This window comes from Brienomyrus brachyistius, unplaced genomic scaffold (genome assembly GCF_023856365.1).
Source record: "Brienomyrus brachyistius isolate T26 unplaced genomic scaffold, BBRACH_0.4 scaffold110, whole genome shotgun sequence".
NCBI classification, from domain to species: domain Eukaryota; kingdom Metazoa; phylum Chordata; class Actinopteri; order Osteoglossiformes; family Mormyridae; genus Brienomyrus; species Brienomyrus brachyistius.
This window is the reverse complement of record NW_026042385.1, coordinates 201,558-269,407: the sequence shown is the minus strand read 5'-3', so window position 1 is coordinate 269,407 and position 67,850 is coordinate 201,558. Positions and strand designations below refer to the sequence as shown.

Sequence of the window (67,850 nt, the reverse complement as noted above, 5' to 3'; positions counted from 1 at the left end):
AATGACAGCGGGGGGGGGGGTTGCTTTTGGGCACACACCCCCCCCCCGAACCGCATTCTGATTGGATGGAGTGGTGGGGGCGGGTCTCCATCACGCTTCCATGTTTGTGAAACATCAACACGCCGCTGTAACACAGCTCCCCCACCCCGGGCCCCGCATTGTCCCATAGCCACGTCTGGCCTCCACCTGGTGTTCACCTTGGGCCCCTGAGGATTGGGCCCCCCCTGTGAGCCACAAACAGTTTCAACACTAAGGCGGCGGGACATTTCCAGTGGTGCCTCGTAAACAATAAACTCGCCCCTGACCGAACCCAGAGTCTAGACAGATCGGATTAATTCTGAGTGAATTTCGTGCGTTAGTGTATGAGTCGTCTGAAATAAGCAACAAGAATCCAGAATTGAATCTAATGATTTTCCCATTTCTGCCATCAGCAATGAAAGATCGATACCCCACTGAAATTTATGGGACGGAATCAGGGGCGACGTCTCATTGGCTGTTTAATAATAAATGACGTCAATACTGTATACACGCACACCGTGACGTTTTTGCTCTGATAATTTATCAGTGTCTGTGTACGCTCTGAGCTTTACCACTCATCCGTCCCTAACCAATCCATTACTAACGATAATCACGTAAGCAAACTAATCATCTAAATCTAGTTGATGTGCCCTTTCAATAGTGCGCGGTGGTTAAGTGGTAAACTTTCATTTCCTTCCTTCAAACATACTTTTCCCTGCTTTGTTTTTTGAGTCACTGTGACCCTCATGCCGTTCCTGTCATGTCATGGTCACACAACGGCGCACCTTTCAGCCTGAACACGGGGATAACATACTAACTGCACGGGACCTGGCACTGGCTCTGAACACGTCACTGCGGGGCGTTAACGAACGAGTCACTGCATGGTTTGTAATGTGATTTGGTCAAATGAAAGTAATTAAAATGTAAATTAATTTGATTATTTTTGACTAATTTAGAATGAACGGTTCACCTCCTGGGCGGCTGTCAATGTATCGAATACAGTAAATTAGCCTGAGGATATTTGTTAGCGATGTAGAAGCTTAAACTGCAGTTCTGATTGCCTGTATTGGCATCTGAATCGTCATACGTCACACCGGCGCAAACTGGGGGGTCATTCTGGCCTGTTCAGCACGGTTGTTTAACGTTTATCCAAGATACCGTCATGTATTCAAGTCACTCTGGAAAAAAGTGAGACGTTTTGAATTTGTTCACAGAGCTCAGAAATATGCGGATCGTTAACAGATTAGGCTGTTAAGTAAAAAAATGTTATAATCAGAATAATTATGCAGTCATTAGCCATGGAGGGTTTCTGTGACATGCAGTTTGTGCCCTGATTGTCAGCTAGAACTCCCCCCACTAAGAAAAGCCCCTGGGGGGTCCTGTTTAATGCCATTTTTATGGCACATGTCACAAAATTCAGAGGGGGGAACGGTGCCCCTCTTTCATCCGGAAAGCAACTTCACCCTGACAGCTTCCGAGATTGTGAGATGGGGGGGAGGGGTCCACGCCAGCGAGCGCGACGTTTCAATGCCGTCGTAGCGACTGCGATTCGGTCCAAGTGGATTTTGAGGCTGCGCCCGTTATACCGATGAGGGTGACCATGGGGACGGAGACCTGGGTGCCACAATGACTCTGCTTCCAGGTCAAGGAGAATCACCGTGGGCTGCAAGCAACACGGGCCTGACTGGGGTTACTGTCTTGGCCCAGCGGGAGCGTGAACGTCACGCAGAGAATAATTGGCTAACGTATCAGCATATAATACATCCCAGAAATGTGTTTCGTGGCTTAGTTGTACTCATATTGATGTTATCTTATATTTCCAGTAAAAAGTTTGGGTACGCCAAGCCCAGGGATTTGACCCAACAACCTTCTGAATCCCATCCCACAGAGCTACCCCCCTAACAAATAATAATGATGAAAAAAACTCTTTTGGCCAGCGCATAACTCCATATATGTTATTTTAGAGTTTTCATGTCTTAATAAATTATCGTTAAATGTAGAGAATTGTCCAAACTTTCTACTGGTACCGCATATATCATATTCTATTCATGTCGTGCTTATGCTGGTTTTCAGAATCCAAACGCTGATTAGCAGAGCGCTGCATCGTCGTCCCAGCTCTTCAGGTGCCGCAGCTGCAGGATTCTGCAGGGCGGGGACCGTCCCCAGTCCACGTGAATCAGACCTGGTTCTCATTTCCCACACGGCTAAAACCGCAAATGGTGCTGTGGACCAGTGCCCCTTCATTTGGCGGTCCGATCCAGGGACTGGTGATGCCATTCGACAACCCCCTCCCCCAGGAAGCAGAGCTGCATTTGTTAGCTGTAATTATAACAGACAGGCGAGGAGGCATCCAGGATGGGTGGATGGCCCTTGGGCAGTGGGGGGGGGGGGGGGTGTTTGTTAGGCATTGTTTACCTTGGAGTTGGATTTATTGCAGTGGTTCATGGGACACTGGGTTTCATTTTGCGGAGGGAACAGGCAGGCAATACAATGGACTGGTGGGTTCTGGGGACGCTCGACTGGCTGACAGATCCGGCACCGAGCGGCGGAATGGGGAGGCTGAGAGACAAGTGAGGTGGCGGTCGAGCTGTCGGGCCGCAGATTCCCCAGGGGAACACGGCCCCCGGTGCGTGACACCTGCGTGTGCCGCTGACGGGCTTTTTGTACCCGGAGGGTCATCAGATTTAGCTGTGGGTCCCAGCAGAGCCTCATTTTGACAACAAACATCAGCGAGGGAGAGCGGGGTGGGGTGGGGGGGGGGGGGGTCCCTCAGCGACTCTGCTCAGACACACGCCGGCGAGCTGAAAACACCGAAAATCCAAACAGCTGTTTCACCACGGACAGAAGTTATTATCGGTGACATTTCGCAGGAGGCTTGCCTCACTCCTCCAGGTGGGGAGGGGTTCGAATCCCGCCTTTGCACTGTCTGTGGAGGTTGCATGTTTTTGCTGTGTGTCACACAGCTTGCCAGGCGGTTTCCTGGTTTCTGCAGTATAATCACATGTCGTCAGGCTAAGTGGCCTCTCTAAATGGCCTGTAGGGTGACATCGCACCCTCCGACATCTCTCAGAGTAAGTAGCTGGAAAAGGGAGGAAGGCTGCATGGATGATTGGGCGACTGTCTCCTGTAGGCCTTGATTTTGAGTATCTGTGACTAGCAGTGGTCATGGCCTCCAACAGCGCCCCCTATCTCCCGATTTCAGAGCCAGCGAGACGGCATGCGTTCCAGGCTGAAAACCTGCTATCCACCACGATCCCTTAACCGCCATTAGAGGCTGCCGTCCCCCCCTACCCTTTAATACTCGTGGGGGGGGGGGGGGCTAAAAGCTCAAGCTCAAGCCTGCTGGTAAAACCAATGGGAGGAACTGCTCAGCCCCAGGGTGTCCGATCTGAGAATGTCCAATCAGACACTGAAGATCTCCATTTAACTTTCTCAGGAACAGGCCGTGTCTTTCAGCAGTGCTAAGCAGGATGATTATATAGCATTTGAAACTGCATTTTAGACTTTCTAAGATTAAAAAGAGGAAAGATCAAACAGCCCTGAGGTGTTACCGTATCACAAAGCTCTGTCCTGAGCAGAGAATCTGTTCATAATGTCCTGCATTTCGTTTTTCACGCGGCTGAAGGGATTGTGACTGAAGTCCGCTGTTCGAAAGTGTGACGCAAACCTCTCAACCTTACAGCAGCTGAAGCTTGCGGTCCAGTATTACCCACAATGCCTTGCTCTTAACCTGCACGGCGGGTCATCCTTCGCTGTGGGACCCCGTGCACCTGGGTGTTGCTGGTAATGTCACTCATCCATCCAAGTGTCCCGAGGGCCTCGCGGGGGCGGGCAGAGTGCGAGAGTGAGATGCCAGCAGTGGCGGATAGGGCACAAGGAGCGCCGCGCTTACAGCAAAGCCGTCACCTTTCCAGGAGTCATTTACACCTCACCTCCAGCCTTTGGCCTGAAATCGATCTCCAGTTCTCCACTTATTTACAAGTTCCCCCCTCGCTGTAGAGGCAGTGCACAGCTCAGGCACCGAGGAACTCTGCTGCTGTTCCCGAGAGTGAGGTAAATTACCCCAGTAAAACTTACAGCTGAATAAATGGGTAATAAAAGAGTCGTTTGCTTAAACAGTAACTAAACATGTTTGCGGCATGACGTTTGCTCGATCGGTGCTAACTGGCTGGGCTGGGATTAAACATCATCCCTGCACTTTGGGGTCCCTCACAGCCCCACGGTAAATTTTGCAAACTGCTGTTGACATGACAACTCTTGCCAAGTGATACTTTTTGGGATCCTCCATGATGAACTGTGCTGCCCCACATACCCACTGGACCACCAGGAGAAGGCCCAGTATGCAGGGTTGCCAACGCTGGTGAGCTGGCTGGTGTGAGATTTTCAGTTCGAGACAAGTCTGCACACGCATTAACATGTATGTAGCAGTTTTATTACCTCGCAAACAGTCTGTATAGGTTTTGCAAACTACCCCACTGCTTATGATGTAGCTAATTATAGGTTTATAATGGAATAATATAGATTTGCCGTAAGATTTCTCGTGCGAGCCTGAGAGTCAGAAAGGGTGAGTGTCACGCCAGATGTGTGAGAGTTGGCAACCTTGCCGTATGCCAGATGGCCAGCCCTGCCCTGACCGGAGAGTAACCCACATCATAACGCTGAACATGCCCACAATATCACGGAGGTGATGGACTCCCCAGCACATTTCTTGGTAATTCATTCCTCTTATGATCAGCCCTCCTGGGAACCCTGATAAATTACTGTCAGGCACCTCTCAGGTCAGCCGTAAGAAACAAGTTTCGATAAGGGTCTGTAGGTTATCCATGTGATCTCGCCCCGGGATAAGCACCTGGAAGGTGATTGGACGGATGGTCTTTGTCTGTGACAGAAGGCGTGACAGACGGCTGGCTTCGAACCCAGGTCCATGGGAATTTACTGATCATGCTCCCGCAGAAAGCCCCCCCCCCCCCCCCCCACCATGTTTTAGCCTTTGGGCGGACTGTGCTTCTGTTTGTCATGTGACACATGACGCATGATACAAATAATGCAAATTTCATATTTTATGTCCTTGAATGCATTAGAAATTTTCCTCCATAACTACTGATACAGAACATAGTTTCATGATCAGACAGTGACTCATAGTCCTTATTAATAATAAATCGATTCATTTCCAGTTTTCAATGTTTTTTTTTTAAATCAAGAAGAAGGGTAATTAAATTAATTCAGTTGGATTTTGTGATTATCTTTTATTGTGATATTTCTTCCATATTCTGTCCAGATGTTAGACTGTCATCAGATGATCGTTTTTAAGCGTGAGTCTCCGGTCCTTGATTTGTTTCATCTCATACATAATACAGTCACACGATGCACAACAAATACTTTTTAAAGATCATTAGGCATTGAATAGCGAGTCTAATATCTGCAAAAGCATGTTTTCCAGAGTTACCCAGTGATTGTAACTTTCCATATTTTGATGAAAAGCCACTGAGTATCGCATAATTACTTAGCTGATTAAAATGATGTCAGGATTTGCTATTGTTCCCGTGTACTTGGGAAACTTTACTTTATTAAAATTGTATCGACTCGCCAAATGAAAACCAAAGAAGTAATGACTTGAAATCCATAATTAATGACTTCCAATATCGGCATTTATTGTTTTTCACTGTGGTGAGACACATCCACGGTCTTGGCGCCTGATTGTGATTTTGTGGTGCCCCGTGGCAGTGAGAACTGTACTGGTTTAACATCGGTATTGTGGCACAGCATCACATGGCTGGCAAAGAAGCGGGAGGTGGTGTCGTGGGGAGATCTCACAGCCTGAGGTAAGGAGCCCGTTGGCGGTGTAAGGGTTAGGGGGTTTAGGGGAGCAGGACTTGAGAACGTGACAGCATTCTGTCCCCGGGGGTAGAATAACATTTGGCAGCAGTTCAAAGAACTGCGAGGTCAGACTCCTGGGAAGTTTCATCGACCATCCTGGACCCCCGTACCAGTGATCCTTGCTGGGTCGCCATGACGACCACGTGACATCAGCCACCAAGGTTCGAAAAGCCGTATATGTAAGAGATAAATCACGACGAGGTGTGTGGTCATAGGAAAATAATCAATGACATTTCAGTTTATTATTTTTGTGTAACGGTACACCTCTAAGTGCTTAATCTGGCTTATATCATGGCTAACGAACCGAAAATGATAATATAATAAACTTGTCATGGTTAACTTTTCAGAAGAAAATTATTTCAGTTTGCATTTAATAATGTTCCAATGTGCGCTTAAAAATATAGTCCCTATAATGATAGAACTTCTGGCCAGGCAAGTCAGTTATGTTACCATAGAAACCGTCAACAGACAGATTCTTGTGTTTTGAAATTAAGGAAAATCATGTTGATAAGAATGACTGGTTATTTGAATAAAATATTGAGCTGTTATTAGGCTGCTGGAACTACCTGTGCAGTTGCCCATGTGATGTCTCTGGACCAATAAGAAGCTGGTATTTACCAACGCTGTGGTATAAAATACAGCCCAGGGAAAAATTAAGAAACCACTCCACATTTTTAAAAAAATCCGCATTGTTAAATCCTGGTCTAACCCTGGTTCTGGCGGCAGAAGGCTACTTCCAGGCTACTTCCAGGCTGCTTCCAGGCTGCTTCCAGGCTGAATATTTCTAAGAGCAGTACACAAGAACAAGGTGTAGCAGGAGACGCTGGCAATGACCAGGAACTAGCCAGATAGAGGGAATAAGCGGCTTTCAAATGGCAGAGGTGACCGTCAACTCATCCGGCAGCGCCTCATAAATCGGAGGATGACCTCAAGTGACCTTCAAAAGGAATGGGAGACATTAAGTAGTTTGAAATGCACTGCTGTTCATAACAGGCTCCTAGAAGCAGGACTGGAAACCTATAAGGCAAGGAAGAAGCCCTTCATTAATGAGAAACAGGGAAGAGCCAGTCTGTGTCTATTTTACACAGACGCACACCCGTAAACTGAGAAATAAGTGAGACCAAAATTTTTGCTGTGGTCTCTTAATTTCTCCAGAGCTGTATGCATAATGTAAGGAAAATATGTGTCTTACGGTCATCAGTACATTTACCTTGGCTTGTATAGTGTAAACATCAGTCTGTAGTCCTTGGTTTTTATATATATAGTGTGACCATTCGGTGTGTGAACAATATGTCTGGTTTGTAAAGATATTTTATAGGCTGAATAGCCTCAAACGACTGAAAACTTCAGGAAAGGGCGCGCTTGTTTATGCGTGCATAATTATTAATTTATATTGATATGTTTCAGCACTCATTTAGGAAGCTATCTAATAAGACATCAATGTATGATAATTAAGACGAAGTGCGTCTCCTTCAAAAAAGCACTGCTCTATATGCAGCATGATGAGCAGAAGCAGTTAATAACAATAACAAGAACAAACGACTCGGTGAATAAACGTCCTCGGGTCATTCTTTAATTAAGCTGCCGCCCTGGTTGATATATGATATGTGAAGCCTTTCGGGTTGTTTGTGAAGCCTCACAGTACATACATCACAATACACAGACGCACGTACTCCTCTTACCGCAAACACGACCGTCACACCTTCCATGTAGATTTCACGAAAACAAATATTATGGGTTAGGCTGAAATGGGCGAAAAATTCTGCACTGATGAACTGCAGCTACGACTAAAAGCTCTGGAAGGTTCTCGCTATTACAGCTGCGGCATCTAGTGTAGTTACTGAGAATGAAATAAAGATGTTAGATATAACCCACACCAGTTAGCAGTGAAATTCCTAGTCCAAGGTATGTTTAAGTGGTCTATTCAAAATAAACGTTTGAGCTTCACCTTGGCCAGTTCAGGAATTGGGGCTTTTCCTTGGAGTTCCAGGTTTTGCCTCTCTCAGGTCTCAGGGCCTGGCACTCTAGAGTCCAAGGGCCTGCCTCTCTTTTGGTTCTCAAGACCTGCCTCTCTAAGGTCCCAGGGCCTATCTATCTAGGGTCCCAGGGCCAGCCACACTAGGGTCCAAGGGCCTGCCTCTCTAGGGTCCCAGGATCTGCTTCTTTAGGGTCCCAGGGCCAGCCACACTAGGGTCCAAGGGCCTGCCTCTCTAGGGTCCCAGGGTCTGCCTCTTTAGGGTCCCAGGGCCAACCATTATAGGGTCCCAGGGTCTGCCTCTCTAGGGTCCCAGAGCCGCCTCTCTTTGGGTTCTCAAGGCCTGCCTCTCTCAGGTCTCGGGCCCTGCCTCACTTGGGTCCCAGGGCCTGTCTCTATTTGGTTCTCAGGGCCTGTTTCTCTCGGGTCCCAGGGCCTGCCTCTCTCAAGTCTCATTTGAATTTATTTCTAGAAATAGGAAATGAATTTATTTGCAGAAATCGGAAAGCATTTAGTGTGATCATTCGCTTAAAAATAACCTGAAATAACTATGACTTGTTAAAGTCGTGAGCCTGCACACACGGCTGCGGCTTATCTTTGACCCTCAGAATAATGACCTCAGTGAGGCAATTTCAATATTACTAAGACAGTAAATTACTATCCCGCGCTCTCAAAGGTTTCCCCCTTCAGACAGAGCCTGTCACTCACAGACACTCAGCAATCTGGGAATAACTTATTAACCTGGAGGTCTGAGGTCGGCCTACAGGCCTCGTCTAAAGAGCTACACTAACACCACCTCCTGCCCCTCCAGCTACACTGCTAAGCTGCAGCTCCTGAACTCGCCGATTCGCTGCTAACTGTGTGTTTTGACATGCCTCCTCCGTCCCCGTGATCATGGGGCAAGGCAAGGATGAGCCAAAGGATTACCCTGACCCAAACCCTAATTTGTTAACTCGTCGTTAATTGCGTGTTTTGCCGCACCTTTTCCATTCCCACGATCCCGGGATAATGCATCCCATCGCGTCCTTGGAGGTGTCGACGCGAGAGGCCGCGTCCTGTTGCCTTAGACAAAGCACTGCCGTTTCCGGCTCATTCCTGGGGCTAATTATCTGTTCGCCTCGTTTTCTGTAATTATCCCCAGCAGAAAGGACAACAGTGGCACAGAGAGAGAGAAGAGTCCAGTAACGCGGCTTCATTAACATGAGACAAAACTTAAGGTTTTCATTGTTTCCTTGGATGCTTAATTAATCTGCGTTTCTCTTACGTACATGAATGTAGTCGCGTGTACCAGAAGCGTAGTCTGTCCTTGGGCCTTGAGCTCTCTCTGAACCAATAGCATCCTCAGCACTATATTGGATTAATTAGCGTAACAATTAGCTCAGTTGAGTGCTTCAGCAGTCAATTATGTCCAAACCTGCACACAACACATCCTGTTTGTTGGAGCATTGAGGAGTAAAATCATCGTAGCATTCAGTCTCCTGTTTGCTGGGGGATTTTGAATGACACTGACAAAAGGCCACCCATGAGTTCCCAATACCCTCGGGTGGGCTACTTAGGCTGGTGGAAGAGTCGAGGGATTAAAAAAACAGAGCTGTTTATGTTCTGCTCCAATGGTTCCTCTCAGCGGTGATCCCCAAGTGATCTGGCCAATCAGCTATTCATCCAGGCCTTGATTGACAGGTTCAGGCAGCCTGCTAGAGCGATTGGAGGAGACACAGAAGAAGCTCATCCAGCACTCACAGGCCATTTCTCAGGGTCCTTGCTCAAGGTGATGTGGTTTCTCTGCCAAGCACAGGATATAAAAACCAGCGATTATCCAATCACAGGCACAGAGGCCTTACTCACTAAGCCGCATATTACAAATCACCATCACTATATTAATATTACTATATCATGTAACTGGAAGGTTGCTGTTTCAAATCCCGTGAATGCCCAGAGTGATTCTACTCCATTGGACCCTTGAGCAAGACCCTTAGCCTGCAGTTGCTTCCTCCTGGGTATGATGTTAATCTACATCCAGCCCCATATGGAGGTCCTCCAACTTACAGGAAATAACTTGGGGGTTGGTGGCAGGATTGTCACTCCAGCCATCAGAAAAAACCTCACACTGGTCTATATAGACTAGTGTGGTGTTGAGGTACCACCTGCCACGTGGTTGCACTCAGGTTCTCATTCCTGAGGTGGTTTGTGGTGGGTACCTCTCTACCTCTGTATGAATACATGCATCTTAATCATGTATTTCAAACATTTTGTTAATTGTAAATAGTCAATTGCAAATACATTCATTGATTATTCAATTGCTGGAGTGTGGCCCTAGAGCACATTTTAATTAATGCCTCATTCACACACAAACCAGAAGGTGAGATCAATTACTAACAGCAAGTCCCTGCCCTCACGTCACTGTCACTCCAGGCGTGAGTCATCAAAATCTGCTGCTTCCCTTTGTATGCTGGATACAGTGATCGATCAATTTGACCGACGGATTTATTTCCTGAATGACTCAGGGCTTATTACACAAAGGATAAAAATGTAAGATGCATCAAGGGTACATGCTTATAGGTTACCGCTGAGGCACAAGCAACAATATAAAACCAGAACTTAGATGTGACCACATTTATAAGCGAAATGTCTTTTTAAACATTTGGTAGGAATGATTGATGGCGCTTTAAGGAACTGCGTTCTATTACACTGGATGGCAACTGCGCATAAATTACATTTAATGTTATCTTGCCTCTTCTGTTGCAGGCCATTGTCCTGAAAGAGCCCTTGCCTCTGAGGGCTGTTACCACGGTTATCTTGGGGAATTCAATGACCCATTGTAGGGAACACCAATCAAACGGAAGTGACCCCAAGATGCTCCGGAGAAAGTGCACACTCCATTAACTGCCACCTCAGTCCGGAACCCGCGGTACGCACATCAACATCAGTCGCTAAATGGTTGTCATTCGGCGGTGCAGCGTAGAGCTGCCGTTGGGGTGGCTGTGCGGCTCCCGTCTTACCTTTCCTTTGATTTGTAATTGGATGGGCGGCGACAGATGTGCACAGTGGGGGGAAGCAGGCCTTCTGTTAGCTTAGCATCACTGTTAACGTGGGAATGAGCCGCAAACAAGCCAAAAAAACAGGCATTAGCCCCTAAATGAGTGTCTCTCAAACCAGTCCCCGGGGACCCCTAGGTAGTCAGTGGTGGGTTTCTCACAAAAAAATAATCCAGTTCAGGTCCAGAAAGTACAAATCCAGACCAAGGTTTTGTTTCAACCAATCAATTGGGTGTAAAGAGTCAGTCACAGAGTGACTCAACTGGTTGGTTGAAACAAACCCTTGGTCTGGATTTGTACCTTTCTGGACCTGAACTTGTCTTTTATGAATAACTTCCCCAACACTCTAGTCGGTCCACGTTTTTGCTCCCTCCCAGCCAAAAAAATGGACCGACTTGCAGGGATCTGGGAGTACCTGAGGACCAGTTCGAGAAACAATGTCCTAAAGGAGCATCATTGTCAAGGGGGTTTGTTATATGGTTTCGCCATTTCATTCAATATTAAAAGAATGACATTACCTCTGTGTTTTCCAAAAACCACTGTGGGTGGGACTCTTATGCTCTGGTGGCCATTGATTAGTTCAATTGCACTGTCTGTTAATTACTTCATCGGTCTCCATTGGGTTATTTGACCATACAGCCCCGCCCACTGCAATCTTTGTAGCGTCATATCTTCATTATTGTCACATACGAATTGAAATGAATAAACGCTGAAGCAGGTACACGCATCGAACTGGTAAATGTATATATTTTTATTTATGCCTTTTATTTTTATGTACTTTTCAAGCTAAATGCACTTTTACAGTTAGTTTGAAGGGGAGGAGATGCCCGTTTGTCAGCTTGTTTTGATCTTTGCTTCACAAACACATGTTAAACTACTTAAGCCACTTGGGGGGGGGGGGAGGAGAACAAAACCTTTCCGAGCCAAAATATGCATTAGGAGAGAGCTGCCCTGGGAAATTTGTGCCACTCTAAGATGTGTTTACATGGTTCAGGAGAAACCCTGCCTTCACTTTGTTGGCTGATTAAGTAAAGAGTATAAAATCAATTAAATCGGAATTTACAATTGCTTATTAAAGCATCAAACGAGAAATAATTGAGCTTTTAGATTGACATCCATGATTGACGGGGATCTAGAAAAGATCCTCGTCTCATTCTGAGAAGGTCTCCGATGCTCTGAGTGGGGAAAAAGTGAAACACCACAAAGATTGTCTAGATCCAGCTGAGCTCCTGAGAAATAAAATTGCCCAAACGAGCAGCCAATCTAATCTCCGGGGTGTTAGTAGAAATGGAATGGACGAGCTGGAGTTTGTGCAAAAGCCTCTCGGATGCCGAAAAATGGTGCGTTTTCGGGTCGGTCCGAAACGGTACCGGTGGTACCACGACGCTTCACACTGTAGAATTTTGCATCATCCGTGCGGAGAGGTTTTCATAGGACCCTCTCCAATTTTTTTTCCGGAACTTTCCCACTAGAAAGATGCACCGCAGAAAAGGATCCACTTAATAATGACCATCCGAGACTGAAAAGGTTGTGTGTCTGTGCTGAGTGTGTCATTTAGTGGCGAGCTCTGTGAGCGTCTGCTTCAGGGGGAGTCGCTCACGCTTCTGCCATTTGGGTTTTTACGGGGAAATTGTACTCAGCTGTGTTCAGCATCTTACATTCTGCCCTCACAGGACTCTTCCTGGTCTTTGAGGTTTTTTTTTTATTATTATTTCATAATGTAATCATCATCAAGTAAAGTGTTCCACAAAAGAAGTTTTCAGCAGTAACACCCCCCCCCCCCCCCAAAAGTACTAAATTTGTATTCACATTCATTAATTTTCCCAAAGGTCAGAACAAATGATCAGTGCATTAAGCCTCAGAAAAAGGACCATCAACACACACAACCATTAAGTTACGCATTTTACTTTTTGCCTCCCGCTCATTCAGGAAAAACACCATTTGCGGTACATAAATGAACCTAATAAGGAGATAAAAGCTTATCATTTAGAGACAGTGGCTAAGGAATGATAACAGGCAGGAGGGATAACAGCAGGTTGTGTAATGTATTGTAAAGTACAGAGAGGCACCGGGAGAGTTAACCAGCCCTTAACTACAGACTGACTGAGAAGAGAGAGGCCACACTGCAGTACCAGCTACTGGGTGGTATGAAATTAACAGCATATGACAGCATGAGCCTGATTTCATTTCACAGTTACCTGTGTCGTCCTCTCTGTACTCCCAGGTCTTCGCTGACATGTATGTATATTAATTAAAAGGTTCTCTCATTAGTGTAATACCATGTGGTCCTCGTCCTCGTGAGATTCTGCTAAAATGCAAACATAGCGACGCAGGATAAAGTGGTTCATTCCTGTCCGGTGTGTCAAAGGGGAAAGGTCACCTTTGGGGGCGGGAGGACGGATTGGACCCAAGGGGATGGCAATTGGTCCTGTGGCAGAAGGACTGGTGGGTATCGAGTTTTTGGTGGGAATTGAAATCAGAAAGGGGCGGTTTCCAGGCGGCTGGTGAACGTGAGTGCGATCGATCCATGGATGGACATTCCCTCCTCTGAACGTTTTCCGGTGATGCGCTGGGATTGTCGTAAAGACGCTGGGGGTCTATATTTAATTTGGTGATATACTGCTGCCACGACGGCCCCCATGTCGGAGACCTCTGACCCCACCCCGATCAAAGTCTATTACGCAGTCTGGGAAATGCCAGTAAAGTAATATGACCGGGTACAAAGATACAGGCATGTGCAGCGTGTGTAGAAGTATAGTAGTAGTATAGTAGTAGTATAGTAGTACTATACAGCTCTAGAAAGAAATTAAGAGACCACAGCAAAATTTTCAGTTTCATTCATTTCTCAGTTTATGGGCACGTGTCTGTAAAATATACATTCTTTTGCAAACTCCAGCCTGGTTATTCGCTGCTTCTTATTGATGAAGAGCTTCAGTCCTGCTTCTAGGAGCCTGTTATGAATTGTCCTAGCAGTGCACTTCACACCACTTAATGTTTCCCATTCTTTGCGAAGGTCACTTGAGGTCGATTTACGAGGCACCGCCGGATAAGTTGACGCTCATCTCTGGCATTAGAAATTTGCTTCTGCCCTCCTGCCCGGCTGATTTTTGGTCATTGCCAGTGTCCCCTGCTTCTTGTGTACTGCAGTACCGTATATTGTATGTAGTATGTAGATGTACATCTGGGCACACATGCATGTACATGTACTTAGATCAAAACTGTAAACTATTTCTCAGATGTCAATTACTGTAAAAAAACTGTTATCAATTGTAATTGTTTTCTTACAGAATTTAAATGAAATATGAATTATCGTAGATGATTTTTTTTTGCTGAATCAGAGTAAATTAAAAAAAATTTGCAGTTTATATGATCTTTATATGTATCTAATCACACGGACACACGTGTATCTGATATATCTGACGGGAAGAGAGTGAATTCCATTGTGGCTTAAATACATCTCTTTCTCCCTGATTTCCGGATTGTTCTATGTCCTCTCTCACCTCGCTCCTTCTCGCACATGTCATCTGCTTTGTTGATGTTTATGAGCCCCTGTACTGCTGAGAGATGATTGATTTATACTGCTGCTTCAACACTTTTATCTGAGTATCAAACATCCTGGTCTCTGAAGTGCCGATTCTGTACTCAGTCTGTCACTGAGATTATAGTCCCCGTTGGAAACTTAGATCAGCGGTCACAAGCTGGAGAACTTAAGGGGCCTTTCTGCAACCTCACCCGATATGCAATTGAATCCAGACTGCATGACTGATCACTGCCCGCCCCCCCCAACCCCTGGCCAGCATTGTCGAACACAGTGGACCCTGGCTTGGTGTTGTTGATGGAATTTGGCCCTCAGAGAAAAATATTTATGATTATTATTATAATCATAAAAGAGAATTAAATGAATACCCCCGGGTTAATGCATCTCCCAAAGGGGGCGGTACGGAGCAGGCTCTGAGAATTCAAGGTTCTGGACTTTTCTGCCAGAGTCCACACCTGGAGATGCCTTCTGCTTGGACCTGATCAAAGCAGGAGATTCAGCTCTGAAGTGTCTCGTTTCAAGCGGCCGCCTCGAAGGGCCCGCGTCTCGCAGGCACCTGTTGTCGGCCATCTGTCGGACAGTCTAATGAAGCTCAGCAACAGTCTCTCTCCCATAATTCAGCCCACCTGCCTCGCAGCATCCCATAATCCTCGGGGGAGGGGGGCGGGGGGGTACTGCTGTGCAGGGAGGCAATCCTCTTCATCCGTCTATCTTCCCTGACTGTGCTTGCCGGGTTTCAGGTCATAGAGAGTCTGAGGCTTCCCCGAGAAACACAGGGTGCCTGGCAGGGGGGTGGGGGGTGTGATATTTCGCACCTTTCATTCCTTCTTGACTCTTTATTATATGAAAATAAACAAATTCTTACATGCATGCTGCTGTAGCAAGTAGTGCTTTGTAGCACAAAGGATGTGAGTTCAAATCCCCAGGAGCAACATTAAGAAAAAAAACGAAAAAGAAACAAAAAAAAACTGTGACCTTTCTCCCTGCGTAAGGGTCGGACAGAGTAGGTTCTGAGGCTAGGGATCTGTGCCAGCTACTGGTAGGTTGCTGGTTCAAATCCCGTAAATGCCTGGAGTGATTCTACTCCGTTGGGCCCTTCAGCAAGGCCCTTAACCTGCAGTTGCTTCCTCCTGGGTACGACGTTAATCTACATCCAGCCCCATATGGAGGTCCTCCAGCTTACAGGGAAGGACGTGGGACTGGTGAGAGGACTGGCACTCCAGCCACTGAGGAAAAGAAAAACTTCACACGGGTCCATTTGGTGCTGAGGTGTCACCTGCCGCACGGCTGCACTCAGGTTTTCATCCCCGAGGTGGTTTATCATGTGGTGGGTGTGACGATGCACTGTTACCTCCTTCTTCTCCCTATCGTAAGTTGTATTAAATAAAAGAGTAAAATGATTGCGGTTTAAGCATGACACTCATATTAAGCTCAATATAAAGCACCTCTCTTAATATGATTCCCCATTTTTTTTAATGCACCATTCCCCATATACCTGCTGTAAAGGGCGACTTAAAGGTGCATTGGAGGGAAGGATTTGCCCGCAAGGGCAGCACTGTAGCCAGACAGCGGATAATGTTATAGCTAAAAGATCCTTTGGAGAATGTGATACTGTGCATTAACGCTGCCAGCACATTAATGGAAAACTCCGGGCAGCCACACGCATGCAGTCGGGATGGGCCAATCAGATCAAGCCCAGCATCACCGTATTTGGCGACGGCCTTATCTCCGGACGATCCCGCGATAATGGGGCTGTCAGGAGGCGTGTGGCACGGTGGTGACGCACCTTGGCGATAACAGAATCATTTCAGCTCTCCGTGTTTAATTTAGGTTCATTCATTACCACGTCCGGTTGCCGGAGACGCGGCGGCGCCCAGATTCATACATCACCAATAGCAACACCATCCTCATATGATTAATATAATGACTCGTGACAGGGAGATTATGGGTTCGAGGCCTTGTGGGGGTTAGGGGGGGGCATGGTCCTATACAGCTGATGTATTAATAACAGTTCAACTTAAATGAATCTAAGATGGTTAAATCTGGAGACATTTGACATTTAAACATCCACCAGAAGGTCTAATTTATTACTATTTACTGTAGGTCCTGGATAAACGCCCCGCTTTTCCTCTGCTGTCAGATTCCGGCAGGGTTCTGGACAGTTCCTGTGGATGGTCCCCAGGTGTTTGACGTCCAGCCTCTGTGCGCCTGCTTATGAAGTCCGCTGGTCTGCCGCAGATGACGTGCATGGATAGATACATCAGTAGTCGCTCAGCAAACAGTGCGTGGTGGGGGCTCTGCCGTGGAGACGGGACCGAATGTGTCATTAAGCTCTTAATACGCTGTTATGGGCCGCATTGCTGCCTGTGCTTCACAAGCAGCCGTCAAAATAAATGGCCGACTGGGATTTTGGCGTGAAGTTGAGGGAGGCCAGATCGTCCTTTGTAATTTGTATGCCAGTGGGGGGGGGGGGGGGGGGTACTGCAATGAACGTGTGCCTGCCTTTATAGCCTCAGTATTTATTTTGGTCCATGGCTTCCCAAGACTTTGAGCTGGATGCAGAGATTCATCTGTGGGGTGATATTCAACAGCGTCACGCGACAACACTGGAGAGTGAGGACGGTAAATCCCCTGTGTGTGTTTCTGTGTGTTTTCAACATTTGAAAGGTAGCTGTCCCCGCATTTGTGTAAACGTGGGTCTGACATGTGAGGAACGCAGGCAGTCTAAGGAAACGCAGCTCTGACACTGTCCCAGTGCCGTAGGCATCTCCAGGCAATGAACCCCTTCTGGAAGGAGGTGTTTATTAGCTACCTCCAGGAGTCCAAGCTGCGAATGAAAGGGTCAAGCTGGGAAGAGCGGAAATCGCCACCCCTGAGCAGGTCACCTGAAGGGTATCTTTCCAAGAGAGAGATAATCGACCAAAAGAAATCTTTCCTTTATTTCAGATATGTAAGACTGTATAGGGACTCTGCTGGGGATGATCCCTGATGGGGCACCAAACCATTCCCTATTTGGGAGTTTTTGGTTCCTATCATCTGTTTTTTCTTTCTTTTCTTTTATTTTTCCTTCTTTTCTTCTATTTTGTATAAACACTGTAGTGATGGATTGCCACACACTCTTGTTAAGTGGCTTTAGATGACTGTCATGTGAAAGGCACTATATAAACATTAATCAATTTGAATTATGTTAATTAGCATAACTGATTGGCTTGTGCTTTGTGTGGTTATGTGCCCTGTGGTGGACTGGCATCCCATCCAGGGTGTACCGCTGTCTTTGCCCTGTGCAGCCTGGGATGGGTTCCAGGCCCCCCTACGAAGCTGGGAGATGGACAGATCGCTTTGGGGACCAAATATGAGCTGCACCCTTTCAGTGGTTCAAGTTGTCCCTTCTGAAAACATACAAAGCGAGTCGACATGGTGCCATGTGTTGGTCATGGAGATCAACTTGTTTCCACACGGTAGCGATGTGCAGTGATGCAAACAATGCCCAGAATCCTCCAGTGCGGTGCCAGGAGCTGTGGCTGAGCGGCACGTTTCACCCTCCTGCTTGTCCTCCTCTTGACTATTACCGTTTGATCTGGCCACACTCCACTTGAAAGGCTCTGAATTTATTTCCTCTCTAGGACTCTCCTCCATGCAACCCCCCCCCCCCAACAGTGTATTTGGCTCAATCTCATGTTTCCCCCTGCTGGACACAGAGAGAACTGCGGGATGTTTTGCCCAGCGGTAGAGATCTCAAGCCTGAATTTCTGTTCATCTGACTTTTTTTAAGTAAGAAAATATATGAATAGATGTGTATTGTGCAGAAGTGGAGCAGACATCTAGGCTTAATAAGATCGATGTTAATGACTCCTGTATCACAAACATCCACGTTCCAGAAAACTTAAAAGATGAGCAGATATGATTGACTTCTTTTCGGCGGAGACCGTGCATTGTCTGGATGTAATAGTATAACCAGCACTTTTATCTAAAGCCTCTTTCAGTTATAAACCTTCATACGATGTTGGTTATCTAGTTCATAAAGGCTGTGGACCGGCCTGGTGTTGCCTGTGTACATTTGGTACTTTGTGCTCTGTCCTCTCAGTGAGATGACTGGCCGTGCTCCCTACATTACTGAAAGGACAGCCTGAAGCCAGAGCTAAGGAAACATCTACTGTGGGGTCTGCATGCAGTTTGGCCACACCCACTTGTTGGCCACGCCTACCTCACAAAATTCTCCTCATCACAGTTACCCTTCAGATTCTTGGAGATGGTCCAGCCTTCCATTTAAAGAGCAATAACTGGGTGGCTTTGGGCTACTAGGTCTTAGTGTACGTAGCAGATATGATCATCATCTTTAATGATGACTTGAGTCAATGAGTAAGGCTGCTAGTCCCATAGGGAGGCGGGGTCACTGTATGTCACCAATCAGGGACTGGACAAGCTCACATTTCATTGGTTACTTTCTTGCCTCCCAGTGAGCTAGGAAAGGCAGTGATTGGCAGCCTACAGTAATCCCGCCCACCATGAGACTGAGCAGTTGACAGGACTACTGAGCACTACTGAAGACACCCAAAGGGCATTACAGAACCAATGGGGAGCCAGTTCAACCACCACTGTGTAGCCCCCACCTGGAAGATGCAACAGCAGCCATTCTGCACCAATAGCTCACCACACAGTACCTAAGGTGGTGAAGGGGCAGGAGAGAATTTGCCAGTTAGATATAGGGGGTGATTAGGAGGCCAGATTTTAAAGGGCCACAGCGGGCAATTTTAGCCAGGACATCAGGGTACCACCCCCACCCTTTCGAAAGATGCCCAGGGATCTTTTATGGACTCAGAGATTCAGGACCTCAGCTTTACATCTAATGTGAAGCACCACACCAGCAGTGTCCTCCTCCCTGCACTGCGATCCACAATGACCACAGGGTGGGCTCCCCCTACTGGCCACACCAGCACCTCTTCCAGCAGCAACCCAGCTTTCCTAGTTGGTCTCCCATCTAAATGCTGGCCAGCCCCAGAACTGCTTAGCTTCAAGCAGATTCCCTAAACTGAGCTGCAGGTGGTAAGGCTACTGACATGTATTTCGTAACTTGTATTTCAGCATATGTTCTCTTCCATTATATAAACATTTTGAATGCTATGCCTAGCATTTGTAAATCAAACACCGAGAGCATGCAAAATAATGACATTTATTCACTGCATAGATAGGAATGCCATTGCGTGGCTCAAAGAGTGTATTTATATATTATATCCACAGCATCAGTGAGTTCATAGAGAAAGACAGCTTGAGGACGTTTCTCTTAGTGCGAGGCATGAGGGAAAAAAGATGGTTATAAAAGCCTGCAGATACGTGTCTCGACTTGTCAGAACTCCTCCTTGGATCCAGCCCACTGCGGTCCTCTGTCTGCGTAAGCGTTTGAAGCCCATACACTAGTTCCTAACCCTACTCTGTCTGATTCCTCAAGTGACACTGACACCTGCTTTACATGGCTAAGCTTTTGTCAGCTGTTCACTCGAAGGATTCGTTCATGGTGTGGCAGGAACGCACATTAGGGAGACAGGTGTATCAAATATGCTAATGAGCAGCCATATGAACCAATCATATCAGCTGTGGGGAGGTATAGAAGGTGTGCCAGCACTGAAAAGGGAGGGTCTAGGGGATGGGTGAACAGAGGTGTGGGATTCAGGGAGCAGGGGCAGGAGCCGGGACCTTCTTCCTGATGATTTTCTTCTTGGCGGGACCGGCAGGACCGGCAGGGCCGGCAGGCGCAGTGTTTGGTAACTTTCCGGCCTTCACATCATCAATGAAGGCCTCGATGGACACCACCTTCTCGCTGAGATCACCCAAATGCGTCTTCAGGGCGTTGAACTCTTTGAAGAGGTCATCTAAGGCTTCCGACAAAGGCTGGATCCTGAGCAGACGCGGAGGGAGAGAGACCTCTCATGTGTCTGATCCAGAGGTATTTAGGATTCAAGCCCGTCGCTCTGAGGATAATGGTGCAAATGGCTTCAAAACCATAAAAAGGGGGACGACTTCAGAGGCTTTGTGTTTTTCTTCCACTTTTCATAAAAAGACATTCTATTTTAGGGGCTGGTTCTGGTTACCCTGGAGATTTTGGATGGAAAACCTCTGTCCTACCCATAATTCTCCCTTCCTTTGTTTATAGCTATTCCGAGCAGCGTGTAGCACCGCGGTTAAAGAGGTGGATTTATGACTAGAATTTTCCAGTTCAAGTCACAAGAGCAGGCCAGATTTTTGTGGAGGGGAGGGGCTAAGGCATCGATGTAAATGGGGAAAAATCTCATTTTCAATAAAAACAACCAATCAGCAATTAGATGTAAAAATTCTATAAAGGGATAATCCATTACAGGTGTGTTTTCAACAGTAAAACCAGTCTTTGCTTCTTGGCTTTGACCCACTCAACTGACCTGGTATAATCCGGAAGCAGCCCCTGCATGTCGTTCTGCATCATGCTCTGCATCTGGGCCAGGATGTCGAACCTCCAGTTGTCCAGGATTTGGGTGAGGTTGGCCACCCCTCGCATGTTCACTTTTTCAGCTGGAGCAGCAGAAGGGCAGAGACTTTGAAAATGAGTCTTGGTGCCACACCCACCTTACGTTCTCAGATTTTATTGGTTTAAGTTCACTCTTGCCATCCAATCAGCAAACAGCAGCAGGATAGAGAACACTTCCAATCTGTAATAACAGAGCTCTCCACTATAATCTAACACAAACACCAAATTAAGACTCCTAAACCCATAATAAGCACTAAGGTTGCCACTTGTATGACACGTACTAACTTCTGATTAAAAGTCTTTGTTGAATATTAAAGCCAAATGCAAGTAATGACAGTTAAAGCACTAACACAAAATCTAGGTTGGGGTGTTTTTTTTTCAAGACTGAAACTTTGTAAGGTCTTAAGTGACTGATAAAATCTTGCAACAGAATAAAAATTAATGAATGTATATTGCATTATCCTACAGATAGTATTGTGGAAGAGCGCGCCCTGCAGGTCAGGGCCTGGCAGTGCTAATGGCGCTCATCAGCGCTGAGGGACTCACAGCCGTCACGGTAGTTCCACTCGTCCGTGTTAGGGCGCCTCCTCTGGGCAGTGACGGCCACTGCGGCCAGCGCCAGGAGCAGGACGCACAGCCTGAACTCCATCATCATGCTATCCTGCGGGGCCAAAACACACAAGCGCACAAGTCCCTGGCTTAAAAAAAGCAGAACACCGTTCCCTTGCACACCCCACCCACCCTACCCCAGTCCACGTGCACTCACAGGGGCTCCCTGAGGCCCATCACCCCCCCCCCAGCACTGAACTTAGTTTTTTTCAATTTCAGGTTAAATTTCTGTATAAGATCTGACAAGAGCTCTGTTCTGTACATCCCACTTTTATGGGGCCCACTTTTGAACACCCCCCTCCGGCACATTATTGGGTCTCACATCACAGCTGTCCCCTTAGCTATGTCTAAAGGGGTTTAACGGAGCCCCGAAGTCCGCTAGGTCAGCTGACGGCGTTCTGAGAGAAGGACGAATACAGTCTAAGCCCAAAGTGAAGAAAAGAAAACAAAATACAAGTGCAGGGATGCAAAAACATACTGGAACAGGTGGTAAAAAGTTTACAGTACACTAGTCTGACAATCTCCATGGTAAATATAAATCCAAAACATTTGTTCAGGTTGTCTCCGTGAAATACACCTCTCCTCTTACTTTTTGCCTTTTCTAATTAACTCGTTAACTTTAAAGTTTACCGTGAAACTTAACTGCTTAAGATACAGTTAATTTGGCCAGAGAGGCTGACCGACATGGCCCTACCTGTTTCCTGAGGTGAAAGAATGGCGTCCGTCTGAACGAGCTGAAGAAACACACTGCTACACTGCTGAGAGTCAACGTCCACCAACAGCAGACACACACATCAGCACAATCACACGCACGCACACCCACACCAGGGGAAAACTCATTGGCCCCAAAACTCAGCACAGGAATCTCATTGGAGCACGGTGATGTGGTTTAAATTACAGCCACACTTCCAGTGCTGACGTCCAGTATGTTCTGGTCAGATTTGGATGTGTCTTCTCTGAAAGTCTATGTTCCGTGGAAAGGGAGTACAGTATTATAACTTTATACTGTAGCTCAACAGAAACACACTCTCCACTCTGGAAATTCAGGTGCTTCAACACTCAGTCATAACTGCTAACAGAAATAATATATACATTTTCACTAGACAAAAGGTCAAAATTATTATTCTGTGGAGGAGTCCTTTGGTACAGTCGCCTCATACAGGAGATCCACATTTTTAGACGTTCTGCAGCAAAAATAGCAATGCTCTTGACAGCTTGGTTACATCCATAAATTACCTTTTGGGAACAGTAAGGAATGACTTGAAGGGGTGTCCGACTCGCACGCTCAGTTCGAGGGGCAGCGTTGTTGGTGAGCAGTGAAATAATTATTGGGCTGGATACGCACCGCCGGTGTGCCTGTGAATCGGTAATTTCACGGGCGAGGCAGATCGTTAGCAGCCGGCGGTACTCACTGGAAGTGCTCGTCGTGCACATCAGCCGGCGGTTTTGCGAAAGGTTTAGCGACTCTGAGTAAAACGGGGGCTTGACTCACATAATCGGTGGGAGCTGACACTCAAACCCCACCTCGATTTCCCAGATATGCTGCTTCATACCGCAGGCTATTAAAAATTAATCACGATACAGCCACACAGAGCCACTAATATTGCAGATCAGCCTTCTTTGCGTTTGTTTTTTTTTCTGCTAAAATCTTACTTTCTCCCTCCCCTTTCCTCTTTTATGTGTCTAACCTCTTTAATCTGTCATTTCTAATCGCTCCTGTCGAGCATATCCAAAGCCGCCGTCCCGCTGAGTGATGCCAAGCGTGATAAAGGAAGGCGATTCAGCTTCGGTTAAACAGATATGACACGAATCACACGCGGCTGGCAGCGGAAAAAGTCCGAGCTGGGTGTCATTCAAACGCGTTCATTAGGATGAAACGTACGGCTAGGATGTGTCTGCAGGTGGTGATGGGCCTGAACTTATGATTTCAGTGCGACGGAGACAAAGATTTTAAATATTCATAAAACTGAAAGCTGAAAGCCTGCAGCGGCCGTGCTCTGCCTCTCCTGGAAGCTGAGCGTGTTTGTCAGCGATTACAGAGCTGCCGGGGGTGCTCCCTTCTGGGCAAAGCTGCTGCCTCGTCTCGGGAAATCTGGCCTCACCACCCGCTGGCTATTTTACTGCCGAAAAACCGGAGGGGTTAGGGTTAGACGGGCAGGGAAAGGCGTCCTGGAAGTGGGCGTAACCAACGCCCCAGCCCAAAATTGCCTAAAGCTGTTAATTCATACCTTGGCTCACCTTCATTAGCACCCCGTGGCATGCTAACATTAATGAGGGCTGAAGGGAGGAGTTGGCTCCCCGCTGTCGTCTGGACTGCCGCCAGGACGTGCCCGGCTATGGGACCCATTCTTCCCATTGAGGGCCCATGCCTTGTTCAAGCGGGGGCCCAGTGCTGGAAATCTAGCTGAAATGAAGAGTCAGGATGCTGGCTCCATATGGCATGCAGAAGGCCTTTGTACAACATGCCTCTCCTTGGGCTCAGACCGGCTCCCACAGTACCTTCAAATGCAGGATCGCATTTTGCTTACATTCACATCCATACTTACAACAAGCGCCAAGTTGACAAAACTTTGGTCAGGCGTGAGATTCTCAGTTCGAGACAAGTCTGCGCACACATTTACATGTATGTAAGTTTTATTACCTTGTAAATAGTCTGTAGGGTTTGCGAACTTCCCCAAAGCTGTTGATATAGCTACTTTTAGATTTCTGAAATGATATAGATTTGCTGTAGCATTTCTTGCTTAAGTGTGAGAGTATGAAAACAGGAGTGTCACACCAAACACACGAGACTTGGCAACCCTGAAGGCATCAGGTCTGGTTGGGACTGAATCAGCCCCGACCCCCCCAGCCCCCTTAAACACACATGCTACTGCCACAGTATTGGCAGGGACAAGTCGCAGCCACGCAAACCCAAATCTACTCCCTTGTCGTACAAACTGTGGGGACACTAATGTCCAAAGGCAGCCTTAAACACATAGTATGAATAGATGTTCTGAATGTTTGTGTATAATTACTATAAAATCATCATATTATTTAATACACCATAAACGATATTGTATGAGTTAATACTACTTACGCAACAGGATGCACCGCCTGAAGGCACTTGTTGTTCACAAACTACACAGATTGTTTCCACAAACAATTTCTTTTTGGGTTTGTTGTAAGGATGTATCTAACAAATCATTTACATCCATTTACAGGTTATTGTTTGGACTGAGTATTATGTCTATAACACTCAGGAACGATCTCCCCACTGCCACGTTAACACAGACATTAATCGAGGGCAGATGTAGTCTGATCTGAGCTGCCAGGAGTGTTGTTAGGCGTCTTTTATAGGGGTTTTAAGTGTGCATTAATTTGCTTAAGTCATTAATAGTTTTTATACTATATAGCTTTGAGGAAGCTACAACAGAAACTGATCACAAAAAGGCCTACGATGTGATCTACTTAGATTTCCAGAAGGCCTTTGATGTTGTCCCCCACAAACGGCTCTTGCTTAAGCTCAAAGCTGCAGGGATTTTAGGAACTATATCAGCTTGGATCGAAAACTGGTTAACTGACAGGAAGCAGCAAGTAGTTATTAGAGGCAAAATGTCATCGTGGGCCTGCGTTCATAATGGGGTACCGCAGGGTTCAATTTTAGGACCACTATTGTTCCTAATTTACATTAATGATATTGACACCAATACATACAGTAAACTGGTTAAATTTGCAGACAACACCAAGGTGAGTGGTGTAGCAGATACTGATCTAGCAGCAGAGAGGCTGCAACGGGATCTGGATTTAATTAGCAACTGGGCTGATACCTGGCAGATAAAATTTAACACAGATAAATGTAAGGTAATGCAGGGAGCAGAAATATAAAGTACAGATATTTTATGGGTTCTGATTATGAGAAAGACCTTGGTGCGTATGTTGATTCTTCCATGTCCCACTCTCGCCAGTGTGGGGAAGCAAGAAAAAAGGCCAGTAGGATGTTGGATTACATCTCTAGGTGTGTGGAGTTTAAGTCAAGGGAGGTGATGCTACGATTATATAATTCCTTGGTGAGACCCCACCTACAATATTGTGTGCAGGTTCAGTCATCATACCATAAGAAGGACATTGCTGCCTTGGAAAGGGTTCAACGTAGAGCTACAAGAATGATTCCTGGTCTTAGAGGAATGTCTTATGAGGAGAGGTTAGCTGAGCTGAATCTGTTTAGCCTCGAGCAAAGTAGACTAAAGGGGGGGCATGATCCAGGTATATAAGATTCTAACAGGTCTGGATGCTGTTCAGCCAAATGACTATTTAAATGTTCGTTTAAATACTAGAACTCGTGGCCATAAGTGGAAATTAGTGGGAGAACATTTTAAAATGCATTTGAGAAAGCAAATTACAGCACAGCGTGTAGTTAGAGTATGGAATAGTCTTCCTGCTAGTGTAACGCAAGCTAAAACCCTGTGTTCCTTTAAATCGGATCTAGATAAGATTCTAACAACTCTGAGCTATTAGTTAAGCTCTCCCCAAACGAGCTTGATGTGCGGAATGTTCTAAGTTTGCAATTCGACCCTCCCCTCCAGTAACGACTCAGCCCTCTAGACGCCCCTCTATCCATTTATCTCTAACTACGCTCCTGCCTCAGTTAAACTCAGAGAAAACAGCTCCTGTTAATAACGTTACAATAACAGCAAGCTGACATCGCTTGGTGAGCTTAATTTCTGTTGACTTTGGTTAAGCAACACCTAACAATTACTGAGAACGAATGACTGACAAAAGATTACTAACAAAGTAAAGATTACTGGCAAAATTACTAACAATGCAGAGTTCAACATAAACTACATCACTTTTAGAATATATATGCTTACTAATAGCCAAATATTTGTTTCAAATGAAATTAAATAACATTTCATATTTTCTTTTTAAACAAAAAAGATATTCTCCAGTCTATATTGCTGTAGACCTAAAATATAAAATCATTTTTTAATTAAATAATAATTTTAAAAATCGTCCACGCCGAGTACGGAGTTGCAAGTCCATAGCACGGACAGGAGAGTCGCTGGCTGCCCCGTGGGAGCTGCGATGGCTTAACTGATCCAGGATCGGATCCCATGAACTTCCTTTTCCGGTGCCGTTGCCAGGTAACGGTTAACGTGGCGTCGAAGGAACAGTATCACTGGGATCTCAGAAGCATTTCTTTATTCTTTATCGAAAGACAGTGTTCGTCTGCTGCACCCTAATCATCCTAGTTATGAACCATGGCGTTAACAAATATTAAGGATGGCGAATACACAGCCACAATCTACAAAATGGTGAGTGCGTGACATATTATAGACGGCTAGCCAGCTAGCTAGCTAACCACGGCTAGCTTCACGACTGGGTTTATTAAAGGTTTTCTTTCCCAAAAAGATATGGAGTTTCTTTTCTTAACCAGGCAGCTAAGTCTCCAGTTACTCAAGCGGGGTTTTTTGTTTGTTCGTTTATCTTTCAGTGGGGAAGTTTACAGACATCCCACTTAAGGGATAGTGATTTCAGGGAGGCAGATGAGGGGCATCCGGGCGGGCGGGGGTGCTTGGTTGGTATTACCGTAATACCGTGCATGTATATATGTATTTCATATGTATGTATGTGTGTATGTGTGTGTGTGTGTATATATATATATATATATATATATATATATATATATATATATATATATATATATATATATATATATATATATACACACACACACACACTAATAAAAATTAGCTGATCGGGGCTAGACAGTGGTGGTTAAATTTGGAGCAACTTATTGCCAGGTAATTTTACCGCCACTGAATATCTTAACTACAGATATCCGGGACATTGCGCATCATTTGCGGGTGTCGTGGAGCTGCTGTCAATATGCGGGAGACTCCTGGAACTTCCGGGAGAGCTGGGATGTCTGGGTTTGGTGTGGGTCACGGAGTGTCTGCCGTATGTGTACCCTGCACAGATCAAGGATGGGCGCCACGCGGAAGCCGTTCACGTCCTCAGCAATGAGCTGCAGAAACACCTTAAAGTAAGACAATAAACACTACGCCAGAATGCTGACGTATAGCGCATGAGGATAGACTTTAGGTGTATAGTTCGTGCCTGGATAATGTGGTTGCCATGGTTGCCTTCTGTGAGATGACCTTTCCTATGCCCAGTCCAGGGCCGCCCTATCTCTGCTGGCCTACTGCTATTACCACATGCAAGACTTCATCAACGCCGCTGAGTGCTACGAGCAGCTGACCCAGCTGCACCCCGAAGTTGAGGAGTACAAGGTGTATTACGCCCAGTCTCTGTACGGGGCCTGCGCCTTCCCCGAGGCTATGAGGGCCACCTTCCAGCTAGACAACCCCAGCAGCCAAACCAAGGTGCGCCTCCCCCGGGCCCTCCTCCCGGACCCTCCTCCCGGGCCCCCCTCCCGGACCCTCCTCCCGGTCATGCAGCATCATATAGCTCTCACTGTACGGCACGATGTGCATCTGCTGATAAGTTACCCACTGGCTTGTAGACTGTAATCTGATAAGTTAAATGAAATCAGAGTCCCAGACATTACTGTCACCTGCAAGCTTTCAGAGTTGTCACGGCAACCACTGAAAATTAGGTTTATCTTAGTTTGGGTTAGATCTTTCTTTTCCAATGTCTGTCCTCTTCTGTGTCACCGTTTGCTACAGAAGATTGTCCAATTTATTTTTCCTGCTGATCCTCATTGTGGTGTTTGTCATGAATGCATCTTCCTGACACTGACGTTAACATTTCTAAATAGAGAGAGATAAACAATCTTATTTTCATTCTGTTATAACTTGACTGTTGCTTTATTTCCTTTTGCAGATGATAAAACTGCAGGCCGCTATTAAATATGGGGAGGAAGATTTTGCAGGAGCGAAGGTAAAAAGAAATAGCGGATTTGTGTACAAAACGGCAGCCTTGTTTTGTGCTGCAAATAATCCGGTGGTAATAAGAGGTGTATAGTTCAGGTCCAGAAAGTAAAAATCCAGACCAGGATTTCGTTTCAACCAGCCATTTGCGTGTAAAGGGTCATAGTCACAGAGTGACTCAACTGGTTGGTTGAAACTAAATCCTGGTCTGGTTGGTTTGGATTTTTACCTTCTGGATGGAAACTTTTCACCATTGGCTGGTACTTTAGTCATGGCTACTGCTGAATATTTAGCTAAAATTATATGGATGGATTTTGTTGTTCCACGGCGTGAACGTAAGGCCCGTTCTTAGAGTTGAGCCTGCAGTCCTTTGGCTGTTAGCTGTGCGGACTGACCCCTCTGCCCCCTCCGGTCCCATCTCTGCTGCTGCAGAGCCTGGTGGAGCAGCTGCCCCCGGACGACCCCGACTATGAAGTGGACCTGGGCTGTTTGCTCTACAGAGAAGGAGAGTATGAAGAAGCCTGTAAGAAGTTCATAGCTTCCATGCAAGTGGTGGGCTACCGGCCAGGTAATGCAGCTTCGTGAGGTAACCTACGCGTTTGCAATGCTGTCTTTAACCCCCCCCAGCCAGCCCTAACCTTAATCATAAGTGACCAAACAAGATACAAGACTTTTCGCATTTTTTGTGTTTTGATTGCCTTCAGATTTTTTGAAAATTGAGGCTTCTGTTTTATGGACCTGAGTAATGTCTCCACAAGCTAAAAAGTAACATGTTTTACTTTTGGGACATTTGCTTATTAACCCCCCCCACACACACACAGATGACTGTGCAGTCAATGAAAACTGTCCCCCAGATTGTCAGGTTATCTGCAGGGGTGGCAGGGATGCCACAGAAATGTCACTTCTAAGTACCTCTCTCCTGTGGTGTAGTAACCTCTTCCTCTTGGTCTGCCCTCGCAGATTTGTCGTACAACATCGCCCTCTGTTACTACAGCCAGAAACTCTATGGCCCGGCTATGAAATACATCGCAGACATCATTGAACGCGGGATCAGGGAGCACCCAGGTATGTCTCACCCGTCTGTTGGAAAAAGAGTGCCCTGTTTCTTTTCATCTTCTTTTGTAACTTCCTTTGTTTTCTCAACGTTATTTGATATTCCGTTTTGAAACATTACGCACTTGTGATTCACGAGTTCTCAAAACACGCACTATAGATTAATCTTGTTAAAAGACTTTAAATATTAACACAAATCGTTTGAGCTGACTGTCACGTGCTGCGTACCGTCTTGAAATGTTTTCAGAGCTCAGTGTTGGCATGACAACTGAGGGCATCGATGTGAGGAGTGTCGGCAACACGCTCGTTCTTCACGAAACCGCTCTCGTCGAGGCTTTTAACTTGAAGGCGGCTGTTGAATACCAGCTGAAGAACTGTAAGTGTCATTAAGGTCCTTTTCTTTACGCCTGTGTCCTTTTCCTCTTAATGCGGCCTCACTTGCTCATCGTAAGCAGAGTGTGGTGGCATCCTAGTGATTTCAGCCACGGTACCTGTACTTGGAGCTCCCTGGTGGCTGGGGCCTTGGTCACTGTCAGTTCAGCATTGCTCTCCCCCTTCTCGTTTCAGTTGAGGCTGCCCAGGAGGCCCTGACTGATATGCCCCCTAGATCAGAAGAGGTAAGTCTGATTCAGAATCAGTTGGAGTCTAACTCTTACTGTCCAAACCAGGGCGAGGAAGCCCTGCCTGCCATGCAGCTGCTAGGTCTGTTCATTTCCATTCTGTTTCCCTGCCGAACTGATTCAATGAAATTAATTATCTTTTGTATTAAAAATAACATGTCTTTGCCAGGTGATAATAGCTTACTGGTGAGTTGACTTCCATTCAAGCAGCTACTTTTTGCTAATTGTATTTTCTTGAAAATGTAGATATTTTCTCCTTGACCTGTTTCATGTATTTTTCTGTATTAAAAATTTGTAATAACCAGCACAACTGCGTAGTGATTGATATAACAGATATGACTTTTCCAGTGATTCACTGCCCTCTAGTGGTGGTTTCAGTGGAGAAAAAGTCAAATCCCACACACAAGTCTGTTTTGCTTTCCATTCAGAGCTTGTAACGTAAGTCCTCAGTGGCCTGTAACTATGCGTGATATAAACAGGCTGGTGTTGTGCTTCAGTTCCTGAGGGCCATTCACAACCCCAGACGCAGGCAGCTGTTGTTTTGTTAGTGTTAAAGGGGTATAGTCAGTGAAGTCCTGCTTTGTGAGTATTAGTCAGTGAAGTCCTGCTTCCTGGGCTTTATACGTATGAACACGTCTTCTGCTGCCCATGTGCGCCCTCAATCCCATCTGTGTAAACGCCGCCTCTACGCTTCCAGGAGCTGGACCCGGTGACCCTCCACAACCAGGCCCTGATGAACATGGAGTCCAAGCCCAGCGAGGGTTTCGAGAAGCTGGCCTTCCTCCTGCAGCAGAACCCCTTTCCCCCAGTGACCTTCGGAAACCTGCTGCTGCTCTACTGTAAATATGAGGTAGGTCTGCCCCTCTGTACCCCTGGGGGGGGGGAGCGGGTCTGCTTTTAGGTGGATGATTACACTCTGTTTTAATTTGCCATGGGGCCCCTGAGAGCTTCAGGTCTTGCTTGCCCCTCATTCTGACTTTTCTCATACTGCCCCCTGGTGGTGTTCAGGACATCCGCTGTCCTGCTGTGACCGATGAAAGTCCAGTTATATCTGTGGCGTTACTGCACTTAGGGCACAGTGCTGATTACAGGGGGGGATAGACAAACACGGCAAGGCCTTAAACTGCCAGGGAGTCCCCTCCCCCCAGCTGTACAGCATTGTTTTTCTGCACATGCCACACTTTCTTTCAGCTTCAAAGGGATGTGCGTGCTGAGCGCTGCGCCCCCCCCGTCCCGCGTGGAACAGCCCTCCCCCCAGAGCATCGTGTGACTGTAATTAAAATAACATGCTTGTGTTTTTTGGCAGTACTTTGACCTGGTTGCAGATGTCCTGGCTGAAAATGCTCATTTGACCTACAAGTTCCTGTCTCCAGTAAGAGGCCTTTTCCCTCGCACAGAAATCTCTTGTGTTGTGTGTCTAAAGCACCCTAGACAGTCCATCTGTCACATTTCACCTCCCCCCAGTATGCACACCCAGTTAGTCTTTGTCAGGTTTCAAAGGAGTTCACTCCATTTATGTAATAAATGAGCAGGGTTAGATAGTCTCTGGAGCAATTAGGAGTTTAAGGGCTTGGTTTGGGGCCTGAATAGTGAAAACATTCTGCCAACCCTGGGATTTGAACCACCGACCTTCCGATCACAAACAGAGTATCCTAACACATTGAGCCACACAGCGTCTTTATGGGAAAGTCGGCTGCTTCCCTCACAATCACGTATCAGCACTGTGGAGGTGCGTTTCCATGGTGTCTGCTGACTCTGATGCTCCTCTTTGGTGCCCTGGTCACTGGGAGAAGCCCTCAGAGACTTCCTCCTCCTTCACCAGCTCCTCCTTTTGTCTTTCAGTACCTCTACGAGTTCCTGGATGCAATGATAACATGTCAGACTGCCCCTGAGGAGGTGAGCCGCCCGCCTCAGTGTTGCTGTGACCTGTTTGTATTCTAAAGGCTTGTCTTCCTTTGTCTGTCTTCTTCCATCTGCGGAAAAGCAAGTAATCGACACTGAGCCTCTGAGCGATTTGCAGTGAATTACCTGTGCAGTACAGTCCGTACTGTCAGTGACGCTGCAGAGCACTTTTCATTTCCTTAGCTGTACATCAGTTTTTTTTTGTGCCTTAATTTTTTTTTTTGTGACGGGCAGGCCTTTCGAAAATTCGATGAGATTGCCGCGAAACTTACGGAGCAGCTGCGGAAGCTGACCAAGCAGGTAAAGCACCTTCCCCCCAGATAAAGCAGGGCCATTGGGACAGGCGCTCATGCCGTTCTTAGCCCTGCCCGCAGAGGGGTTAGCAGGACTTTACTGGTAGGCCACCGTAGTGCTCTGGTCCTCTCCTTCCTTAAGGTGCAGGAGGCAAGACATAATCGTGAAGATGAGTTTCTGAAGAAGACCCTTCAGGAATACGATGAAGTCCTCGCGAAGTGAGTTTCTGATGAACGGTAACGTGCCGGTTGGTTTATAACCCTGTGCGGTGACCGCTCACTCGTCCCCATAACCCATATTCCCAGTTCTGCACTCCCCTTCACACAGTCCTGCCTTGAGTTTTGAGCTCAGCCACTGTGGCCCGATACCTCCTGACCTTGTCCCATGCCTGCTTTTAAGGTACATCCCTGTCCTGATGGCCCAGGCCAAGATCTACTGGAACCGCGAGGACTACCAGATGGTGGAGAAGATCTTCCGCAAGTCGGTGGAGTTCTGCAATGAGCACGACACCTGGAAGCTCAACGTGGCCCATGTGCTCTTCATGCAGGAGAACAAGTACAGGGAGGCCATCGGCTTCTACGAGCCCATCGTCAAGAAGCACTATGACAACGTGAGCCCCTCCTATGGGGGGAATGCCCCCCCGTTTCTTAAGTGTGTCTTTCCTCTACGATGAGCTGCGTCCCGCCTTCTCATTAACGTGAACCGTTAGGAAGACCGTAATCTTCCGTGCCGGCTGGATAGAAGCAGAAGCTGGAGGATACGGCCCGTTTGGTACCCGGTGCTGTTCTGGTGGGTTAGGGTTAAAGATTGCATCCTCCAAAGTGACTCTCAGAACACTGTAACATACAGATGGATCCTCACATGTGTCATCCCTCCATTTTGGTTTTTATACCTTCTAAAACATTATCTGTGGTTTGTAATGAATAGTTTTCATTATTAAAAGTGCCACTTAAATATGAATGAACTGCCTCCTGCCTACTAATGAGGCTATAACTTCATCACGCCCTCTGACAAGGCAGTGGGGGAATCTGTCCATCAAAGTATTAAGTATATATATATATATATGGTTTTGTACAAACCACATGGCTTCCACACAGCGGTGGTAAGGGGCTGCATCCTTGTCTCTGGAGCACCATTCAAAAAGTCATCCCCCACTCAGTGTAGTGACTGTTTGTGGCCAGGTGGCTCTGAAATTTCCGGGGGCCACAGGAAAATGCAAGATTTAAATGGTCTTAGGCACAGGCACACACCACTTGTCCTACCAGCACCTCCCACACTATCATGATATCGCTGTGTGTGACCTGCAAGCGGCTGCTGTCCGATTCAGATGAACGTCAAGAGCCATCGCGAGAGATGTGTTTGCTCTTCTGTCCGCTAGCTGGAGCAGTGTAGCATCCAGGACTGCCTGTGCGGGCGGAAGCTGTCGGTAACATACCGGCCCAGTGTGACGCTTTGCTTTCTGTCAGGGTCTATCTCCCACCTGGGAAGCTCCTGCATGGCATTGTTGTGCTCTTGGTTTGCAGTTTCTGGATGAACGATCCTTTGGATGCCTCTAGTTGTTGATGAGCTTTAGTCAAATCTAAGTGCTGGTCAGTTTGGTTTTGTCTGTTATGTTCTGAATCCAACGGTCAGTGTGTTACTCTGGGTTTTTTGTGACTTGAGATGGATCTCTGTGATCCATCGACTAACTCTTTTAATGTGAGCTCAGTCTGTTTTCTGAACTAGTGACGCACACTTCCTGTTACCTGTGTGACCCTCAGATCCTCAATGTCAGCGCGATCGTCCTGGCCAACCTGTGTGTGTCGTACATCATGACGAGCCAGAATGAGGAGGTATGGCAGAACCTTCCGGAAGCCTACGACCTCAACCCTAATGGTGGTTTTATCCGGCGTCGCAGCCGTCGTGGTTGAGGGGGTGACACTGCTCCTGTCGCTGCAGGCCGAGGAACTGATGAGAAAGATCGAGAAGGAGGAGGAGCAGATATCGTACGACGACCCAGACAGAAAGGTGTTCCACCTGTGCATTGTGAACCTGGTGATAGGGTGAGTAGGCTCATTGCCTGGTGTGGGGGGGGGGGGGTAGGTATGGCAACGAAAGCATATGAAATTACTTTTTTGAGTCTTGTGTTAGAGTACATTCATCGGAGCAGGGTCCAGGGGGCCCATTTTTTTAAACAGAGTGCCCCCTAGTGGTAAGTAGGGAAGTGAAAAGGATTATACGAGCAGCTGCAAGCTCATGTCATTCATCTGTGTTTGCAGGACGCTGTACTGTGCCAAAGGAAATTATGACTTTGGTATTTCCCGCGTGATAAAAAGCCTGGAGCCGTACAATAAGAAGGTACGTAAGCGTATTCTCCATTAGTATCACTTTAAATGGATAATGGGCCCTGACTGTGGGTGACACTTAAAATGATGCACTTCCCCTTAATGCTCTGATGCCTCCTTAAGCTGTCATCTGTGATGTAGAAGGTGCTACTGCTGAAGCAAAGGGGGGGGGAATAGCATGGCCCTGCGGGTGGGGGAGCCGTGGAGGGCCCCTCTGCATCATTAGCGAGACTGACTGCCTCAGGGTTCTCGCACTACTCCAGCACGGCTGTGGGGGAATCATTCCCCCAGTTGCAGCTCTTTCAGCAGCTCTTTCAGTATGTTGATGTTCCCGGCATTGATCATATCCATACTGGAGGCAATGGTCACCTCTGGGGAAACACCCCACAAACAAGAGGATTCCTGGGAGGGATGCACTGAGATGGGGGGTGTCAGGTGACCTGTGGAGGCGGGGCACTGATATGGGGGGTGGGGCACTGAAGTGTGTCTCATTGGCCGGCAGCTGGGGACAGACACCTGGTTCTACGCCAAGCGATGCTTCCTGTCCCTGTTGGAGAACATGTCCAAGCACATGCTGATGCTGCGTGACTCCGTGGTGCAGGAGTGCGTGCAGTTCCTGGAACACTGCGAGGGTGCGTACTGTGGGGGGAGCAGCTGGGGGGGGGGGGGGCAGTGTGGCGTTGTTCACTGCAACACTGCTGCTGTTGGGTAGGCAGCTGCCCTAATGCTAAAACCTTCTGCTGGGTGTGAATTATCATTCAGCTCTTACACTAAACTCTTTTTCCATCTACTCTGAAGTCTATGGAAGGGACGTTCCGGCGATCATCGAGCAGCCCCTGCAGGAGGACCGCGTCCACATCGGCAAGAACACCGTCACCTACGAGGCCCGTCTGCTTAAAGCACTCATGTATGAGATCATCGGATGGAACCATTAGGCCACACCCCCAGCCCCGCCCCACCCAGTCTCTCTCGTGGGGCTTTGACCCGGTTCCTGCCTCAGCTTGCCTGCCTCAAGCAGCTGGAAGATACACCCTGATGTTTGTGCTCTGAGCAGCTGGTGCCCTCACACTGTGGGGGGGTGGGGGCGTCCCCAGCAACCCCAGTAACCCCAGCATGGGGCAGAGAGTAGCACACAGAGCCATGTGTGTAAATATTTATTCCACCAGCAACTCACACTATTTGACAGCGATTAGGACATTATCACATATATTTATGCCGGGAATCACAGACACCCATTTACACGTAGGTATATCCTTATACACTGTACAACAAGCTACATGTTTTTCATTTTAGTATTTTTTTAATAAAAGAATGCATATATGACAAAAGTGTGACTATTTATTATACATCTTAAAGAGACAGGATACACAGTAGGGACAGCAGGCCCTCACAGACAGCACTGCGGTGAGGTGCTGAGAAGGGGGCCTCTTTAAAGCACAGGTATCTTTGTGGTGTCCTGCTCTGTCAGGTAGTAGTTCAGGTACCCACCGAGCGCGCTCACCGCCACTCCCGTCATGTGACTCGAACAGCCATCTGTGGGTCAAAGGATTTGAGGGGTGAGTGGGGTGCGTCCAAGGCAGTGGGGCCTGCGACAGGTGGTGGCGGCGGGGACCTCGATCTCCTACCTCCCAGCATTTTCTCTCTCCTCTTGACGCGCCTGTGCTGCTGTAGGGCCTCCAGCAGGTCCCGGCCCAGAGCCTGGGAGATCTGCTCCTCTGGAAGGAAACGCGAAGCCCAAGGAATTAAACCCCTATGACCGCACCAAGCCAGATTAAAATTATGAAGCAAATTTTTGTAGCAGTGAATTAAGTCCATGTGGGTTAATCTGGGTGTAATAGTACAGTGTTTCCCAATCTGATTCACAGACAGTCCATGTTTTTGCTCTATCAAAAATGTGAACTGTCTTGTAAGGAGCTCAGAGGGAGCAAAAACATGGACCAACTGTGGGTCCCCGAGGACCGGATTGGGAAACGTTAATAGTGGTAGCGCAAGGAGGAGCCCAACAGTGTCTTTAAAATGATAAACCTCGGGATTCCTGTCGAGAGCTGATTTCGACGTGAAAACCCCCTCTTCCGGATCCCACTCACCATCCTTCCCGAAACAGCCCATTTCGGGGTCCTGCCACAGCAGGATGTGCCGCAGCCAGTCCGAGTTATAGAAGTCGGAGAAGCCGGTCACGCCACACAGCATGACTGCAAAACACCACATGAGAGATTTTTGCTTCCCTTTAAGGGTCCCCATGGTAACAGGTCCCCTGGCAACCAGGAGGTACCCCCATTGCAGCGATGTGGAAAAAACTCCAGCGCTTAACTGTTTTCAATGAAGATGTCGCGAGTATGGCCCGAGAAGTTCTTCCTCGCGATCTCCTGGTTGGTCTTCATCATATTGGAGCAGAAGATATCCTGGTAGTGTTCATCTGTCAGATTAGCACGTGTTTGCCTCTTCTCACCCTGCAGGATATTGGAGCACCCTCTCTGGAATGGAAGGAAGGAGAAAGTAAGGAGGTTCAAGCCGGTGCCGCGTGAGAGCGCGTCACGTCCCCAAGCGATGGGGAGACTCGTCGTTTGGCTCTCACCATTTTCCCAATCATGAAGTAGAGCAGCTGGTGTGACAGCGAGTAATATGGGCAGCCAAACACTGTCATCGTGTCCCTGCAGGACTCGGTCACAATGCAGGGCGTGCCATTGTCTTTCCTTGCAATGCCAAAAACATTTAAGGTTCTACAGACATGACCTGAACATCAAGACCTCATTTTGTTGGCAAACTTCTTAATCCTAATTATAACCATTGTATGTAAATAATAGATTTCTCAGCTTTTGGAGCAAGACATATCATTGTGGGTAAAGTACATGCAACATTTGAAACACACAATATCTGCTGTACATAAGAAGCCAGTGACCCTTTATAAAATGGTATTAATATAAACTTTATTACTGCACTGCCGGCACTGGAGGGTCATTTACACGTGATGGACACGTGTGACAGTACCATGTTCCCAGCAGGAGGGTGATGCATTTGTCGCTAAGCCGCTCGTTGTAGCATTCCATGGCTCTGAACGCTGAGTAGGCCAGCGAGGGGTCCGTGCTGCTCCATTTTCGCGGAATTGTCCAGAAACCAGCATCCATCAGAGGCTCGAATTCTGGACGGACGGCAAGAGAGAGACCCAGTCAAGCAGTGACGATCTGAGATTGCGGAATAGCAAACACAATTCCTACAATTAATACACTCAGTGACAAAAAAGTTAGTGTAGTGGGGGAAATAAAATGAATGAGCATGTGGTGGTAGCAGGGTTAGGGCGATTCCGGAATGCAATCATCAGTCCCAATCAGGAAATGGAACTAGAATTGGAATTTAAATCTCCCTGAAATTTGCATTCATTTTCAATTCTGTTCCCCATAGTTTTTTTCCAGTCCGAACTCCAGTTCCATTTTCTTTGTATTGGTACAGATTGCAATTAATCAATGTATTCCGGAATAGCTGGGTGATACGGTATGAAAGGGAGTTGTACAGCCGATGTATCCTCTCCTGTAGTAAGTCATCCCACACCATGATGTCATACCCTATGGCTCCCCACACCATGATGTCATACCCTATGGCTCCCCACACCATGATGTCATACCCTATGGCTCCCCACACCATGATGTCATACCCTATCGCTCCCCACACCATGATGTCATACCCTAAGACTCCCCACACCATGATGTCATACCCTAAGACTCCCCACACCATGATGTCATACCCTAAGACTCCCCACACCATGATGTCATACCCTAAGGCTCAACACATATAACGGTCATCTGTGGTAATGCAGAACCGAGATTCATCGCTAAACATGGTGCGATGCCACTCGTCATCAGTCCATGGCTCCCAGTTACAGCACCACTCCAAACGCAGTCGTCTCTGCACTGGTGTTAACGGCAGCCTATGCATGGGATGGTGAGCCTGTAGTCCAGCTGATGCCAGTCGCCGAGACACGGTGTAGGACGACACGTGGTGTTGTAGAGAGTCCAATACCTGTGTCCGGATGGCAGGCGCAGATGTCATGGGGTTCTGTAACGCTTGGCACACAATACGACGATCCTCCCTTTGATCCTCCCTTCTTGGGCATCTGGAACCTTCACGACGTGTGTGGGTGTCCTCAGGAGCCCATTGGTTCTAACGTCAGGTGACTGGACACCTGCAGGCCCCACATGCCAGGCAACTGCACGATACAACCATCCGGCCTCATGCTGACCCACAATGTGACCCCTATCAAACCCCGTCAGGTGCTGGTAATGCTGTCTAATGTGTCTACGAGGCATCCTCAGTGTCTGGTGACTAGACGTGGCAGCTCCTTGCAAATCAAACCATTTACATACCCATCACTGCTCGATCTGCACATGTACCAAATTACATCCAAATCGGACCATCACTTCTGGATGCTTAGCCTTTTTTTGTCACTGAGTGTACATTTCTCTTTGGAAAGAGCACCTGGTGAAATTCAGTTTCAAACTAACGTAAATAATCAGCTAATGTCATACAGATTTTTGGACAGCTAAACCAGGCACAGTCTTTACTGGGAGAGCAAGGGAGATGAAGGGCAGTACTAGAAAAGTACATTCAAAACTGAAAACTAAAAATCCAGTCAGGAGTACCAGCACCAGTCAGTGTGGTGTGGAGTGCATCAGCGGACGGTACCTCTGAAGTATCTGGGCTCGGTCTCCTGGAGTCTCTGGTACGCCAGCGGCAGGACCCGGTCCAGCCTCTCGGCCAGAGCCGCCGCGGCGACGACCTTCGGATCTCCGGCGAGCTCCGTGTCTTCCCACACCCGTACAGCCGCCTTCAGCTTGGCTGCGGCAGGTTTTCGTGCACCATAATTAAGTTTATCCATTTTTAGTTTCATAGTTATTGTGGTCAATTATATATGCATTATGTCTTGGTGCTTTACAACATGCAGTAGACCATAGATTAGACCCAGAAAGATGGTTGCAATTATATAAAGTGTTTTCTTTGAAAGCGCTCCGCCTTTGTTACGCAACCTTTCATTCACAGATCATAAAAATGTGCAAAATGAGCATAATTCCAGAATACAACATCTATTAAAAGAGTGACCAAAATATGACTTAACTTTTTAACTATTTTTCTTTATGCTAAAGAAGGGCGGGTTACAAGCAAGCCACGTCATTTTTATTTCCATGTAATTGTGTCAAATTGATATCTTTAGAATAATTAAGTGCAGTAGTCACACTCTTCGATCATTCATAAATTCATTAAACCGAATGATGCGACATACAGATATTCATTAGAATTGTTGCCGCAGAAAGTTTTATGATAAACAAAACTGATTTTAATTATTTTAACGCCAGTCAAGTGTACTAATAATACTTACCATGCAGTATGGTGTACCCAGCGACACCATCCAGGTTTATGTGTCTGAACCGATTTTCGAAGAAAAGTACTCCGTTATCTAAGCTTTTGAGAATATCGTCTATTGCCTCTCCGTTTGATGCGACAACTGTAGCGGAGAGGAAGGCTGCAAATGCGACCAAACTGTATCCGCACATACTTTTTCTGATGTTTACGATTATTAATAAAGTAAAATGAAACAGCGGAGTTCTGTGCTCAGTGTAACCTTACGCGTCCTGTGACACCCCCATCGCCCCCCCACTTTTTTTGTGAAAACTGAACCAAAAATGCAGGTGTCACGTGTGCAGTGCGGGAGTCACTCTTCACTGGATATGTTTAATTAAACAGTTTATTTTCACAACCCAGGTATTCTGTTATGGCGATATGTTTAAAGTTATCCAGAAGAAAAAGACGTCAAATTAAAGTTTAATCGTTATAAAAACAAATTATAAACATTAATATAGTCTACATGTAATGTTATTAACAGCATGCATTTGACTTCATTTGAATTTTTGTTTTTACATTTACAAGTTATACGCGTAATATTAATAATTATGCCAAATTTTGTGGATACCGTCTTGTGAGGAGAGTTCTCCGAATTTCATGATTGATCGCACGCATTTCAGAACTACACAATAACAGCACAACTTGTGCGTAAATTTTAGATTAATGGACGACTTAAATATTTTCCATTAAAAATAATGAAATAATGACTACGGGGAAAAAATAACCACCCATTAAACATTGTGTAGTTGGATTAGAATTGTAAAACAGATTGAAAATGATGTACAATCCGTTTCAAATCAGTAATACAGAAGCGTAGTACCTCAAAAATGCTGATAAATACTCAAATCACGGACACTCTAAAAATGTCGAGAAAAGCCTTTCGTAAAATTCTTAGGAAATTAAAACATGGTTGAGATTGATCTGACTGTTCGGGGTATAAATGTGTATTGCGCCTTTAAGAAGCGCACCTCTCGATCACGTGATGAAACAGTGATGGCGCTGCTGTCAGCCGTCCTGCTTGTTGGCTGCGTTTCGACGTTATGGCTCGCCGGGTTTTGCTCGGTGTGCTCGTCCGTCGCGATCGCTTCCCTCTCATGTGCGCTGCTTCTCTGGCTGGCCAGCCGTCCCGGGCGCTGCGTGTGCGTCCTGGTGCTGGGGGACATCGGGCGCAGTCCGCGGATGCAGTACCACGCCGCGTCCCTGGCCAGGCACGGCTACACCGTGTCGTTCGTCGGCTACCTCGGTAAACTGTCTCCGTAACAGTGCTGGATCGGCTGACACTCGCTCATTTATAAACAGGCAACTAAATGTCACAGCGATATCGATGTCTACTTAGTCTTTGTCTTAACCAGAATGATTAGGTCTGTTTGTATTGATTGAATGAAGCGACAACTTTGCATGGGAAACTACTTCTGTGATTATTTCCACACCCTTATCCCCATTTCATAGAATTTATTGCTCGTTTGTACACTTTTTCCACTCTTACTTTTTTGTTTTATTGCCCCTCCGCCCCTATCCCGTCCCCTGCAACTTGTCATAAGAATTTCACTGCGCACCTTCGAGCGCCCGTGAGAATACAACTCAAACGATGATTAGTTTAATCGAAGATGTTTTACTTTCAGGAACCAAACCTCACCGAGACATCGCAGAAAATAAGAAAATAAAGATCGTTCCTATTTCCGAAATGAGAGGGCTTGCAGGTGCCGTGGTTTACTTAACATACATTCTTAGATGGGCTGTTAGTACAGCTTGTTGAAAAATACATTCAAACTAAGTTTCTCTTATTTGTTAATCCTCTGTTCCAGTTCAGTTTTCACTCATGGATTTAAGTCCTCTGGGAGCAGGTCTCACTGAATGTGTTGTGATATTGCAGTTGGGCCCAAACTCCTGCAGTATGTTACCAAGGTGATACAGCAGTCGATGCAGCTGCTGTTTGTGCTGCTGAAGACTGGCGTCCACTCGCACGTGCTCCTGCAGGTGTGTCTTCCCTTCTCATCAACCGGCCTTAAATGGAAGGAATTAAAATAATTAGTCCTTAATACACTCCTCATCCACAGAGCACAACTTTCCGGATTTTAAGTTTCACATCTTGTGCCAGTGTCCTAGTGGGAAGGTGTAAGTCAGTGTTTCTCAACCCAGTTCTTGGAGATCCCCAGACAGTGTGCATTTGTGCTCCCTCACAGCGCCCAGCACTGTACCAGGTGTTCAGTGTTTCTGATTGACTCGGCTGTGTTCGGGGTTCCTGTAAACTGGATTGAGAAGCATTGGTGTAACATGTTAAAGTCATTTCCATGATCTCATGGCCTTCCCAGAATCCACCTGGCCTGCCCAGCATTGCCATCTGCTGGCTGGTCTGCTCCCTGACGGGCAGCAGATTCATCGTCGACTGGCACAACTATGGCTACACCATCATGGCGCTCAGCCACGGGGACCACCACCCCATCGTCACGGTCGCCCGATGGTGAGCACTGTCACTGTGCAGCCGGGGATGGGGTCGGATTTAAAAGAGACTCGCCTGCCTACTGTGGCGTTCTTGCCAACAGGTACGAGAAGTTCTTCGGGCGCCTGTCGAGCGACAATCTCTGCGTCACCAACGGCATGAGGGATGACCTGCAGAGGAACTGGGGCATTAAGTACGCAGCAAAAGACTGGTGCAGATGTATAGACGCATGAAAGCGCTTTGACTTGGACGCACCTATAAATGAGAATCTCCAATGAACGTGTGATAAACCCTCATGATTCACTCCGTGTGTCTGTCAAAAACTGATCTTAGAATCTTCGTGGCTACATTCGGTGATTAATCATTTAGGGGTTTGTTGGGTGATGTCACAATGGTAACCGAGCAACGTGTTTGCGTAACCCGAGTAACGTGTTTTTTTCATTCCTCAGAGCTACGACGCTGTACGACAAGCCGCCTGCCATGTTTCAGGAGGCCTCCCTGAAGGAGCAGCACCGGCTGTTTGTGAAGATGAGCGAGACCCACAGCCCATTCCAGCCCCGGTGGGTCTGCTGTGATCTACAGCCGGCGGCCTCATGCTACGCTAGCACTACGCTACTTTCCAAGTCGTCAGATCGCTGTACTGTTCACACTTCGCAGCTTGTCGTCTTGTACTTGGGGGATCTTGAAGTCATTGCGGCGTACAGGGGGGTCACGTCACACCCTACAAGATCTTTCACCAGGAGGAATCCCCAACGAGTCTGTTTTGACTCCAAACTAGGTTTTGTCACGAAAACACAGGCGAGAAGTGACACGGGGAAATGACCGTTCCCCGTTTGCTGTCAGCATGGTACAAATTGCTAAAACACTTGAATCAGATACACATGGTCTATACTTACAAACGCACCACAAATGAAACCTTATATATATACTTAGGACTTTTGAAACCCCTCCCTCACCCCGTGGCTCGTCGCCGCGCTCACTGTCAGTCCCAACACCTTCCACAGCTGCAGGATTGGGAGCCGCCAACAGGCCTAGATACGCCGCCTGCTAGGTGTCTGTCGGACGTCTGCGACGCTTCGGCGATCCTGCTCAGTCGTGTTTTCTGAACAGCTCACACTACGTGATCCAGCGCCGATTTGTCAGGATCGAGCAAACGCCGGTTTGCCTCCGATCTGGGTTTTTTTTTTTGCCAGTTTCCAAAAACTGCGGAAAATCAGGGCTAATATCACGTAGTGTGATTTTAGCATTAGCTGCTGTACCAGAGACAACTTTCCTCCATATTTAAACCAGATCAAGAAAGTTTGATGCATATTACATACTAGCAGCTCTAACCCAGCGCTGGTCAGAGGCCACCATATTGCACAGCTGTGGTTTTCTTTTAGATGTGAAGAACTTGCTGGAAGGCTGAGGGTATTTTGGCGAGTCTCCCGCTGTGTATCAGAGAAGTTACCATTCATTAAGGCGTCTTTGCTCCCATGAAGACTCATGGTGTGTGTTTGTGTGTGTCTGTAGCGGCTGTTCTGCCGGGGACAGCGTGGAGCGGACCGCGTTCACGGAGCGTGATCTCGCCACTGGCCGCGTGACCCGCAGTGCCAGACGGCCTGCCCTGTTGCTGAGCAGCACCAGCTGGACAGGTCAGTATCTCTCCACAAGGCTCAAGAAAGCATGCTGATTAAAGGTCCTAAACGAGAGGTTTGGGGTTAGAGGGGGGCTGTATCTGGGGTCTTTGAGGAAGTATGATCTTTGATCATGTATCTTTCAGGTTCAGGAAGTAAAAATCCAGACCAGGATTTTGTTTCAACCAACCAGTTGAGCATAAAGAGTTACAGAGAACTCAACTGGTTGGTTGAAACAAAATCCTGGTCTGGATTTTTACTTTCTGAACCTGAAATATCCACCTTTGTCTGTGAGTGGTTGTTTTGCTATCTTGGTTGTGGTTCATGCAACATTATTGTCCAATAATAGGCTAGTATCTGTGTATTTTGAACAGCTAGAAGGTAACACACAACAACCATTTATATATCTTTGAGGTAACTGATTTATGAATGTTTCATTTTACAGAGGATGAAGATTTCTCTGTTCTGCTGAAAGCTCTGGAAGGTAACGACTGACGGAATGGCCGTACTGCGCTTCTAGTGAGCGACGGTCCGCTTTTGCAGACTCTGATTGGATAACTCAAACTTTGATCTGGTTGGTCGAACAGATTACGAGGCGTCGATCAAGAGTGGGGCCACACTGCCGCCCCTTGTCTGTGTCATCACAGGTAGGTGTGTACAGACGCCTGAGAGATGTGTGTGACATCACCTCCATGTCCGCAAACGGCGGCCGTGTTCCTGACGGCATGGCGTCCGCATGCAGGGAAGGGTCCTCAGAAGGAGCGCTACAGGAAGCTGATCGACCAGTTATGCTTCGCACACGTGCAGATTTGCACGCCGTGGCTGGAAGCAGAAGATTACCCCGTCCTCCTCGGTAAGCACTTTCCGCCCGCCGGACAGAACGTCTTGGTTTCGGATTCCAGACCCGACAAGTCAATACCTGATAAAAAGCTAGACTGACCTGCTTTCTCAGGTTCCGCTGACCTGGGCGTCTGCCTGCACACGTCCTCGAGTGGGCTGGACCTGCCCATGAAGGTGGTGGACATGTTCGGCTGCTGCCTCCCCGTCTGCGCCTTGCGCTTCCAGTGGTGGGTCCCCTCACTGCACCCAGTGTAGGCAGCCTCTCGGCCGAGCTGACCCTCATTTTGGGGGTCACTGCGATTGTCACTGCCGGTGAATAACCACAGTTTGCCTCTCACAGCCTCCATGAGCTCGTCAAACACGAGGAGAACGGACTGGTGTTCGAGGACTCTGAGGAACTGGCACAGCAGATTAAGGTACAGTTTGCGACAGAGAATATTTACTGGGTCTTTTTGCGAATCCGGCTGGCTTTTTTGGGTGACTTTTGGGTGAATTTCTAGGCCAAGAGCCTGCGAATTATTAATTGTGGTGTTTTCTCTGGGTGGCTGTGAGACCAGGCTATCAGACTTTGAAATGTCTCTCTTTATGGGGCATATGGATTGCAGGGATGCGTAGACTGAACATCATACTGGTATTTGTATGTTAGTGTCAGAGTTTGACCCCAAGACACTCCCTACCTCCCAGGCACTGCTGTCAGATCTCCCCAACGCACAGAGCCGGTTGGCCCGGTTCCGGAAAAATTTACAGGAGAGCAGGCAGCAGCGGTGGGACGAGAGCTGGGACCAGACGGTGCTTCCCATCCTTGCCAGCTGAAGACCCCCCCCCCCATCCTAAGACAGGGGTTAAAATCAGAAGGACTTGCAGTGACAGGAACCAGCACTGGGGGCCACCTCCAGCCCAGTAAAAGATCAGCATTCCACAGGAAATAAACTTGAATGTATAAAATGTAAATAAATACTTTATTACACATTTGGCTTCATAAATACAGCTTGATAAGTTCTATCTGTGAGGTCCTGCTGTATGGAAAAAGCTGTGAGCTGGGTCCAGCAACCACCTCGTGCCGGATCCCCGCTCCGCCTGCAAGGGGGGAAAACACAGTTTCTGCATTAATCTCCCGGTCAGAGGCTCGTATTGGGAGACAGACAGGTTCTTTCGGAAGCTCACCCAGCTGGTTCTTGAAGCGGTCGTACGTGTCGGGATTTCGGACTGTGGAGGCGATATAGATGTCGGGGGGGACTCGAACCCGACACCGCAAAAGCCTGAGGAGCAGCTTCACAAGACTGCTGATGATGTGAGGGTCATAGACCACATCTACAAGCAGAGGAGCAACCAATCACTCTTTGTTACATATATCGGCCCTATGGGAGGGGGGGGGTGTAGCCCTCTGATATTTACTAAGAGCCTTGCTCAGTGGCCCAATGGTGAATTCAGCCCTGGGATTTGACCCAACAACTTTCATTAAAGTGCCTCGCACCTGCAGCGATGACCGTGTCGGCGTGCAGCTCCTGCAGCCGCTCGTCTGTGACCGCCGTCCAGTCCAGCTCCTCCACAGCCACACGGGGGCCACCTGGGGCCCCCAGGCCGTTCTGTTGTACGTTGTCCTGCAGCCGGCGCAGCACGCAGGGGTGGCAGTCGCTGAACGTGTAGCGAGCAGGGCTGCAGGAGCGACACACCACGACTCCGGTCAAGCCTGCCCCGCTGCCCAGCTCCAGCAGGGCCCTGGGGGTGGGGGGTGGGGAGTGAGGGCAGGTGAGAGGATACATTATACAGCAGTAAGAAAAAAATACATCAGAGTCCCTTTAAACCAAACAAAAACCTGTCATTCCCACTTCTGTTACCTGTCCTTGAAGATCTGCGTGTTCTCGAGAGCCCACTCCGCTAGGTACAGAGCGGCCTCCCACGTGACGAGGCCCGTGGTACCTTCGGAGATGGCAGCCACGCTTTCTGAAAGACTGATAGCGTCCCCTGCTGGCTAGAGAAGAAAACAGCATCCCGCGTTCACTTACAACACTGAGCCTGTTATGGCTGCTGTAAAGAATGAAGTAATTATTTGGCACATGTACCAGAAAATAGCTTTTGTAGCACACAGATTCATCCTCCGAACCCAATACATCAGCAAACGCACAGTACAGATCGTCCAACGGCTCTGAGCCTGCAGCTTCGTGCTATGGAGACATAAAGCACAAAGATTTATATAAAAAAGATACACATAACACGGACCCTATTTACAAAGAGGAAAATTTGAAGTGTAGTTATTCTCTAACCCTTTTGATCAGCTCTGTGAGGAACAGTCTCCGGTATTTAACCGATGGGGGTGTTTTCCGGCATAGCTTATGAAAGCATGTCTGCGGAAAGAAACGGCAAAGAAAAAACCTATTCAATGTGCATTGTGTATGACAATGCGTGTTTTATTATCTTCAAGACAATGCGTAACATTGTGGACAGGCAAAGGGATAGCCTCGGTACCTGTTTTAGAATTTCTACGAGGATATCTGATGATCCATCTCCCTGTAGTCTCATCTCAAGGCTCTGGGGAAACGGAACAGAGCGCCACATCACCGAACCCGTACCGACAAAACCGGGTTTTAACGTCATTTTGCTGGACGGACAGCAGAACACTACTTACACGCCAGGGATAAAAAGCCAAGCTTCGCATCGCAAAGAAGGAGACCTGAAAGCCCGATATAATGTCATCCTTTGTGGGGACGTCGACATAATGGTTCCGTTCGTTTTTATCATTCATTGCGTTACATCATTTGCATGCGCCCTATAGCTATTAACATTGCAGCAGCACACAAGTGTTGACTGCTAAGCATGTGTTGAATGCGTTTCTCATTTCCGTGACTGATGGCCATTTGTGGTGCATTTCGGGAAATGTAGTTTAACAGGCGACATCTATATTGCCGTGCCTCGCATTTTAGTATGCGTCCATCCATCGGTTCTGGTCAATCTCGCTGTGGTTCTTGAGCCCATCCTAGGTAGCATAGGGCACACGGCTGGGGTCCATCACAGGGCATATACGCTCACACAGTAAGTCATGTACTATTCACAGTTTCAAGATGTTAATGTTTTTGGATTGCGTGAGGTAACCCAAGTGTCACAGAAAGAAAACTTAAACTCAACAGGAACAAATTAAAGGGATTTAAACATTCAACGCTGCAGGCCCTACAGTGTGAGGCCACAACAGCACCCAGTAAGTATGCAGTGAATAAGTAATAATAATAAGAAGAATGTGAAGGATATTGTCTAGTCGGTTTGTACATGTTAGTATGTAAAATGTCATTGAGGTAATGTGTAAATGTAGTACCATGGGACTCAAGGAGAAAAGTGCTTTCTGTTACCAGTCATTGTTTTGTGTCCTTGGTGTGGAACTCCACTTCGTTCAGCCTACTCCACCTTTGTAGCACAGAGCACTGCATCTTTGCGTGTTATGCACTGGCCTTCTGTTGTGCTTTTAGATAAACACAACTATTGGGGAGGGAATCTTCACTGCTCTAGCAGAGTGTTCTTTATCATGAGGACAGTGAGGGTTGCTATCAGGGTCCACAGCGTGCTTCTCGGTCCAGCCCGCGTTTTTTTCCTGTTTTGTCACTTGGAAGAGACAGCCGTCCATTGCTAGAGCAGCAGACCACCTAGGAACACCTTCAGCAACGGAAAGGGTGAGTGCTGAGCATATTAACAGTACTTGAGATTAAATTAAAAGAAAATCTGAGTACATGTACGGGGTCTCGAGATGCATACAGCACGTTTGAAAAATATTCTTGTGCTCATACAACTTTCGAATACAGTGAATCGGATACTGTAGAAATAAACACCACCAATGATGTGACCAGTTCATGAAAACAACTGCAACACAGTGCAGTTCAAGTCTGAGCAAAATTCCAGCTAGAATTTTTGTGGTTGAGGTGTTTAGATGTCACACAGAATATAGTCCGGCAGAGTACATATGCAGGACGTTTAATAATTTAGGGACTGTATTAATATCAGGGTTGCACAGCAATTTTACCAGAATGACTGAAAAAATCTGGTGCAGACCGTGAATCACGTGCCAATGTAACTAACCGAAAACACCACTGTAAGAAAGCAGCATTACAGCAGAAGCAGGGAGGCTTCGCTACGCTCTTTACGTATTCTTACGCTTTGCGTATCGGCGCGTCGTCCTTCATCGTTCAGCCGCTACGCTTATTTCGCGTAATCTTGCGGGGTTTCCGTAAGAGTTGCGTAGCTGGCGACGGGGACCTTGTGCGGGCAGCCGAGCCCCGATACTAATCTGGATAATTAAATATGACAGACTGACGCGGTAGGCGAACGAGGAAGGCTGCGTGATGAGCTGGGTACTTGTTTTTTGGTTTTTAAATTTGGGTGCGGTTCGGTTAAACGTTTTCGCAGACAAGAGGTTAGCTAGCTTCCTTGCAGCTTGGTCTGATTAGCCCAGAAACTCATTGACCAAGTGTTGCGGTCTCCGTTAACCAGGTACGCATTCATTAAGTAATTAACAAGACGTTGGAGTTGTGAGTAGTTGGAGAAGAGCTTGGTTGGCGACCAGGGCCGCTACTACTAGCGAATTTGGCTAACTAGCTAGTTGGCTAATCTGTATTTTGAATTGCATATAGTTTTGCAGTACGATACAATAAGGACGGGCATTTATGAATTAATCTCTACAAAACGTATTAATACACTATTTAATTCTACTTCTACTCGTGTAAAAATATCAGGGCACTGTGGCGTGCGGTTGTCATAGAAACCGGGGGACCTTTCCAGCTTTTGACCAACATTGTGCAGCTAGGTGCCGTCAGTGATCTCCTAACCAGCTGAAGCTATTTTTTTAGGTTAAAATTAGCGTTAACGTATTTTGGCGTGCACGTAGTACAAGTGCATGCGATACACGTGCTAAGCAGTTTTTTTCTCTTACTGTTAGGTATGTTATGATATTTAGATATTATATTGTGCGCGAAAACTTGCACAGCCAGTAAAACGTGCGAATGTTCACAGCTCTTGCATATTTATTTAGTTGTTATTTCAAAGAGGCCTATGTCTGGCCTTTATTAAAACGCACTTGCTTTCCCCACCATGCAGGTCTGCCCTTGGTGACCGGCCACAGAGAGCCATGGTGCTGAAGATCTTTTTCCCTCAGTGCTGCAACCTGGCAGACAGCGGGCTCCTGGTGGGTCGCTGGCTCCCGGGGCAGCAGTCTGCCGTGGTCCTGGCCATCATACACTTCCCGTTCATCCCGGCGCAGGTGAAGACCTACCTGGGCGAGCTGCGAAGCCAGAGCCAGGTGGATCTGGCGGTGCTGGGTTCCTGGAGCCTGCCGAAGGATGGCCAGGAGGGCATGGACCGTTTCCTCGACGACCTGAGCGCCATCTTCCCCGGGGGTCGCTGGCTGAAGCTGAACAGGGAGGTCGGGAGGCGGGGCTTCAGCTGTCAGGTGGTGCGCAGAGACACGCCTCCTGCCCCAGAGAGTGCCGGTGATGATACTGACTGTGATGCAGAAGACGAGGTGATCTTCATCCACTATGACCAGAGGAAGGTCATGCTGGCAGAGCTGCACGCCGCTGATGGGCATGACCCGGGCGCCCAGGCGGGACCTTCGGAACTGCGCGAGCTCTTCTGGACCGTGGCTCAGAGCCAACCCCTGTACCACCTGGACCGGTACGACGAAGGGCCCCTGAAGCTGACGCACTGGCAGTCGGACGGCCGGGAGGCCAGCATTGTGGTGGAGCTCATGAAGCAGGCTTCTGTCCCTGTCTGCCTCCTGCTCAGCTGCATGCTGTCTTTCTGGAACCAGCTGCTGAACGCCAGGTGTGGACATACTCTCCTCAGGGATCCCCTGGCCCGCTGCCTTGATTTATTTCAGCCAAGCAGGAAGTCTTCAGGCTCTCCATTAGTTCAAAAAGCTCCCCCAGAAGTTTAGCCTGGGATAATGATCAGCCTTCAGCTTTGAAGTTTGCTCTGTTGTAAGGAGGACATCCGATGCTGTCTCTCTCATCCTCGGTCAAAAGCTGTCCTGCTAAATGCTGAAAAGTATGTCCTTTATTTATGGGAATGAATAAATTGAGTAGTTACTCATGAAGTGTTCTTTCTCTCCTCCCTGCAGCATCCTGAATGTGTGGCCTGTGCATTTCGTGTCCAGTAAGTTGTCCACTTGCGTCCAGCTGAGTTACAGAACGGACCATCTTCAGACCATAAGCTCCCCATCGAGGGCCGTGCGGCACACAGAGTTCATGAGGTGGGTTATGGGTTGTTGATCTGCTAGGACCCATTCCTCTGATCTGGGAAGTTCATATTATGTGACGTACCAATTCTTCCTCTTCAGACATTAAATGTTGGTTAATTTGTACTTTATGAATTTACTGGAATCATACTTTGATAGTAGATAAGTCAGCACTGGGAGCCAGAGGTACTGAATCGTGTAGCTTTGTGAAAAGTGATGCTCTTTCTTGCAGAAAAGCAAACATCTTCGTGTCCTTCCTATTGGACGTTGCGCTTGGTCTCCTGCTCGTCTCCTGGCTCTACAGAGAGAACCGGATTGGCTGGCTGGCTAACACTCTCGTACCGGCGGCAGATGTAAGTGCACTTTCACTTCACGTTGACTCGTGATTATTCTGATGCTTCCAGATGCATCTGCCGGGCAAAGAAAGTTCATAGATGGAGCAGTAGAAGCAAACTGTCAGAAGATGTTTCAGAAGATGATTATTTTTTTTTCCCTCCCGGGGCTCGTGTCTTGGCCACTCTCTCTCTGTGTAGCATGTTGCCAAAGAGCTCCAGGAGCTCCTGCAGTGGCTGATGGGAGTGCCAGCAGGCCTAAAGATGAACCGGGCTCTGGACCAGGTCCTGGGCCGCTTCTTCCTCTACCACATCCACCTGTGGATCAGTGAGTGATGTGGCCACGCCTTCACAATCACAGCCGGACCGCAAAGGCTCCGGCCTACTGTTCCTCAACGCCGTCGTATTGGTCTGTCCCGTTCAGGCTATATCCACCTCCTGTCGCCTTTCATCGAGATGATTCTGTGGTATCTGGGACTCACGGCCTGTCTGGGGCTCACCTTCGCCCTGTCCGTGCTGTCTGACATCGTGGCCCTACTTACCTTCCACATCTACTGCTTTTATGTGTATGGAGCGAGGTAAGAATCAGCAAGAACCTTCTTGTGTCTGGGTTTAGCCTATATGCTGCTATATGATTCCTGGTTGTGAAGAACCTGGTGGGAGCAGCAGGAGACTGTAAGGGCAGTAAGAGTGGTTTCCTCCCCAGGCTGTACTGTCTGAAAATCTACGGACTGTCAGCGCTGTGGCGTCTCTTCAGGGGGAAGAAGTGGAACGTCCTGAGGCAGCGTGTAGATTCGTGCTCCTACGACCTGGACCAGGTGCCCACTGTCGGCTGTGTGTCTCAACGATAGGTTCTGCTTTACAGATCATATGAAGCTCTTATTGGGTGCCACAACACTGAATGGGTTTGTGGGGGGAGGTCAGAGGTCACGTTATTCCAGCAGCAGAATGTGCATTTACTCAGAGGACAAATCAGCGTCGTTGGTCTTGCAGTTGTTCATCGGCACCCTGCTTTTCACCATCCTGCTGTTCCTGCTGCCCACATCAGCACTCTACTACCTGGTGTTCACTCTGGTGAGTCCACTAGAGGGCGTAGCGAGCAATTGGGTTCACGGGTCACATGAGCCTTGTCAACAGAGATGAATAGGAAACAATAGAACTTGTTTACTGCCCAGAGTCTTACCTGATATCTACACTGGACCATAGGAAGTTTTACATATGAATATAGTGTTTGCTATTATTTTTGTCCGGTGACAAGATGAGCAATTTGTGTAAGTTTATAGTCCATGATGTGTTGTCACAGGCTAGTACGGCTAACAGGACAAAGTAGACCATACAGGACATCACTCTGAGTCATTGTTTGTGCTGGGGACAACATGTAGGAAATATGGGTTAGAATTCATCACGTATCTCTAATGTGCCCATTGTTCACAGCTCCGCCTGGTGGTGGTGCTGTTTCAGGGTGTGATACACCTCAGCGTGGACCTGATCAACTCCTTCCCGCTGTTTGCTGTAGGACTGAGGGTCTGTCGCCCCTACAGACTGGCTGGTAAGTAGCCGGCGGTGATACCTGCGTCAGGTTTAGCCGCTTGTGTTTTTAGTACAAATACTTGACTTCTTGCATGGTGGACGGGTGATGCAAACTTAAGTATGTTGACCTTTGCAGTAAATTAAAAAATAATAACTCTTGAATTCTTGGGCGTGGATCTTCTTCATGACTAACCTTTGTGTTGGCATTTCTAAATGGGACAGCATTCTAGAGAATGGTTACTGCAGTACTTCATAATCCAAGTAAATCATTCCTGAGCTGTCATGGCTACGCTTACATTTGCATGGAAACGCCGATGAGGCCGTCTGACGTCAACCCCAGCGACAGTTTTGGAAAGGCTGCTCTGGGCGTGAATCCTATCACCATCACAGAAGAGGCATTAATTTCTGTGTGCGCGTGTCAATGTGTTCCACAGAAGGTGTGAAGTTTAGGGTGTTGTGCAAGGAGTCGGGGAAGCCTCTGCACCTCATGATGGAGGTAAGTTCTCCCTCTGCGCCACCCCAAGGCGGGTCTATTCAGTCATAAAAACTGTTACCTTAAATGGTCCCTGGGCAGCTTAAGAGCTTGAGTCAATGGAGCAGCAACTTGCTGTATCATGCCGTGGAGGCCAGTGGGGAGGGGAGGGGCTTATTGTGCCGTGGAGGCCAGTGGGAGGAGGGGGGCTTATCCATGTCTGAGTGGCTGCTGTGCTGGGTGCCTTGGTGGAAGACACAAGTATGGACTGATATTTGTCTTTATCTCTCTTCGCTCCTAGATTAACCCGCTGAAGCTGAGCAAAGTGCTGAAGTCCTACAGAATGCCCACCTACAGCTGCTACCCCAGGGACTCCTGGTGGGCCCTGTGCAAGAAGCTCTTTGTGGGGGAGTTGGTCTATCCCTGGAGGCACAAGGGTACTAAGGCTGACTGAGCCCTTTCGGGGAGGGGTCAGGTCGGGCCTGAGGGTAGCAAGCAATAAAACACCAGCAAACCCTGAGAGGATCCATGGCTGCGAGGCGTCCAGTCAGCTGCCCCAGATGGGCTTTTAAATTCGGCTCTTTCTAGTAGAATGAGCTCTGTCCATCTCAACAGTGCGATGTCACTGGCAATCACTCATAGTGGGCATCTACATAACAGGAAACTGCTGCACTGTCTAGTTTTTAAATTGCATTTTGCCAAATTCTAACTTGAAAGTTTCCATCTTTTTGAATATTCTGTTTAGATTTTTAACGGGGTTTTTTCCTACGTAACTCTGAGTTAGTACTTTCGAGAATAACTGTTGTACTAAAAGTGTAAGACGGAGAAGCATTTTGGTCCAGAATAACTGGGCTTTTCTAGGGACGTAGAACCACTGAGATCGTAGAATGAGATCATTCATTAATTTTATTACTTCATTATTAAGGATTAAATGTTGGTTCTGCTGCAGTCCGTCCTTCTTGGGTAAACGTACTGAAGCCGTTTGGGCTCCTGGTAGAATTAGCTGACAGGGGCCACCCACAGCTCTGAAACTGACTCACACAAAGTGAGTCAGTTGTGTGTGTGTGTGTGTGTGTGTGCGCGTTTTTTTCATTAATGAATATTCAATGACAAATTCCTGTCTTGTGTGCAGTTGTTAGTCAACCAGTCATGCATTCAAACTAAGTAAAGAATGTCTTATAGAAATCGAAATGTCTTATGACCACGCCTGTTTGTGAAAACATTATGGCCATTTCCTACTTAATTACAAATTTTGATGATAAAGTCAATTTGATTTATTCCCTCCCCCTTGGACTTTGGTGGACAAAAATAAAATTTTCTGGAAAAAAAAATATTCTGGATTTTTTTTTTCTATACCGTATATAAATGTATGATCTGTTTATTATATATTTTACTTTTTTTTTTTTTTTCTTTTTCATTTTGGGTGAACAGAGTGGGTTTCTAATGAGATGCTCCAATCAAGGAACTTATCTGCACCCAGAATAAGCAGAACAAGCTTTTCATACTAATGTTTAGTTTGAGTGAGGTTTCCCATGCTCAGGGTTGTGTCTAATTGTGGGCGGCCTGGAGGCTGAAGTCCATTAATATGTTAATAGAAAATATATACATCATCAGTTGCTGTTGCCTGTGTTTCTAACAATTGTGTTTTATCTGTGAAACCCACAAAACCTCAGAATGCAGTGAAACGGGAAATGATTGATTTTGGTTCTCTTCTCTTTTTGGGATGAAATGGCTTGTTTCCAGTGTTGGAATGGTATTTAATTAAAAGTATTCTTGTGTGTGATTTTGCTTTGCACGTTTTGGTTGAGTGTGTTCTTGCCTAAGCTTTTAATAGCTAGAAACTCCCTAGCCAGATGGCTGCCTCTTCTGTAATCTAATGGGCCTGCACAAAGGAAAGTGATACCCATTTGCATTTTAATCTGGTCTGGGAGGGTTTCCCCTTGGTGAGATTTAGCCTTATGCGCTGAAGCCCGCTGTCCATTACCACGATCCGTCGACCTTTTCAGGAGAAAACCCACTTCATGTGTCCCGGGGGACTCAGATACCACTATCCCGGTGTGGTGTCAGTCTGTGTATTCCGCTTTGTGTAGAAACAGGGTAGAGTAACCGTACGATATCGCCGTACGTATTGTATCAGCTACTTCAATTTAATAAATTTTATGCTACTAATGGTTTCTTTATTGGAATAACTGCGATAATTTCCTCATGAATGGATTTACTTTCCTACACTAAACCTTTGTGGAGGCAACGGGAAACCCTGAATAAAAGGAAAAGTATTGCTCGCTGTGAATCTTTTTCTGGGTGAAACTGGTTTGACCTGAGTGCCTGCGATCCATTGCACGCATGCCGTTAACGCCGTCTGCCTCGTCTTCCGTTCGTGGTTTGAAACATATCCGTAGTATGTAGTGAATCAATCAACATGTGTATTAAGTTGATACGCTATGGAGAGTTCATCTCCTTCGTGCGTGTAAATGATATTTCGTATAGATGCTGTTCCTGAATCAAAACATTACACATACGAATCGGCAACACCGTGAACAAATAAGGCGCCGCGGACTTCCAACACGTCTGTGTCAGAAACGCAAGTACGTCAGTCCCGTTGATTGCCAGCACCACTAACCAGTCATGGGGAGGTTGATGAGCAGAGTTGACCAATTGTAAGCAGAAGGGGACGGGGCTTGTCTGCCAAGGGGGGGCGGTCCCCGCGCCGTGACAGTGAACAGAAGTCGCTTCGGCGTGGGAAGACAGCGGGGTGACTGACTACCGGAATTGACACTTTTTTTGTGCCAGATCGGGTTCGGTTGGCAGTAAACCGGAGAGTGAACGCCGACTCAGCGTGTGGATGAGCGAGAAATACGCTTCAGGCAGCGTTGGACCCTGACTGCGCCCCCTGGGGCGGGTGAGAAGGGCAGCAGTCCGGCCGGCAGCCCTGGGGAGGGAGTCGCAGCTTCGTTATAAGCTGGAGCAGCGGCGGCTCCCCGCGTCGCACGGCCGATTACGTGTTGTCGGATGCTTTCTTCTGACCGGATCCCGTGTCTTTGCTTTGCAAGAGGACCGGAATCATACAGCAGCGGACCCCCCTTTCTTTGTCTCCGGCCGACCTGAAAGCTGTTGCCGCTTTGCTTCTCTGTAGAGGTGTGAGGTGTGAGGAGGCACCTTCGCCGCGGCTGGGGGACAAGCCCGCCCGCGTCCTCCCCGCCTGCTTTTTCCATTAACCAGAGGCAGCGGGATCCAAGCCACTAGGGACTCGTTTAATTAGTTATTGGCTTTTAACTGTGTATTTATTTTCTGGAGTTTTTAGGGCACTATATGACCGTAGGCTTGTAAATCAAATAATTTAATGTGAATTTTCCGCCTTTATAAGCTGGTATATTAATTTTTCGTAGCAGTCTAAGAGGACTCGCTAATTTTTGCGCAGAGTCTGTATAATTTCCGCACATTAAGGCTTGGGTTTTTTCACGGAGCTTTTTAAGCGCAAATGCGCTGCTGCTTTCTTGCCCTGGAGCCTTCGGGGCGCCTGCGGGTGAGGACAGCCTGACCTTGCACTCCGGGGATGGCAGACGGGATGGGGACGCAGGGGAGCCCCGTCAAGAGCTACGACTACCTGCTGAAATTCCTGCTGGTGGGCGACAGCGATGTGGGCAAGGGGGAGATCCTGGACAGCCTGCAGGATGGTGCGGCCGAGTCCCCTTATGCCTACAGTAGCGGTGAGGATCTCGCACAGTGACAGGCTCCTTATGCGTGTGTGTTCGCTGCCCTTTCATTATTTTCATATCGCACCTTTCACAACGCAGTTGCCCCAAGGCACTAGACAAGAGTGTGTGGCAATCCATTATCACGCCATTTATTACTGGGCTCCTGGAGAAGACGGCTTTGTTCCGGCGGCTGCACTGTGTTTCGGCGACATCACTAACCCCGCCGTGCCGTCCGCCTAATCCCCTGTGTCGCTGCGATGCTCAGATACTTAGGCTGCGGTCGACGTTTCACAAGTTTTTATGCGCTTATATTTTTCACGGTGTGACGTGTGTGTTGATGCATGTGACCAACCGCGCATTTTGTTTAAAGTAAATGCATGTGAAGGGGGTGGGGGTCTCCACCCATTTAAGGAGGTCCAGGGGGCTGTATTGGCTCGTTTGGATTATTGGGGGGAGGGGCCCATGGGGGGATAATGCCCCCATCCCCCCATAATTTACGATCATGGTCGGGACCCAGACATAATTGTTGGAGATGCCCCACTGAGAGGCGAAGCGCGCTTGCTTGTGGGGGGATCAGGTGTTTGGAGTTTGGTATATCATCGCCCTCATGGGGTAAATGTGTTTTTTTTGGGGGGTAGGGAAGTGGAAGAAGCTTCGTAGGCAATGCCGATGCTCATTCCCCCTTGTGGAGCTGTGTTGTGCTCGGTGCCACTTTGCGCTGTCTGCGGGATTTTTCAAATAAAACACGCGTGTAATTAGTTTGGTTTCGTTTCATGCACTTCCTGCGTGTCCTTTCCTGATTGTGTGGCTCAGCTTCAGCGAGATCTGCTGACTTAATCGGTCACAGTACCGTACTAACGTCTCACTTAAGCCCGATAACGTTGCTCTCAATATGTACTCGAGTGTTTATAGCTCATAGGTATATTCTGCTTTTTTTTGTGTATACGTGAAGAATTTAGACTGCACTTTTTGGCCGAGTTGTGCATTTTTGGCCATATTAGGATGGAAAGTTAAAAACCCACCAGACAGCCACACTATGGCCCAGTGTGTTACTCAGAGGAAAGTTTTTGCAATACTTCAGTCTCCGATATTTCTTAATTTACACGTCTACACATTCAGTCTGGATTTAACCCCATACTTTGTAAGCGATAATGTTATACATTGCTTATGGAAAGTTGTCAGTTCTTTCTCGCAAGACTTTTACAGAATATCTCTATTATCGTTGTTGTTGCAGATGAAGATAATGATGATAAAGCTCTGATCATAACATTGTTACAGCAGAGTAACACTAAATAAACGTGATTGATCCGCCCGATTTCCTCCTGCCCTGCGTATGTTTATGAAGCGGTTGCCCACTTGCATGCCAAAAGCAGGCCAGTATGACTTCCTGTGAGGCACTGGGGATGACAAAGTTGACTCTGACTCATTTCACTGGCAGAAACTGGGTGATCCTCATTAAGCCATGTGGCATAGAACACTTTGTTACCGTGACAACTGTCTGAAACGTCACAAGGTGTTTGAGACGGTACTATAAATACCCCGATGACAGCCGCGCTCACAGGTGTGCTAAGCGGCAGCGATTAGTGAGGGGCGTCTTTGCAGCTTTGTTTGAACTGAATGGGCAGACTGAAGGTGACCAGTCCTGCCTTTTCTCAGAGGAGGAAAGTTCGGGTCTAGAAAGTACAAATCCTGACCAAGATTTAGTTTCAACCAAGCATGGTTTCATTTCCCTTCCAGGGATTGACTACAAGACCACTACGATCCTGTTGGACGGGAGGCGGGTGAAACTGGAGCTATGGTAAGACCCTGTCTGGGACATGCTCTGTGTGTGCAAAACCATTTCAAAAACAGCCCAAGGATAGGCGCTTGGTGTGTCCCTTCAAGGACACCGTAAATTAAAACAGACCTCTGTGCAGATACCGTAATATTCCAGCGCAATTTGTCTTGGCTTTGGGCTGATCCTGTTCACACTGACCTTTCGTATCATGATGGGCTGTTCGTTTATTTCTCTAACATCCTCTTTGGCTCTTCCTGGAGCTAAGTGTATATCGCTGCACCTTCACGAGCTCCAAAGGGCTGCTTGGCGAGAGGGAGGCAGAGGGAGTTAGTGATGTCCAGGCAAAGTGCAGGACCACGGGAGCCCTCCCGTGGACGGATGGAGATGAAGCTACCAAGCGGATCTTCTCGCATGCCGGCCGACACATTCTTGAAGTTGGCTCTTTGTGTTATTGAGTTGTCGCTCAGACGGGTCTGCTGTTGTAGCCGCAGCGTGGTGCTGGTTGACACTGGTTGAGGGTGGTTGTGACCTGCAGCTAAATGCCGTCTCAGTTCAGTCTTCGAGCGAAAAGAGGTGGCGGCGTCTGTGTGAGTAAAATTGAGGAAATGGGGGTCATGGTGATGTGTCCACCCCCCACAGGGATACCTCTGGACAGGGACGCTTCTGCACCATCTTCCGGTCCTACTCCCGCGGCGCGCAGGTGAGGACTCCCGTGTGTCTGTGTCCACGCCGTCTTTGCCTTGTTCCCTGAATTCTGTCGTTCCAGCCAAAGTGTGACCTTTTAAATGGGCACCGTGCCTTTAAGGCTGCTGATGGCCGTCGGCTCTGGATGAGTAAATCACACACTGCCTCCTCCAGGGCATCTTGCTCGTGTATGACATCACCAACCGCTGGTCTTTTGATGGCATCGACCGCTGGATCCGGGAGATCGATGAGGTAGGGCCACTGTGTTTTTTTTTTTCTTGTTTGGAGAGGTCCTCATACAACCCCCCCTTAGAGGAAGGGGTGACGGTCTCTGCAGTATCCTCATTTTAGAGGAAAATGCCCCCACCGCTAGAATACCTTTGGCCACCTCCTGTACTCGCTGCCTCCTTTCTAGAAAGAGCTTTGGTTGGGTTATTTCCTGCTTGTACTATGTGTGGTGGGTGTTTGTTTCCCTGGCGACGGCTGTAGCTCTGTGCCCCCAAATGACAGCTCCTCCCCCCTGTCGATCAGCATGCCCCGGGGGTTCCACGCATCCTGGTGGGCAACCGGCTGCACCTGGCGTTCAAGCGGCGGGTGCCCACGGAGCAGGCCCGCGCCTACGCCGAGCGGAACGCCATGACCTTCTTCGAGGTCAGCCCGCTGTGCAACTTCAACGTCATCGAGTCCTTCACCGAGCTGTCCCGCATCGTGCTCATGAGGCACGGCATGGAGAAGTTCTGGAGGCCCAACCGAGGTATCGCCAACCCCTTCAGGTCCCAAACGGCTCTCGTATATCTCTGCCCGTATTTGTATCCTACCTGTCAGTTTGCCGAAGATATAGACCGGCGTCCATGTTGGCTCCACCTGCGGGCACCACCCGGCTCCACCCAAGCGGTGTGCTTACCTCACATTTGACTGGGGGGGGGTAACTGTCCTCCTTCTTGTAGAGTGGGACTTAAGGACACGGGGTTTGAGTAATTGACAGCGAGGAGTTGGAGTTGGGGGGGTGGAGTTGGGGTTGGGGGTCCGGACCTCGCTGTCCCAGTAGTGCTTGGAGGTCTAGAGCTTTCCGGCTGCAGTGGGAGGCGGTTTATGTCAGTGTCTCTTGATGCCACTCGGGGTGGTTTTGTAGCGTTGGAGTCTTAATTAACATTAGAGATTAATTAATTAAATGTAATCTTAATGAGTAATACTGTAACTTCCATCAGTGGTATAGTGTGTCTATCCGGTGGGGGGGGGGGCTTATGAGAGTGTGGCTAATACTTTGACACGGTGCATTATGGGTAGGATTGTTTTGTTGTTTTAAATACTTTCTGATGGATGTAGGCATGTGACCCTCTGGTTACCCTCCTTCCCCCCCCCCCCCCCAGTGTTCAGCCTGCAGGACCTGTGCTGCCGTGCCATTGTGTCCTGCACCCCCGTCCACCTCATCGACAAGCTGCCTCTGCCCGTGGCCATCAAGAGCCACCTCAAGTCCTTCTCCATGGTCAACGGCATGAACGCGGTCATGATGCACGGCCGCTCCTATTCGCTGGCCAGCGGGGGCGGGGGCGGCAGCGGGGGCGGGGGCAGCAAAGGGAGCAGCCTGAAGCGCTCCAAATCCACACGGCTGCCCCAGAGCCCCCCCCAGAACTATGCCAAGGGCAACTGCAAGATCTCATAGTGGGTGGAACACGCAGGCCCAGAAGCCACATGTGCCCCTCCTTTGTGGCCCCACCAATGGGAGAGCTAGGACTGCAAAGCCCCGCCTCTTGTTACGGACCATAACAATGGCCTTTGGTGTATCACTTTTGGGTCTTTTTTTTTATAATTTATTATTGATGGTGATAGTGAAATTTGGTCATGTCAGTTGAGACAGGGAATTTGTGCAGCTCTCATCCCAGCCTGCCTCCCGAAGTCCGCCCCCTTTGTGATCCTTTTAAGGCAGTGTCTCCCAGCTGGCTTCTCGGGGAACCGCAGACAGCCCACATTTTTGCTCCGGAGCTGGGAGGCTGGTTCTGTGGTTCCCTGAGGACCGGATTGGGAAACGGAGCTTTAAGGGTCTCTGGCTCCGTTGCATTTCCTTCCTGATGGCAGGGAGGGCACATCGCCCGTTCTCCATATCCGTCACGCTCCGACGACACACAATGCAGGTTCCACTCTCTCTGAAGCTCTTCCCGGACTTTTTTTTTTTTTTTTTACTTTTTTTGCACCAAGTGTTAAGCCGTTTAAACCAAGCTGATGGCGTTCATGCTTCCCACTGAATTTCCCAGAAGCCTCTCCCCGCAGGCAAGCACAATGGGCTGTGTGACATTCCTGTACGGCATCTGCCAGCCTCCGACGCCTTGCCGTCATCGTTTCAGGGTGACGTGCTTTATTGCCGGCGAGCTGTTTGCTCTGTGACCAGCGCTGAACGCCTGCCGCTCCCGTGCCCGAACGTGGGCCTGTCTCTCGCCCGTGAGGTGTGTGTCGCATTCTCTTCCGGGCTGCCATTCATCCCGCGTCGCCAACCACCGCTTCTGCTCAGCTTGGAGAACATGCTCAGTGATGGAACGGTCACTCCGCCCGCTGTCAGTCTCAGGGACAAGCCCCGCCCTCTGTCAGCCCGGCAAATGAAGCTCCACCTCATTCAGTTGCTGATTGGCCTGTGTGGAGTTTCTGTGTGTTTCTGTCTACCTCTGTGTGTGTGTGTGTGTGTGTGTGTGTGTGTGTGTGTGTGTGTGTGTGTGTGTGTGTGTGTGTGTGTGTGTGTGTGTACAGGCAGCTGGTGTGTGGGGGTCTGTCTGAAAATGGGAATGTTGTGTCCTGGATGATTTTAACAGCTTCTACTAAACAATCCTCTGATTTCCTACCCCTCAGTCCCTAGTGTCCCTAATACAGTGGTGCATGAGCAGATTGAAGTACACGTTACGATTGGCTCTCACAGTTTTCTTTTTTTTAACCTACTTGGAGCTTCATTGGCTAAAGCCGACATTAGTTATTACGTAAGGCTTGACCGCCACCCGATGTGGTTAACGGTAAAAGTACGGTCAGAGATTCAGCTCTGAGGGTGCCATCATATTCCTTAAGGGTAACGTGTAAATGTTAACTGTAAACACTAGTCTGTACATCTGTACTGCTGTGTGGCTTTCGAAGGTGCTTTCACATCTTGAAGGGGAAACTGTTTTTTAAATTTTAAACTGTACAGTTCGTATCTGTAAGAATTTTTCGACAATAAAATGTTTGACACTGTTCAGTTGTCTTTTGGTCTGTCCTGTTGGGTCATGGATGACCTGGCTCCCCCCCCCCCCCCCCCCCCCCAACAAACAACAGTGGGTGTAATGAGGCAATAATGCAGAGTTTGCAAGTGTTCTGCCGTTTGCTGCCTGTTATTTTTCCAGCCAGCAGGTGGCAGTAATACCCAGCAGATGTGAGCCACTGCATCTGCTGACAAATCATTTCATAAAAGACCCTAACAGGAACACTGGTGACACGCTGTTTATCCACAGTCAGGAATTGTTGATTGGTCAGTAGATCCATTATCGACTGCCATCTGGTGGAGGGCAAAGGGAGCTACACCCCCAGATGATGCTGTCGCCTCATTGGGGTAGAAGCAGTTTTGAGTGGCGTTTTCTCTCATCCAGCTTCCAACCACTTACCCCAAAGAGGGAAAACGTATTTGAAAGCCCCACCCCATAAAAATCCGTATTTTTCTATAAGCATATAAGTAGCTGTCTGTGATGATTGCAGCCTGCTTGTCTGCCTGTAGAAGGTCAGTGATGGTCAGTTTCATTACGTTACCCCTCAGAATCTCCATCTTGTCACCTCTTTCTGTAACACTTGTGTTCGCTTTGATCCGTTTGGACTTGCTGACCCTGGAACCGATTGATCGGTTGATGTACTGGTGCATGAAATCGGCTTGTCCTCTGCAGGCCCTTCTCACGGTTCAGACGCGGACGTGCCGGATCTGGGCCTTTGTTTTAAGTCCGTTACTGAGCGCCATCTGCTGGAGGCCTCTGCGGTCGGTAGTTACTTCTGACCTTTCGTAACCTCCGCCATTGCACAACTTCGTGGCCCTGAGGCGACCGGCACTTGCGATTAAATTAAAATTCAGTTAATTCCACTTCAAAGTTCTGCTGAGGGCCTTTGGCGTTCTGGGGAATGTTGCGATAGAAGTGTTTGTGCTGACGTGACCTTGTTGTGCTGGACGAAGGGCATTCAGAAAAGCCCCAGGTGTTTACAAGGCTGGGGGGGGGAGGTGGTCACGCTTCGTCGGCTGAAGAACATTCTCGTACCTGTCCAGGTGTCCTGTCTCCGTCTTTCCAAAAGGGATTCTGGCAAGGTGTACAGTGATTTCGGACCAGATTACACTTATTCGCTGTTCTGCATAGATTGGACTTGTCTACCAAGTCTTAGTCTCTTCCTGAATCTGCACCTTTTACCCACATTAACTCAAGATTGATCAGGGTCTGCATCTCCCAGCCCCAAGCCCCCAGTATCTCCCAGCTCTAACTCTCCTCTGCTCCGGACATGATCGGGATTCTTCTGCCCATGTTTCCTGTCACTCCTTGGGGAGGTGCCTGCTCATGGAATGTTAAGGACAAATTATCCATTGTGTGTCGGAGCACGTCTCTGAGTGAAAGGCATGGCGGTCTGTCCTTGCCCCTCCTGTTCTGCAGTTACTTGAACTTAAGGTGCATCATTCATCTTCTAATGATCCCTGAAGGACAAGGGATGAGGTCCGAGCTGTTGAGCCACACAGAAGGTCAGGAGAGGTGAGTGGAGAACCGCAGAAGGACACAAAAGGTGCCTGTATGTGAGTTATGTCTGCCAAGCAGTGTGGGGCCTCTTTAACAATCACAGCTTCTAGAAGATTCCCAAAGTCTCTGAAGATGCATTTCTAGGTTCCACCTGAGGCAAATAATGACCGGCGTGACAGTCAGCTGACTTGCTTAATCGTGTTGCCTACAGATGAGATATAACACGGATGGAATGATTGAGACACTTACGGCGCGGTTTCTGAGAATCGCTGGCATGAATAAATGACTGTGTACCTCTGTTCCTGGGTGGTTTTCCATAAATGCGCTGAGACACCAGAACAAGGAGCAGAGCATCAGGTAAGAGCTGTTATTGGCGTCTTGTAGCCTTAATAGTATTTCGCACACTGTGGCAAGATTGATGTCTACGTTTCTTCCAGTAGACAGACATTTATAGCTGGGTATGTAGATCGTCAAATGTTTGAACTTCGGAACAAGGTGCAACTCCAAAAGGATCAAAGGGATTTCCTCAGAGCTTTATAGATGTGGCGTCTGTCAGGGAAGACATTCTCACCATCAGGCGTGCGTTGTGAGTCTTGATGTTTTCGGTATAAAGGCAGCGTGGGAGAGACCGCCGGAGGATCTGTCATGGGGTTTATGAAGTCAGCTGGGAGAAAAAAGCACTCGTCAAGATCCAAGCAACCCGGAAAACCATTGGAAGGTGGGCAGGGACACCCCCGAACTATGGAGGGGTGTTTCCCTTGACTGTAGACCTGCTAATTTTGATGGTACGGCCAGTGTCCCCATGCGGCAGTGGGTAAAACACCAACCTGAGGAGGGTAGTCGTTATCTGTTTGGGGCTGATGGCTGCTCCGCTAATCGGAGGAGACAGTTCTGTTCTGATTTAATCAACTATCCAAAAATTACTGCAGTAATTAAAAACAAATGTTCTGTTAGGGGAGGACAGATATGTGATGTTTTAACTAAGTTTATAAGTATGTCCAGGGAAAATCTCAGGTGTCTCTAGCCAATCTGCTCCTTGGAGACCCAGAGACAGTCCATGTTTTTGCTTTCTACTGGACCTTGGGAGGAAGCAAAAATGTGGACTGACTGTGAGTCAGCGAGGAACGGATTGGGAAACACGGCTCTAGGGGCAGCTCGGAATTTACTTGACGTTTCTAATTTTTCCCGTTTTCTTTTACCGCTGCGGTTTTGTACGTCATACTGAACTCCAGGCCCCCACACCCCATCCTGCCTAGTACCTGGGCCACTGCGATAAGGCGAAGCTCACCGGCAACGAGAAGGCCTGTCCGCAGAAGTCCAGCATCCCCCTCTGTCAGTATGCCACTGTGGCATTGTATACTTGACAGAAGCCATTTTGGTCCTTTACCTGTGTCGACAGGAGGTGAGGCAGGGGCTCCGCGCAGCCGCTTCTGGGGTTTTTAATAGCTACACCGTTTCGACTTCTGAGTTGTACAGCTACGACAAATCCGCTGGGTTCACAGTTTTACGATCTTCCTGATCACTCTCCAGGCCAAGAGGGGCCAGCAAAAGTCAAAGCCAGTGAAACTACTGTGGTTTCAGCAAACATCTCCACACCCTTGGACCTGCATCAAACTACATAATTATTTCCCCTCATCTCAGAAACACGCCTCAGCCATGGCTAATAATTGGAAATCTGTGCGCAATGTGTGTTGCTTAAGTGACGATCATCTTCTTCGCCTGGATTGACGGCCCGGTTTGAGTTTTCCCCCCTTAACTAATCTGCGGGATTCATGGGCGGGAGTTTTATGAGGCGTGTATCTGTCGAACTTTTGCTTGTGATCCACAGGCCCGGCTATAAAAAAATAAATCGTTCTGCGAATATAAACCGAAGTACGATTCGCCAGCCATTTTAAGTCTCTGGGGTCATTGCTCAGTTACAGCTTCTACGTTTAATCATTTCTAATTAACAGCTGATGACAAAACTAAGGCCATTAAGCAGGAGATACTCAAGTGCTGCCATTATGTCTCTCACAATTTAATTCTGGTGTTTTGTGGTCTTGTGCAAGGGAACCAGACCTCTACAGCATTTCTGTAGCAATACGCCAAAAACGTTAGCTATTCCCTTGGTTAATTAAATTCTAAACAAACGCTTGGCAAGTAGCCAGACACTTCTGATGCAAAAAATAACTTTTCTTTGGACTGTGGCACAAAACCTCAAGAATAAACATTCTCACTGATTTCTGCGCCGAAATAACCGAGCAAAAGGCAGCCAAACACAGGCCACATGTGAGCAGTTACCTGGTGAACGTCTCCACCCCAAAGACTGAGGATCCTCTCTGGAATCATTGGCTGTACCATGTACTTTGGTGTGGCATCTATTTTACCCCAATGTTCAATATGTGCCTTCTATCAAAACAAATTACTCTCAGTGTGGCACAAACACTGACCTCACAGGATGAGGACCAAGTCATAAACCTGGAAGATGTTTACCTGGTTACCATAGCTGCAGTTCGCTATCAAAAAGGAGACATATGTGACCGTGGTGGATTGAGAATTCACTGCTTTTCTCTCCAAGCAGTGCGTTTTTGATGCACGTTTAAACTAAAGGACCAAGCATGCAGGTTTCCACCGCAGTTTACTTTTTTAACATTACCGATCCCGGGCGTGCAATGATTCCAGAGAGGATCCTCAGTCTTTGGGGTGGAGAAGTTCACCAGGTAACTGCTCACATGTGGCCTGTGTTTGGTTGCCTTTTGCTCGGTTATTTCGGCGCAGAAATCAGTGAGAATGTTTATTCTTGAGGTTTTGTGCCACAGTTCCATGACGTTGTGGTATGTGAGTATTTTTCTCTTGAGCTGGGTTAGAGTCGGACCTCTCAGTTTGATGAGGTAAAGGAAATCTCTTTATATACTAAATATATTGAATTCCAGCATTCCAGCAAAGCACTCTCATCACACTTTGGCACTCGGTACCAAGTCGCACGGAGCACACAGAGCAACCAGTTGATAAACCATAACTCCCAGTTCCCAATAAGGACACAACGTCAGCCAGCCAAAGCCTCCCATCAGCACCGACCAGGCGATGTGGTGTCTCTACCCATGCGGCGGGTGGAAGGTGAGGCTGCGTCAGACTAAATCTCACTCCTCCACCTCTGCTCATGTAGGCGGACGGGCGAACGCAGATTCAGCATCGGAGACTGTACCGTGCCAGCGGTTCACTGCCGTAAACTGATGATCTTTAATTATTCTGAGCTAGTTATGCGTCAGCATAATTTCAAAACTGAACATTACAGTCGGAATAGTATGTTTGAGTTTTATGTCTAACAGGGTCGGGTTTTGTCATTTCTGGGCCCCGTTAGTGTAGTGACAGTTTGCGGCCAAAAGGGGGTCCCCAAACCTTTGGAGCCCTGAAACATACATTTTCTTAAAACAGAAATGTGGCTACTTATTACATTATTATAATGCATTTAAAAAATGAACCCTAACCAATAGGCACCGTTTATTTAAGTATTCGGTTTTCCGCAGTACATTTCCTGCACCGTAGCGAACC

At 47.7% G+C, this 67,850-nt stretch overlaps 7 protein-coding genes across 13 annotated transcripts; 4 read left to right on the top strand and 3 right to left on the bottom strand.

Annotated features, from left to right (window-relative positions):
* Positions 1–19,597: 19,597 nt before the first annotated feature.
* si:ch211-76l23.4 (uncharacterized) lies at positions 19,598–22,371 on the bottom strand. Of its 2 annotated transcripts, none has more exons than XM_049004547.1 (4): positions 22,243–22,371; positions 21,486–21,600; positions 20,854–20,983; positions 19,598–20,336 (listed from the first exon to the last, which is right to left on the bottom strand). In XM_049004547.1, exons 2-4 carry the CDS (start codon positions 21,592–21,594, stop codon positions 20,108–20,110), a joined length of 468 nt encoding a protein of 155 aa, XP_048860504.1. In that variant the 5' UTR covers positions 21,595–21,600; positions 22,243–22,371; the 3' UTR covers positions 19,598–20,107. The 2 variants fall into 2 exon arrangements, with proteins under 2 accessions (XP_048860504.1, XP_048860505.1); XM_049004548.1 differs by having other exon boundaries at positions 21,486–21,595; positions 22,243–22,357.
* A 4,291-nt stretch (positions 22,372–26,662) lies between these two features.
* On the top strand, positions 26,663–35,938 carry flr (fleer). Its single transcript, XM_049004533.1, has 19 exons — positions 26,663–26,839; positions 27,505–27,570; positions 27,701–27,910; positions 28,371–28,427; positions 28,850–28,985; positions 29,378–29,482; positions 29,718–29,846; positions 30,038–30,087; positions 30,788–30,940; positions 31,397–31,462; positions 31,933–31,986; positions 32,227–32,292; positions 32,428–32,504; positions 32,686–32,896; positions 34,047–34,118; positions 34,225–34,328; positions 34,545–34,623; positions 35,113–35,242; positions 35,409–35,938. The coding sequence occupies exons 1-19, from the start codon at positions 26,786–26,788 to the stop codon at positions 35,543–35,545; spliced, it is 1,956 nt and encodes a 651-aa protein (XP_048860490.1). The 5' UTR covers positions 26,663–26,785; the 3' UTR covers positions 35,546–35,938.
* cunh16orf89 (chromosome unknown C16orf89 homolog) lies at positions 35,752–40,258 on the bottom strand. The gene is made up of 8 exons (XM_049004544.1): positions 39,979–40,258; positions 39,288–39,440; positions 37,599–37,749; positions 37,186–37,303; positions 36,922–37,084; positions 36,698–36,802; positions 36,236–36,325; positions 35,752–36,143 (listed from the first exon to the last, which is right to left on the bottom strand). Exons 1-8 carry the CDS (start codon positions 40,151–40,153, stop codon positions 36,040–36,042), a joined length of 1,059 nt encoding a protein of 352 aa, XP_048860501.1. The 5' UTR covers positions 40,154–40,258; the 3' UTR covers positions 35,752–36,039.
* A 727-nt stretch (positions 40,259–40,985) lies between these two features.
* On the top strand, positions 40,986–45,880 carry alg1 (ALG1 chitobiosyldiphosphodolichol beta-mannosyltransferase). Its single transcript, XM_049004543.1, has 13 exons — positions 40,986–41,244; positions 41,624–41,701; positions 41,875–41,978; positions 42,314–42,462; positions 42,545–42,634; positions 42,891–43,001; positions 43,954–44,075; positions 44,503–44,541; positions 44,645–44,704; positions 44,800–44,910; positions 45,010–45,124; positions 45,238–45,313; positions 45,582–45,880. Exons 1-13 carry the CDS (start codon positions 40,995–40,997, stop codon positions 45,708–45,710), a joined length of 1,434 nt encoding a protein of 477 aa, XP_048860500.1. The 5' UTR covers positions 40,986–40,994; the 3' UTR covers positions 45,711–45,880.
* eef2kmt (eukaryotic elongation factor 2 lysine methyltransferase) lies at positions 45,838–47,745 on the bottom strand. Its single transcript, XM_049004545.1, has 8 exons — positions 47,524–47,745; positions 47,364–47,426; positions 47,162–47,242; positions 46,961–47,062; positions 46,736–46,869; positions 46,372–46,616; positions 46,062–46,208; positions 45,838–45,974 (listed from the first exon to the last, which is right to left on the bottom strand). Exons 1-8 carry the CDS (start codon positions 47,638–47,640, stop codon positions 45,874–45,876), a joined length of 990 nt encoding a protein of 329 aa, XP_048860502.1. The 5' UTR covers positions 47,641–47,745; the 3' UTR covers positions 45,838–45,873.
* Positions 47,743–54,708, top strand: pigq (phosphatidylinositol glycan anchor biosynthesis, class Q). Of its 6 annotated transcripts, XM_049004538.1 has the most exons (13): positions 47,743–47,927; positions 48,023–48,090; positions 48,497–48,556; positions 49,974–50,699; positions 50,995–51,126; positions 51,344–51,464; positions 51,645–51,771; positions 51,868–52,021; positions 52,150–52,261; positions 52,437–52,517; positions 52,878–52,992; positions 53,408–53,469; positions 53,747–54,708. In XM_049004538.1, exons 4-13 carry the CDS (start codon positions 50,005–50,007, stop codon positions 53,897–53,899), a joined length of 1,752 nt encoding a protein of 583 aa, XP_048860495.1. In that variant the 5' UTR covers positions 47,743–47,927; positions 48,023–48,090; positions 48,497–48,556; positions 49,974–50,004; the 3' UTR covers positions 53,900–54,708. The 6 variants fall into 6 exon arrangements, with proteins under 6 accessions (XP_048860495.1, XP_048860496.1, XP_048860493.1 ...); XM_049004539.1 differs by lacking the exon at positions 48,497–48,556 and having other exon boundaries at positions 50,137–50,699; XM_049004536.1 differs by lacking the exon at positions 48,497–48,556.
* A 1,433-nt stretch (positions 54,709–56,141) lies between these two features.
* LOC125727682 (ras-related protein Rab-40C) lies at positions 56,142–62,811 on the top strand. Its single transcript, XM_049004560.1, has 6 exons — positions 56,142–57,152; positions 58,878–58,938; positions 59,557–59,617; positions 59,776–59,853; positions 60,133–60,355; positions 60,972–62,811. The coding sequence occupies exons 1-6, from the start codon at positions 56,999–57,001 to the stop codon at positions 61,262–61,264; spliced, it is 870 nt and encodes a 289-aa protein (XP_048860517.1). The 5' UTR covers positions 56,142–56,998; the 3' UTR covers positions 61,265–62,811.
* The last annotated feature ends 5,039 nt before the right edge of the window (positions 62,812–67,850 follow it).

Bases quoted from the DNA above. Each gene is read 5' to 3' on its own strand.
- si:ch211-76l23.4 (XM_049004547.1), bottom strand. From the start codon at position 21,594: ATGATGATGGAGTTCAGGCTGTGCGTCCTGCTCCTGGCGCTGGCCGCA. The intron at 20,984-21,485 runs GTGAGTCCCTCA...CTGCTGCTCCAG, and splicing joins GTGGAACTACCGTGACGGCT to CTGAAAAAGTGAACATGCGA. The intron at 20,337-20,853 runs GTCAGTTGAGTG...GCGTCTGCTCAG, and splicing joins CTGCTTCCGGATTATACCAG to GATCCAGCCTTTGTCGGAAG.
- flr (XM_049004533.1), top strand. From the start codon at position 26,786: ATGGCGTTAACAAATATTAAGGATGGCGAATACACAGCCACAATCTAC. The intron at 27,911-28,370 runs GTGCGCCTCCCC...TTCCTTTTGCAG, and splicing joins ACCCCAGCAGCCAAACCAAG to ATGATAAAACTGCAGGCCGC. The intron at 31,987-32,226 runs GTGAGCCGCCCG...TGTGACGGGCAG, and splicing joins GTCAGACTGCCCCTGAGGAG to GCCTTTCGAAAATTCGATGA.
- cunh16orf89 (XM_049004544.1), bottom strand. From the start codon at position 40,153: ATGTGCGGATACAGTTTGGTCGCATTTGCAGCCTTCCTCTCCGCTACA. The intron at 39,441-39,978 runs GTAAGTATTATT...AACCTGCCGCAG, and splicing joins TGGGTACACCATACTGCATG to CCAAGCTGAAGGCGGCTGTA. The intron at 36,326-36,697 runs GTGAGTGGGATC...GTTTCCTTCCAG, and splicing joins GGGCTGTTTCGGGAAGGATG to AGGAGCAGATCTCCCAGGCT.
- alg1 (XM_049004543.1), top strand. From the start codon at position 40,995: ATGGCGCTGCTGTCAGCCGTCCTGCTTGTTGGCTGCGTTTCGACGTTA. The intron at 41,245-41,623 runs GTAAACTGTCTC...TTTTACTTTCAG, and splicing joins GTCGTTCGTCGGCTACCTCG to GAACCAAACCTCACCGAGAC. The intron at 44,542-44,644 runs GTAACGACTGAC...TTGGTCGAACAG, and splicing joins TCTGCTGAAAGCTCTGGAAG to ATTACGAGGCGTCGATCAAG.
- eef2kmt (XM_049004545.1), bottom strand. From the start codon at position 47,640: ATGAATGATAAAAACGAACGGAACCATTATGTCGACGTCCCCACAAAG. The intron at 47,063-47,161 runs GTTAGAGAATAA...ATGTCTCCATAG, and splicing joins TCACAGAGCTGATCAAAAGG to CACGAAGCTGCAGGCTCAGA. The intron at 46,870-46,960 runs GTACATGTGCCA...TTTCTTCTCTAG, and splicing joins GCTACAAAAGCTATTTTCTG to CCAGCAGGGGACGCTATCAG.
- pigq (XM_049004536.1), top strand. From the start codon at position 50,005: ATGGTGCTGAAGATCTTTTTCCCTCAGTGCTGCAACCTGGCAGACAGC. The intron at 51,465-51,644 runs GTAAGTGCACTT...CTCTCTGTGTAG, and splicing joins CTCTCGTACCGGCGGCAGAT to CATGTTGCCAAAGAGCTCCA. The intron at 53,470-53,746 runs GTAAGTTCTCCC...CTTCGCTCCTAG, and splicing joins CTCTGCACCTCATGATGGAG to ATTAACCCGCTGAAGCTGAG.
- LOC125727682 (XM_049004560.1), top strand. From the start codon at position 56,999: ATGGCAGACGGGATGGGGACGCAGGGGAGCCCCGTCAAGAGCTACGAC. The intron at 57,153-58,877 runs GTGAGGATCTCG...TTTCCCTTCCAG, and splicing joins CCCTTATGCCTACAGTAGCG to GGATTGACTACAAGACCACT. The intron at 59,854-60,132 runs GTAGGGCCACTG...CCTGTCGATCAG, and splicing joins GGATCCGGGAGATCGATGAG to CATGCCCCGGGGGTTCCACG.